General features: G+C 57.3%; 1 protein-coding gene across 7 annotated transcripts; it reads right to left on the bottom strand.

Moving 5' to 3' along the window:
• Positions 1-6,465: 6,465 nt before the first annotated feature.
• On the bottom strand, positions 6,466-61,607 carry KCNAB2 (potassium voltage-gated channel subfamily A regulatory beta subunit 2; the record flags this gene model as incomplete). Of its 7 annotated transcripts, XM_079724540.1 has the most annotated exons (16): positions 6,466-6,555; positions 8,588-8,676; positions 9,028-9,148; positions 10,089-10,183; positions 10,351-10,471; positions 12,231-12,316; positions 15,171-15,215; positions 16,019-16,105; positions 17,116-17,159; positions 17,979-18,023; positions 20,107-20,151; positions 22,555-22,634; positions 30,237-30,274; positions 31,073-31,116; positions 60,268-60,309; positions 61,531-61,607. In XM_079724540.1, 16 exons carry the CDS (start codon positions 61,605-61,607, stop codon positions 6,466-6,468), a joined length of 1,149 nt encoding a protein of 382 aa, XP_079580666.1. The 7 variants fall into 7 exon arrangements, with proteins under 7 accessions (XP_079580666.1, XP_079580667.1, XP_079580662.1 ...); XM_079724541.1 differs by lacking the exon at positions 15,171-15,215; XM_079724536.1 differs by lacking the exons at positions 60,268-60,309; positions 61,531-61,607 and adding an exon at positions 51,148-51,455.
• Between the last annotated feature and the right edge of the window lie 1,163 nt (positions 61,608-62,770).

Raw genomic sequence — 62,770 nt, 5'->3', positions numbered from 1 at the left:
CTCTGTCCCTGGCCCAGCCTGTCTCACAGGCCCTGGACTCTGTCGGTCACCAGCGGAGGGTCTGTGGCCCCTGCCCTGTGTGGCAGGTCACTTGTTCCCCGGAGGGAAGGGGAGGGCAGAGCCTGCAGGTGTTGGCCTGGGGGCCGCCATGGGAAGGGGCGTGCCCTCCCTCTGCCGGGGTGTGGCTAGCGTTCCAGCAGGGAGGGTCACAGCAGTGCTGAGGGGGGCCCAGGAGCCCCTGGTCCTGCCCTGTGCCCTGGGAGGCCCGTCAACCCCACCTCCAGGTACACTCCCCATGCGATCTCCTGGCCGCAGATGTGGAGAAACCAGGCCACACGCTGGAGCCTGGACTTATCCCCGCCTCTACTCTTGTCCCTGGAGAGGCCTTGATCTGGGCACTTGCCATCTGGGGTGGGCCACGACTGCCCTCGCTGTGTTCTCGGAAGGCTTGGGGAAAGCTTGGAGGCAGGGGACTGGCCCCAGTGACCTCTGCAGTCTTCCCAGCTGGAGCACCCCCAGCTTCCTGCCTTGTTTCCTGCCAGTAACGCCCCACTGTGGTAGTACGCTGTGATGGCCCCAGTTTGGAGGAAGGGAGGAACCGGCCAGGGCCTGGGCCTGTCTGTGTCTGACGTTCCCTCTGGCCCAGCCTGGAAGGGAATTCCGAGCCTTGAGCAGGGAGGGGCCTTCCTGGCGTGGAGCCCTGGGCGCAGAACCCTGTTTGAGAGAGAGAGACAAGCTGGGCCTGTGGGTGGAGGCACCAGGGAGGTTCCGTTCTGCTCCCTGGCCAGGACTGGGGCCAGGATTTGGGGGTGTCTTGGGGACACAGGGCCACTGGCCAGCCCTCCCAGAGCCCAGATGTCCTCAGCTGTAAATGGTTCTCCCTGAACCCCTAGAGGGCTGGACCCCCAAGGCCCCTGCCATCTCCAGGCTGGCCAACCCTGGCATTGCTGGTGGGAGGAGTGGGGGGGTGGGCACAGGTGTCCAGGACACATGTGAAGGCCTTCCAGGTCTCCCGGAAGGGTGGGGTCATTCCTGTCCCCTATGGTTTGTCCAGTGCCATGTGTACACGCGTGGTCCTCCGACCCGTGCCCCCCTGCAGAGGTTCCGGCTCAGGCCACGGGCAGCGTGACCACCAGGAGCCCCTGCCACGGGGCCCTGTGACTCTGCCCTCTCAAGCAGGCAGTCAGCCTGCCAGACTGGCTGGCCTGGTGGGGAACACAGTGGATGGGTCCTGAACGTCAGGTCAGGGGGCACATGGTAGAGGACGGGGGTCTGTGTTGTCCCCACTGCCTCACTCCAAGGGCAGGTGGTCCTTCCCCTGCCAGCCCTTGCTCCCCAGCAAGCTTCCCTCTGCCCTTCTGTTTCTGCTCCTTCCCAGGCCTCCGCCCTTTTCCTTTACCAGCCAGAGCCAGGCACCCACGGATGGCCTGGCCCCCGGCACTGCCTGGTCCAGGAAGGGCTCAGCTCTCCAAGACCAGCACCTGGGAGGCCTGGGAGGGGGTGCTGTGGACAGCTGGGGAGTGGGTTTCTGGCTGACTGGTTTTGGAGAGGAAAAAGGATCTTAAGAATGTTTTCTTCTTGGTTTATCAAGTTATCTCCTGCCGGAAGTTGTAGTGGTGGGGAGGGGGCGTCGGCCATCCACGGTCTTCGGCATCTTCAGGCTGGGTTTGGTTTTTGCCGCGGGCAGAAGGAGAGTCGTCACGTGCAAGCGGAAGCCAAAACTGCCAGCCCGCATTTTTGTTTCCAGCCCCCTTATTATTTAGACCAGTGCTGAGTAGGCTTTCTGTTGAACCATCTTGGGGCCACAGTCTCGGAAGGCGTGGCCGGCCGGGCTCCTGGGTGACCAGGGGAGTTTGGGCTGGACTGACTGTGTCCGGGGGTCCCCTTGCACACGCCCACCACGGAAGCACATCCTGAGACGTCCTGTGCAAGGGGGCCCTCCCTGCAAGCCGCCTTCGGAAGCTCCTTTGTTTTCTGCAAGTGATGACCATGGTCCTGTTCTGCTGGTACCACGACTCGTGCAGCCACCTGCCCTCCTGCTGGTTGGGCGTCCCTTCCCAGGGTCCTCTGGGGACTCCCTGGCCCAGGTCAGGGGCTGGCTGAGTCTTGCCCCAGGGACACCTGTAGCCCTTGCTGCCAGGTGTTGGGTCCCAGGGATGCTGAGGGCCTGAGGGGATCGTGTAGAGGGTAGGCTCGGGGACTTCTGGAGCGTGCCCAGAGTGGGGTGGCAGGAGGGAGCTTGACTGGGAGGCGGGGGCTGAGGTCTTGGCCCGGCCACGGTCCAGGGTCCCCCCTCCGTACCTGCAGCTGTCCTGTGCCGACCACTATCTCTGTCGAGGAAGCTGGCTCCCGCCCCATTTTATATTTCTGGAAGTTTACAGTCGTGGTGCATCAGCCCAAAGTCATTGGCTTGTGTTTTGGGATTTTTTTCTTAGTTTTCAGATTTTTTTTAAACAAAGTATTTTTTTAGGTGCGATAACCCAGAGAGGGCCCGTTGGGTGTGTGTGTGTGTCCTGAACCCCTGATATTGAGCTGGGGGCCTGAGCCTCCCATGGCGCCTCTGTGCCTGGGGTTGAGGGGAGGGGTCCACCCCCCTGCCCGTGCATCGGTGCGTGTGGGAGGATAAGGGAGCAGACGCCTGCACCCCGGCCGGCCCCTTGCCTGGTAGAGCCCCCAGCTGGCGAAGGGGCCGGGGCGCTGGGGCAAGTCGGGACGGTCCCAGCCAGGCAGCCGGAGCTGGAGGCTGAGCCCCTGTGTGTAGTCACCTGTCCGGTCCTCGGGAGGATGTGTAGGAGGCTCGACAAAGACTGTAACCGACCCGGTTCCCTTTACTTTGTACTCTGTGTATGTCTTGGTTTTCTGTGTTTTAATAAATCCTTTGGGAAAGGATTGGATCAAAGAGTGTTTTCCTAGCTTCTCACTGATCTAGGATGGGGGTGGCCGGGGAAGGATGTGAGGGGGATGTCATCTAAAGCCACCTCCCACCTGAGGAGACACAGCCCCATGAGGCTGAAAGGCTCGCTGGGAAGGGGGCGCCCCAAAAAGGGGTGTTCAGGGGTGGTGCCCGGCCCTCCCACCTGCCCCCTGAAACAGCACTGCTCAGAGGAGCACTGAGCCCCCAGAGACGGCCCACAGGCCTCCCTGGACCCTGACCTCTCTGTCCCCAGGCGGGTCCAGCAGCCTCTCACCAACTTCCATCCCTGAATCACTTGGGAGAGAAGGGGTCTCGGTGCCCAATATTTGTGTTTGTTTTTTTGCGGTACGCGGGCCTCTCAGTGCCGTGGCCTCTCCCGTCGCGGAGCACAGGCTCCGGACGCGCAGGCTCAGCGGCCACGGCTCACGGGCCCAGCCGCTCCGCGGCATGTGGGATCTTCCCGGACCGGGGCACGAACCCGTGTCCCCTGCATCGGCAGGCGGACTCGCAACCACCGCGCCACCAGGGAAGCCCTCGGTGCCCAATCTTTGCCCCTCCCCCAGGGCCCCTTTCTCCTAACCTCTGCTCGGCTCCAGTTCGCTGGCCTCTGCAGGGGGCAGCCTCCTCCCCCTCCCACTGCCCTTGGCCCAGCCCTGACCCCGAGGACCCCGCAAAGGAGGGGAGCAGACCCTGACGGGCGTGGGTTTTATTTTGTCCATAAATACGGCGCTGCGTCTCCACTGAGTGTCATTTGGAAGTGCATATGGCATCTCTGCCTGTGTAGGGGATGCAGTGAGCTGAGGAGCCACAGTCATTAAAATAAAGGCGGGGAGAGAAAAATAGCACATTATTTACATGACTGGAGAGAACAGAAGACAGAGCAAGCCCCCCTCTCGTCCTCGGGACCTTGAATTTGCTGTAGATTCAGGGTGAAAAATGCTGGGGGCTCTGTGTGTCATTAGCAAGGAAGACTGGTCCTGCCCTGACCCAGACTGGGCCTTCATCCCGTGTGGGGCACTGCCAGGTGGACCCCTGGGGGCAAACTCTGCTTCAAGGGGCGGGTGAGAGGCTGGCTGGCAGCTGGGGCGCTTGGCGGGCTTCCCCTCAAGCAGGTGGGGTGCGGCTGGCTGGTCTGAAACCCATGCCGGGCGGGGCCCAGGCTGCCCCTCCAGGGCCTGCCTCGGCCCGGCTCTTCTGTTTCTAGGCTCTGACCACCCCTGGGCCCCACTCCACTGTTTCCCCACTCCAGCACTCCCCAAGTCGGGGGACCCTCCCTCAAGAAGCAGGGTGGCATCCCTCCACACCCACTTGCAGGGGGGATACAGAACCAGGCCGTGGACGGTGCCCCAGGGCCGGGAAGCTGCTTGGGTCTTTGCCCTGGGCATTTAGGCCTTGGTAGAGCTCAACCCTGGGGGCCCTTGTCTCCCTCCGTCTGGGAAACATGCAGCCAGTGGGCTCAGCCTTCCCAGGTGTGGCTCATGGGGTGGGGGGTGGGGGTGGCAGTCCCGACCTCGGCCCCGATTGCACACCCTGGTCCCTCTTCCAGCAGTGGGTGGGCAGGGTGACAGCAGTGTGGAGGGGGCCCAGCCATCTCGCCAATGAGCGGCCGGTAACGTGGCCCCTGAGCACGGCCAGCTGCTGGGACTGCCCGGCCCAGAGCACTTGGTCCCCGCCGGGATGGGCCTGGGATGAAAGCCGCCCCACTGCAGTGTCCTGTCCTCAGAGCCAGATCCCACTGTGTGATGGTGGGGAGTGGCTGGGGATTCTGCTGGGACAGGCGTGTCCCCTCCCCCACACCCACAGGCTGAAGCGTGCAGGGGACTTGGTGAAGAGGACCCCCAGGGGCCTGGTCTACAAAGAGGGAGAAGGTTCTAGACTCCAGGGCCAGCACAAAGGTCAGGAGTGGAGGAGGGTCCCCCCCCACACACTTTTGTGGCTTTCTTAAAGCCAGTTTCCCAGGCCTCGGCTCAGCCGGGACTGGATGGCGGCCCCTCTGAGAGTAATGGCAGAGAGGGGCCTCTCTGAAGGGCAAAGCGGGATGGGCTGTGTCTGCCCAGGGGCACGAGGGCCCGTATTCGGTGGGCTGGGGCGTCTGCAGAGCCTGGTCCCCAACTCCCACCTGCCACGGCCAGCAAAGGCTGGGTGCCCGCTCAGGACTATGGGGGCTGCGGCTCCTGGCGGCCAGCCCACCGCCCCGCCTCCATCCCTGCAGCCCCAGGCCCGGCTGCAAAGGGGCTGACACTTGTGAATGTCCCGCCCTCCCTCCCTGTCCCACATCTGTTCCAGGCTTGGGGGGAGGGGAGGCTGGTGTGGACAGGAATGACCGACTCCAGCCATCCCTCCGTCTTCGTGGGCTGTGTGGAGGTGTCCTGGGGGTGGCACTGCTGCCCTGGTTACAAACTCTTGAGCACCCAAGACAGAGCACCTCACCCCACCTGGTCTGAGGCCTCGCAGGGGACACTGCTCCACGGGGAGGCTCCCGGGGTCTTTTCCTAGACCGCGGGGGCTGCTGCTGGCTGGCCCCCAGGCCCCAGGCACGCAGCACAGAAAACCCCAGGGACTCTCCCTCGTTGAAAGGGTCCCAGCACGTTCCCTCTGCAGACCCCAAGGCCACCACGCTCGGGGCACAGCAGAGGCTGGCTACCTGGTGTGTGCTCAGCAGCCGCAGTCCAGCTGAGCACGTATGACCTCGGGGCCTTCTGGGGCGAGGACAGAGGGGCGGAGGACTGGGCGCCTGGCAGGGAGGGAGGGCCGGGGGGGCCCTGGAGGGAGCCCTGGACTGGAGCCCAGGCACTGGGGCTCATCAACTGCGGGGAGGAAGCCGGCGGGGCGAGGAGCTTGAAATCAGAGCCCCCCAACTTTTTGTGGGTCCCAAACTGAAGGGCGAATCTCCCTGGATCCCTGCCCCTGCCAGCAAGGTGTGTGGGGGGGGGGTCAAGGGGCAGCTCAGAAGGCCCCTCGGAGACACACTGGGGCGGCTGGTTGGGAGAAGGGGCTGGGGGAAGAATCCGAGGTCAGGCCCGAGGAAAGTACCTGGAGCCCTTGGCAAGAGGGGGAATGAGGGAGACCCCAGAGGGAGGCCTGCCCTGACCAGGGCCCCGCCGAGGGGCCACAGGAAGAGGCAGACCCGGCTTCCTCTTCCCTTCCCCAATGCCGGATGGGGTTCCCGGCAGAGGAGAGGCCAGCTCTGCCTGCCCCCAGGCCCCAGCTGGTCTTGGCCTGGCCCGGACTTGAGTCTCTGAGACGGCCCGTGGCTGGGCGAAAACATGGTGGTTTCTTGGAGGAGGAGCAGAGACGGCAGGCTTGGGCGGGACTGCACGAGTGCCTTCGAATCCCTGCCGACTCCCTGACACGGACCCGACATCGGTCCTGCGAAGCAGCGGGTGGTGTGTGGCAGCGACTTCTGCGATCTTTTCCCGGTGACATCTTGGTGCGTTGTTTTGTTTTTGAAGCAAACCACACTCTTGACTTGGCTTCAAAATAGCTTAAGCGAGCTAACAGAGAGGCTAGGAGGGAAACGGAAACCGTCCAGGCAAACGGCCGGGGGCTTCTTAGGATCTGTAGTCCTTTTTGCTGTAGGGTTTATTGCCCAAAATGCTGTCGATCTCGTGGATAATGGAAGACGACAGTTTTGGAAGGACCTGTGTGCAAAGATGGGAGCTATTCAGAATCTACCACCAAGACTGGCCTGGCCTGCAGGTGAGGTGGGGTGTAACGGAGCACGGCCCTATGGGGCCTTCCTGGAGCACAGCTCCACCCCTCCACCCCACAACGTCCTACGTCAGCCTGTTATCTGTAGAAGAACTTTAGCCCAAGAATAAACTTAATCAGAGAAGTGAGAAAATGCAAAAGCAAAGAAAAGCAGTCAGATGGGACAAAATAGTAATGGTTTAGCCATTGAACAAAGTCAAGGACTTTTAGTCCCTCCGCAAGAGCTATAGGTCATATTCTGAGCCACGTCCTTTGAGCTGTTTTGCAGCTACTGAAACCCCCACCAGGTGTAAAAAGTAACTGCATGATGACCAGACTGTAGCCATGAAATAAGCTGCCCCATCCTGCACAATTCCAAGAACTGGCCTCAGGGAAATGGGAACAAACTGACCCTGGAGTTGAAGATTAACTGTACTTAAAACAATCAGGTGGCCCTGCTCAGATGACCACATGACCAATTTCAAGATGACCGTCAGACCTAACTGTGCTGCTCTGTACATAGCCTCCTCCCTCTGCCCACAAAGCACCCCTGAAACTCCCCTTTAAAAGCTCTTGCCCCCTGATCGACACCGGGAAATTGGATCTTTGGGACGTGAGTCCAGCTTCTCCCAGGATCGCCAGCTTCCTCAATAAAGCTACCTTTCCTTTTACCCAACACTTGTCTCTCAGTATTGGATTTTTCTTTTTTTGGGCCGCGCCGTGCAGCTTGGGGGATCTTAGTTCCCCAGCCAGGGATAGAGCCCGTGCCCCCTGCAGTGGAAGGGCAGAGTCCTAACCGCTGGACCTCCAGGGAAGTCTCAGTACTTGGATTCTTGAGTGACGAGCAGCTGAACCTGAGTTCTGTAACGGGGGGACATTCTTCCCGCCGCCCGCTGGCCCCAGACTGTCCTGCTCTCATCGCATGCGGCTCCTGAAGCAGATGGGGGCCATGCTGCGTCTGTATTCCAGAAGGTTTGGGGCAGAGGGAACCTGCCCTGGTCTAAGCTCTGCCCCTCAATGGAAGGACAGCGATGGTATAAAATGCAGATTCCAGGACCAGAACACCTGATAATCCACACCCCCAAACTGCTTTTTCCAGCCGTCTTGACCTCAGCCAACAGCAACATCCCCCTTCCAGGTGACAAACCCCGGGGGCTGTCGGACCTGCTATCCCGCACCCTCACATCCAGTCTGTCAGCCAGTCCTGTTGGTCCAGCTTCCAGAACATCCAGATGATCCAACCAGCTGCCCATCTGCACCACGGCCACCCCTCGCCCCGACACCGACATCACTTCCCAGCAATCTCCGTGCTTCCCTTCTCTCCAGACTCTTTCCTCCACTCAGCAGCCAAAGGGCCACAGGGAGCCTTTGAAACTCTAAGTTGGACCCTGCCCTTCCTCGGCTCCCACCTCACTGGACTGTTGCCGAAGTCCTTAGAGGGCATGCAGTGGCCCGTGGGTCTGCCCCCACGCCGAGCTCATCTCCCGCCCCTGCCCCTCTGCTCTGGGCCCTCTGGCCTCATTGCTGTCCTGGGCTCGTGCCCACCCTGCACCTTCGCATCAGCCTGGAGCGTTCTTCCCCTGAGTATTTGCACTGCCCACTCCTCATCCTTCAAGCCTTTGCTCACCAGTCACTGTGTCAACAAGCCTACCCTCCAGCCCCCTTCAACCTGGGTCCACGGCTCCCCCCGTCCCCGCCCCTGCTGGACACCCCCGACCTTGCTCCAGGTTTCTTTTTCCAGAGTCCTTATCACCCTCCGACACATATTCTAATCTTATTTCTCGCATTTAGTGTTTTCCGTCTGTTCCAGCTAGAAAGCCAGCTCTTCGAGAGCAAGGCTTTTTGGTGGTTCACTGCTGTAGCCCAGGTGCCTTGAACGGTGTCCGGTATGTAGTAGGTGCTCAATAAGTACGTGCTGGACAGATGGCTGGCTGAGACCCTGAGCTCTGCCCAGGGCCTGCAAGGCTGGCGGCCCCCACTCACCTGTATTGCTCCAATATTCTCCATCAGCTGGTCTGCGCTGGAAGCGCCCAGGAGCACGGAGCTGACCCCCTCGTTCCTCAGGCACCAGGCTGGGGGGCAGCAAGACCAGAGGTGAGGGAGGCCCACCCACGGCAGGGCCCTCTCTGGTTCTGCCCTGACCCTGCCTAGGCCAGCCTCCTGGGCATGGGGCTGAGGGTGCCCAGGAGCGGCCGGGCAAACCAGGGGCTCAGCAGTGCTGGAGGAACCCTGGCACCAACTGCCGCCAGTGGAGAGATGGCCCAAGTGCTCAGGGACCCCCCCATCCTCTCCCCACGAATGTAGGAGCCCGTTACCCACAGCTGGCTGGTGGAGGGGGGGTGGAGGGGGTGTGGCCCGAGCACTCAGGGACTCCTGACGTCTCCCTGGGACACCGGTCTCCACCTTGCTCCCCAGCCTCTCACCTATGGCCAGCTGGGGGAGGGTGCAGCCCAGGCGCTCGGCGATGGCCTGCAGCTCCTTCAGCTTGGCCTGCTGGCGCCGGCCCTCCTCACTCAGGATCTTGTCCTTCAGCCACTGGTAGCCCTGGTTGTGGGGTGGAGGCACAGCACAGCCCACAGGTGAGGGCGGGTCACCTGGACCTCTGTGTGCATGGCACAAAATGTTGATTTGGGGCACGGCAGCACCCCCCGGCCCCGGCCTAACCATGTCCTGCTGTGGTCCAGACCTGGGCAGTTGGAAGGATGGGAACCGTTGCATCTGAAGCCTGTGGGCTGTCGGGGAGCTGAGGCCAGGCCCCTGAGCCTGGACAAGGAGGTGGATAAGCCGACCTTCCCTTCTCCTGGGAGGCTGGGCGGCCCGGGAGGTGTGCCCACAGCAAAGTCAGGGAGCCCCCTGGGAGGCCTGCTGGGGGCTGGGCAGGGGTGGGTGGGGCAGGCCATCCTGCTCTTGAATCTGGGGCTGGGGTCTCCAGTACTGGCTCTGCCCCGGCCTGGGCAGGCCTTTCTCTCCCTGCTCCTTGTCCCCCAACCCCTGCAGCCTGCAGACCCTCCTGAGTCCCCACTCCGAGGTGTGTGTGTGTGTGTGTGTGTGTGTGTGTGTGCGCTCGCCTGTATGTGGGCCGGGGGGACTTGTCCCGGGGGGCATCTCTGAGTGACACTGAAGAAACCCCGCAGCTCTCAGCCCAGAGGTCTCAGGGATGGGCCAGAGAGAGTGTGCGGGGTGTCTACAGGGGGAAGAGGCATCCCAGGGGGCACACGCAGATCCAGAGCAGGTTGTGAGGGCTGAACCTGGGGGGAGGGCAGGAGGGCGGGGGAGTGAGGGGCTTCTTCACCTGGGGGATGTCCCACAGGTGGGCAGCCTTTCTAGACATGGGGTCAGGCCAGCTGGGGCTCCAAGTTCCCATGCTCCGAACCTTCCCGCAGACAGTGGCCCAGGGAAGCCCCGCCCAGCACCAACGTGTCTGCCCAAAGGCCCCACCCCTCCAAAATGCCTGTTCCCTCCCCCAGCCCGGCCGCTCCTTCACCTTCAGGGAGGCTCTCGAGTAGGGCGGGATGCCACCGTCGTACTTCCCGGACACGATGCCGCAGGCCAGAGGGGACCAGGTCATGGCGCCCACTCCTGGCAGAGGAAAGCCGGACGAGGTCAAACGCAGGGTCCCCGAGGAGGGGAGGGGCGGGGCGAGGGGAAAGGGGCGGGGCAGGGCAGGGGCGAGGGGCGGGGCTAGGGGATCTGGGATGGGGTTGGGGCAGGGCTGGGGAGGAGGCGGGGCCGGGAGGGGAGCCCACCTATCTTGTGGAAGAGCTCGGGAAGCTGCACCTCCACCTTTTCGCGCTGGAACATGTGGTACTCGGCCTGCTCGCAGATGGGCGGGATCAAGTTGAACTGCCGGGCAACGGAGTAGGCCTCCTGGGAAAAGCAAAGAGGGGCATGGAGGGTCCCTGCCCGTCAGCGGTTCTGGGGGGCCTCCGGGGCAGCAGGGAGAAGACACAAAGGCATCCCCAGGAACGGCTGTACCGCCTGCCCCTCCCCTCTCCTCTCAGCTTTCCTGGGAGCCTGTTAGGCCCCCCTCCACGCGTGGAGAAAAGTGAGTGGGTTGTGGGACCCCAAGGCTGAAGGGATTTGGGGGAAAGCACAACTCAGCAGCGAGGCTTGGGTTCTGGCACTTACTGGCCGGGTGTCCTTGGGTAAGGGGCTCACCCCCTGTGCCTCAGTTTCCCCATTTGTCATGAGGGTCAAATGAGCCAACAGTGTTGGCAGCCCTCAGGACAGTGCCTGCCTGTTACTGGTTTTATCATGATTGTCACTGTAGGGCCTGGACCCAGGATGACGGCAGGGGCAGAAAACACTAGGTCAGGAGGGGAAAGTGGCCGGCATCAGCCCATTTCTGGGACTTGGAGGTCAAGGCCTCCACTCTGCAGACCAGATGGGTGTGAGCTCCTGGGGAAGCCCGTCTGCCAGCCCGAGAGGCCCTTTCCCCTTTAGCTTGAGACTCAGCTTTCACATCTGTAAAGTGGGGATGAGAGCCTGACACCTCAGTGAGCTCTGTGCTGGGTCCAGGCAGCTTCAGAAAAATGCCAGATGATCATTAATGCTGCAAACTCCAAAGGCCGATTGATACCATGGGCTTCTAAAGTTGTCTGTAACTTGAAATGAAAATCCTGCTTAATTTTTTTTTTTTTTTTGGATGAACCAGAAATCTGGGGCTCACTAGAGGAGAAACCCCCTAGCAGGGATGCCAGGACGTGGGAAATTCTGGTGGGTGGGGCATGGGAAAGGCTGAGGTTGGGAGGAGGCCTGGAGGCAGGGGTGAGGGGCCAGCCTGAGAGCTAGTCCTGCGAAGACGCAGTCCCCAGGCCTCTGCCCTCCCCCCACCAACCAGCTGCCTGCCTCTGAGAAGCCGCCCTGCCGACCCTTCTGGGATACCCCAGAAATATTATGAAACATCTGTCACCCTCAGCTACTGATGGCTCCCGTGGAGGGAAATGACAAGGAAGGGGATGCCTTCCTGAAAGTGCAGGTGAGGAGGAAACATCATGGATTATGAGATGGAAGCCCAGGCTCTGAACTGCACGGCCTGAGCATCCATCTTGGCATGGGCTGTGTGACCTTGGGTGTGTTACTTAACCTCTCTGTGCCTCAATGTCCACATCTGAAAAACAGGATAACAGTAGCACTTACCTCATAGGGCATTGTGAGGATTAAATGGGAGTCAGTCCACATGAAGCCCTCAAATCTAACGGGATCTGGAATACCACAAGAGCTCAGCACGGTGGCTGGCACTGTCACTGCTGCTGAGCACTGGCTGAGCTCCCGGACCCCCGCTAAGAGCTTCACACCTGTTCTCTCAGATAAGCCTCACAACAGACTCATGACGGGGTAGGTTGTTCTTGCAGTCTTGATCTACAGGTGGGGAAACTGAGGCTCAGAGAGGTGGAACCATCTGTCCGGGGCCACGCAGTGCTGGGATTCAAGCCCAGACCCCTGTCTGCAAGGCCTGCGGACATCACTGCCACATGTCACCATACTCTCCCTCCCCATAGTACCCAGTCATCTGGGCATTAGGGACCAACGGCACTGAACCTGCTAGAGCCCCGGGGTCATCATCCACGGAGCTGGGGCCGGGAGCCCAGCTGGGGGACATGCACACACCGAGAGGTCACCATACCATGATCTCCATGGAGCTCCAGCGCGATGTGCCCCAGTACATGGCCATCCCCTGGTTAATGACGTGGGTCATGGCGCGCACCGTCTCTGTCACGAGAGAAGGGGAAACCACAGGTGGGGGGGTGCGGCCGGGGGCACGGGGCCTGGCCTGGGGACATTCTGCAAATACAGGCGGGCGCCAGGGGGAGGGGGAGGGTGTTGCCGGGACGGCTTGCAAGCAGTGTACTTCCCGGCTCCGGAGTTGGGGGCGGCCTGGGTTTTCTGGGACCACAGAAAAAAGGGAGCCGCTGTCCAAGAAGCTGGTCTCGAAAACAATATTCTCAAATAGTTAGAGGTCTTATGGAGTCTTTGAAAAATGGCTTACGGATGGGATGGATTGAGACGTTTCTATGGCAGATTAGAGGGATGAAGGAAAGGTGAGGTCAACGAATGTGACTCTAGAATGGGGGGTGTCCTCTAGTCTGGGGAAGAATGGGGGACCCTGATCGCTCAGGAAGAACGAGATAAACGGATTCAGGTTATGATCAGATTGACAGGTGGCAGGAGGAAGTCACGTAATTTCTGCCCATTTCTAGTCTCCCACTTGGGGCGACTCCGGACTCTCACTGGCATCTGGAGAATTCAACGGAGAGGTAATAATAACATCTGTCGAGAGAAAGGGCAGGATGTGGGGCCCTGGGTGGTCCCAGGGGGTGGGGGCTGCAGAGCGGAGCTCCCCTCGGGTCCAGAAGAGCCAGCAGTAGACGTGGAAAGCCCCCTGTGGACCACGCCCCGACTTTCACACCAGCCTGGTATCCAGCAAGGGACCCTCTCCCCATCTACACTGGGATAGATTCTTCCTTGGACTCAAAAAAGTGTTTTGAGAAATAAAAATCTGCCAGTTAGCGTCGCCCCCGAGGCTGTTTTGGCCCCGGGGGGATATTGTGGTTTTTAACATTGAACTCGACCTCAAATTTTACAATTTTAAATGGCTCTTAGCTTTGCGGGATGACGGCTACCCCATCAGATTTCTCTCAGGTCCCATACAATGCTTGCAAGTTCGACTGCCCAAGGCAGCCTCGGAAGTTCAGCTGAAGTACAAGTGTTTCTAAAAACAAATACCCCTTGAAAGTCCCCATCTCTCCCCGAGTGGCCACTGACATGGGGCAGCTGAGGTCCCTGAAGATGGTGGGGGTGGAGGGAAGGATGGAAGGAAGGAGAATGCAGGTCGGTTCCGAGAGCTCCACCTTGGAATGGCCCAGGGCCACCGGAACCTTCTCTGGCAGAGAGTGGCACCTCTGTTTTGGGGTGTCCCTTCCCATCCACCCTGGGTCCCTGAGTGCCCCTTTGGCCGAGGTCCCCTCTTTCAGTAGAAAGCTAAGGTAGCTGGGGCTTCTGGGGTGGTGGTCTCCGTGGGCTTGCCGAGGACCTCTGAAAAAATCACACCTTGATTTCCACGCCTGGAGGCCAAGCCCTGTCCTCTCCTTCCTTCCGAGGTCAGGGACGGGGCTCTTCCCCACGCATCCCAGGGAGGGGGTCTGGCAGGGAAGCGCCCCCCTCGGGCTCTCAGCGGGCCACCACTATTCGATGTGGAGGGCGGCGCTTGGTTGGAAGGTTGAGGGTCCCGGGAAGGAACCTGCCCACATCCGAACCCTGCGTCTGGGCTCCCGGCCTGGCTGTCCTTCTTGGGTTCTTTAGAAACACTCTTGGGGAGGACCTGTGACCATGCAGTGTGACTGCCCGATTCTTTTCAGCCAAGGCTCAGGCCCACATGCCAGAGAGAGGGAAGCAGAGGGCACCCCCGTTCGCTAGCCTGGCTTCTCTGAGCACAGCTCTCTCCTAACGCCCCTTCCGTGCAGAGAGGGGAGTCCAGCGGGAGCCTGGGGGCCAGGGAGCCTGTGCACGCCTGTCGCTGGCCTGAGAGGGAAGGGGTCCTGGGCGGTGGCAGGCTGGCCGTGGAGCCCATGCACAGGAGCATGGCCCTGTGCTTCTGCCCAGGCTTGGTGTCAGTGACACCAGAAACAGGGACAATTAGGGACAGCTGTCCACCTCAATATTTAATGCTGTTTTACAGAAGCAGGAGGACCAAATCCTTCCAGCTGCTGCCAAAACCCATGATGTCTCCTGCTGCATCTCAAATAATACATGGGAGGGGTCGGGTGGCAGTGCCAGTTGGCAGGCGGGAGCCCTTTCATTGTGGACCACAGCCCAGTTCCCAGGGATACCAAGGCCTGCCCATCGTGGGTGGGGTGGGGACCCAGGGTCCTTTGGCTTAGGGGTGGGCAGAGACCACTGCATGGCCAGAGGCTGCCCCGGGTCTCAGAGTTTCCCCAGCTCATGTAGGTATTTTTCAAGGAGGAAAACAACTGCATTTCAATGGTGAGCTCTGGCTGCATGGCATGGGGCGAGAGTGACAGGTGGTCCAGCCCACCCAGGGGACTGGAGCACTGCACGCCACTGGGGGCAGGGCACCTGGTTGCTGGTGCCCTCACTTTTGGTTGAGGTGGGAGCTTAGCAAACGTGGAGAAGATAAAACCTGCTGGGGGCCAAGGTTCTGGGGTCCCCGATGTGTTTGCTCCTGTGGGAACCTGGTCTCCCCAGCCCTCTCCCAGACCATCTGGGGTCAAGGTTTCTGATGCGGATCACAGCAACCCCAAATCAGGAGGAGGCCCCGTGGATCACGGATCATGGCAATGCAAGGCGGTGCGAGGAGGGGGACGCATGCACCGGAGTAGGGGAGGAATGAGGTGACAGCGTGGACCAGGGGACGGCGGGGCTCTGCGCCGCTTTGCTTTTCTTCACTTGCAAGGTGTTTCCATAAGGCACTTATTTCTCCTTTGTGCATTTTATGGAGAAGTTTAGTCATGGGGGCGGGGGAAGAGAGTCATGTAAATAAAAGCACTGTCTCATAAAATGCAGCTCAGACACAGAGGTCAGTTGTCGGGCTGAGGGTACTGTGTACCTTCTATGATGAATGTCCTTGACTTGGAGGAACTAAATGGATCCCCTGGTGATAAAAGAAAGATGGAAAGAGACCAGAGTTCACAGCTGTGGGAACGCTGAGGGGCACAGTCTGACAAAGGGCACGGGGACGGAGGCTCAAATCGCTTTTCGCAGAATACTCATTTGGATAAAAAAACCAACCACACACACGCACACACACACACACACATATATATACACACGCACAGGTGCATGGTATATATACAAACAAATGAAGAGAAAGTAACTTGAACATAACTGAATTTTCCAAGTCCCTGAAGCAGCAAAGCACAAATGAGAAGATGCCCGAAGCAGAAAGTTGGAGGAGATAGCGGGGGCTGAGATGGCAGGAGTCAAAGAATACACAAGCGCCTGAGAAACCAAAACCGCTTTTCAAAGCACTGCACGTCTTTTTTTTTCTCCTCTGAGTAACAGTTCATTCCCCAGAGCAAAAGTCCCCTAAACCCTCCCAGTAGAATGTGGACCATGATTGAAAGAACGGAAAAGAAGGCAGCCCTTGCAAAGAGTCATCATACTGTGACTTTAGCTAACACTGCACACAGCTCAAAGCCAGGACGGGCGCGGACCCAGAGCAAGGATGGGACTCAGCCCGGAGGTGCTGGGGTGCACGTGAGGGGTCGAGCAGAGGCTGAGCTCAGGCCCGCCCCCCCGCCCCTCCCCACACGGGGAAGGCCCCACCTTCCAGACCCCCAGGCCTGGGTGCCCAGCGGGCCCTGCAGTGGTGCCTTCAGAGCCTCAGGTGCAGAGCTTTCTGCTCTTTTTGGAACCGTGACTCCCGGGCAGTCAGTGCTTCCGGGGAGAACGTACCTTCCATGGGCGTGTTGGGGTCCGGGCGGTTGGCAAACACCACGTCCACATACTCCAACTGCAGCCGCTCCAGGGAGGCTTTCAGACCTGGGGAAAGGAGCGGGGAAGGACTGTTACCATTTTCACAGACATTCCTGGGCCCTCGTGCGTGCATGCGTCTCAGGGAGCAACAGATGAAAGGGACGAGGCCCCTGGCACCGGGAGCTGTGGACGGCAGGGCGCATCTGTGGGCACGGGCCACCTAGGTGGAGAACAGCCATGAGAGAAGAGGGGCACACCCCAAAGGGGGTGGGGTGGAGTCCACAGGCCCAGTGTCCTGTGACTGCACAGAGGGGGCCCCTCCTAGAGTGGCCCGGGTGGAACTGGGAGAGCCAGGCCACCTGACACGGAGGACAGCTGCGTCGATCCTCTATGGCACCGAAGGCCAGTGGGGCCCGAAACGCATGAGTACTTCGCAGCGGCTCAGAACAGAGCTGCAGAGCGGAAGTGCCGGGCTGGGGGACGGGGAAGGGTGGGCAGCAAGGCCTCCTAATCATTTGATTGTCAATGGAGTGACTGTGTTACCTTGACGACAGTGAACGTGGGGAGAAGAGGCACGGAGGTAATACCAATCAGGATAAGTGAGACATCCTGGCACCTCCACCCCAGTGCCCCCGTGTGCTGAGGCCCGGGCTGCGTCTGACATGCACCCTCACCTGGGTCCTTCCCAATTCCACTGACCCCAGATGTGGGCATTCTTACCACACCCATTTTACAGATGCTGCCACAGAGGCCTGGGGAAGTGGTGTCCCTTGCTCAGGGTCACCCAGTGGGCACAGGGCCTAGCCTAGATTGAAACCCAGGCCTGTCTGTCTTCTCAGGGACAACACTGCCTACCCCAGGGCAGCACGGGCCCCGCCCACCCATACCCCTGTCCCCTCCCTCACGACGAGGAGGGTCTACCCCATGCGAGCCTGGGTGAACCAGAGCATGGGCTGTCCCCAGGCTCCGGACCTGTAGCATTGGTGGGGCAGGGGCCCTGTGCTTTCTTCACTTTCGCATCCACGGGGAGATGCCGTGGGTTTCGGGGGCCGTGTGGAGCCAGGGCCCCCCCTCACCTTCTATTATGTGCTTCCTGGAAAGGCCCCTCTCCGTCTCGGCTCTGAAAAACAGGCGACAGCATGTGTGATATTGCAGGCGGTTTGGGGGAGAATGTTCATGGCGCAAAAGTAGGTCAGCTCATGCCACTTGTAGCCTGATTCCACTTTGGGGATAAAACCGCGAGGCTATGCGGATTTTCTTGTGGAGATGACCTGGCAGAGCTGGGCTGCCTGCCCGCCACCCTGGGGAGGTGGGGCTCAGCGGGGGATGGAGGCTTCTGCTTTTCAATTTGCCCTTCTGTCTGGCTTGGATTGTTTTCGTCTTTGGCTTGGATTTTTAAAAAATTAAAAATGAATCCCAATTCTAATTCCTTTGAAGCCCATTTTGTCCAGCCCCAGAGAGAATATGGGGCCAGATCCCTGGAGGATGGCAGGAGCGGTCTGTGGCCCAGGGGAGGTGGAGTGATTGGGACAGTTCATGAATTTTCTGTGTTTTCCAGAAATTTTTAGGATGTTACCTTTGTAATCAGAAACAAACCAACCCACAAAAGTAAAAATAAAAATGAAACAAGGTTCGAGTCCAAGGCAGCTCAGACAAAGCTGCTTTTCTGGAACGTGACGTCCCTCAAGAGGGATGGCACGAGCCAGGCCAGATGGCTGCACAAACGCCAGCCCGCCCCCTGCTTCCGGCACCAGGAGACAGGAGACTGTGCTGCCTACGTGCTGTCCTCCAGGGGGTTCCTGAGGTCCAGGACAGACCCCGTGCAGCCTCTGTTTCCCCAGGATAACGACCCCCTCCCCACCCCCCAGGGGCCTCCTAAATCAGGGGTCTCTGCAGACCTGGCCCCCGGCCAGGGGCATGGTCTGCCCGTGGCACCTACTTTCCTCCCCAGAAGATCTTGGTGGTGATGACGAGGCTGGATCGTCTGCGGAACGAGAGAAGGAGGGGTGTTACTGGGCGTGATCCCTTGGGGTCCTCCCTCCCCCCACCTTCCCCACTGTCTTCAGCTCTTACACAGGGGTCCTAAACCCTTCCCGTCCTGGAGCATAGGGCGTGAAACGGGGCGCCTCTCTGCCATTCGATGTTTGGGGTGTGCCGAGCCCCGGGGGCCTGAGGCTCCCCATTGAGCCGGGAGACAACCCACAGATGTAACTAACCTGTGGATGCAGCTCAGTAACCATGGAACTGGGGTTGGGCAGTGGGGGCTGGAGGGAGGCGGAGTCTAGTGTGACGGAGCCGGGAGCCCAGAGGAGGGGGGACACTCGGGAGAGGGGGGGACACGGCTCAGGGAATAGAAGGCGGCTGCTGCTCCCTGGGGACTCCAAGGAGGTCAAGTGCAGGGGCTGGCGGGTGGATGGAGGGCTCTGGTGAGAACGGAGCGAGGCAAGGGACCACGCCGTCTGGCTCTTCCTCTACTGGCTGAGACTGTTTCAGAAAAGCTGTGTGTGGGGCAGCCCTGGGGAGCGGCGGGTGGGCCACTGAGGCGGGGGACGGGGGGGAGGCTAGGGTGGGGCTGACCCGAGAGGCAGGCAGGTGATGTTCCTGGGGGTTCGGGCTTCGGTGGCTGAAAGCCAGAGGAAAGGGTAGAGAGTCACGTCTCCCGCTGCACACCCACAAGAGGCAGCGCTGACACCTTTGTGACTTTGCCTTGGAGGGACAGGTGGGCGGGGGTCATGATGGCTCCTCCTGGCCACAGTTGACCTTGACCATTCCCATAGGAGGGTGACAGTGTCCCCTGGGGCCGTGCTTTCTTCTAGTTGGGGGTGTAGGGGGAGGACTGCTCAGGAAACAGCTCCTCAAAGCCAGGAGCTCCACAGCCGCCAGTGTCGCCTGCGGGGGGGGGGGGGGGGGGGGGGATGACCTAACCGGAATCTATCTCCTTGTGAGTTCAACTAAGACGTTTTCAGGGCCCTCGCTAACAGTTTCCTTTTAACTGCAAAGTGAGCAGGGATACATTTTGGTATCAATTGGAGCTGAGCAGAAACAACATGGGTGGGGCAGGAGGAGGGGTGTCAGTCATCCAGGCCCCAGAGGTTGGGGGAGACTCTAAGTTCGTGCACTAGGGGAGGGGAGGGGGAGGGGAGGGGAGGGGAGGGAGGGGGAGGGGAGGGGAGGGGAGGGAGGGGGAGGGGAGGGGGGAGGGGAGGAGGGGAGGGGAGGGGAGGGGGAGGGGAGGGGGAGGGGAGGGGAGGGAGGGGGAGGGGGGAGGGGAGGGGAGGGGAGGGGAGGGGAGGAGGAGGGGAGGGGGGAGGGGAGGGGAGGGGGAGGGGAGGGGAGGGGGAGGGGGAGGGGAGGGGAGGGGAGGGGAGGGGGAGGGGAGGGGAGGGGAGGGGAGGGGAGGGGAGGGGAGGGGGAGGGGAGGGGGGAGGGGAGGGGAGGGGGAGGGGAGGAGGAGGGGAGGGGGGAGGGGAGGGGAGGGGAGGGGAAGGGAGGGGGAGGGGGAGGGGAAGGGAGGGGAGGGGGAGGGGAGGGGGGGAGGGGAGGGGAGGGGGAGGGGAGGGGAGGGGAGGGGGAGGGGAGGGGAGGAGAGGCCCAGCTTTCTAACTGCTTCTGACTTTGCTGAAAATAAAGACACACAGGCCACAGGGACCCCAAAATGCAGTCAAGTGCTCAGCCTGGCCTGACTCCAGGAGGGCAGGCGGGAACTCTGCTTGACACCAGACACAAGGCTCCTGACCACCGCGGTGCAAGCCCTGGCTCCCCGGGGTGGCTACCCACAGTGTGAATGCTCGCACCCCCTGCAGGAAGCATGGGGCTGCCTCTATTCTGGGACGTTCTCACCTTCCCAGCAAGAAAAATTCTGGAAAAATTCTGGTGGCACAAGGGTGATGAGGCCAACCCTGGGTGCTCCACCGGAAAACAGGAAGGAACGGCCACCGGATCCTCGCCCGGGTGGCCTGCCCACCCACCCAGGACCCCAGGGTCCTCTTCCCTCCCACCAGCCTTCTCCAGCCTCTTCCCTGTGCGCGTGCGCCCTGGGGATGGAGCACAGAGAGCAGGGTAATTACCTCCATCCCTTCTTCTTGATGATATTTCCTAACACCACTTCAGCCCTGCCAAAAAGACGGAGACATGGGGACTTCATTACAGCGCAACAGAAACACCAAACCTCGCCCCACCTTGACAATCAGCCACAGGGTCCCCTCTGTGAAAATGCCACTGGGGCCTGGAGCCGTGCTGTTAATGCCCGTTGGCTCGGGAAGCTCATTCCAGAGCGAGGAGAGTGCCTGGGAGCAGCTGGGTTTCTCCCCGTGGAGGTGGCCGAGGGCGTGTGCCACTTGACCCAGCAATGGCAGCTCCGGCTCCCGTGGAGAAGGAAGGAGCAGTGTCCTGCTTGGCAAGACCAGCAGCAGACCGCTGCCCTGGCCCGTTGGAAATTCACCGGGGAAAACACTCGGCAACGTTACATGGGTGAAGTTTCTAGACACGTATGTCTTTTAAAAGGTAAATTATTCACCAAGGGCATCCTCTGTTTGCAGAGACAATCAACATGTACTCAGGGCTGAATTTCCAGCCGAGTGCGTTTGTGTTGTGTGTGTGTGTGTGTGTGTGTGTGTGTGTGTGTATGTGTGTCCCTCTTGTTTCTTGCTTCTGAACAATAGAGAGACAGATGCCATGCTGACCGCTGTCTGTTTTGCTTGGCGTCCCTCCGGACCCTGAACCAAACTCAGGCCAGCCGGGGTCATGCGTGGACCGTTCCAGCCTCGCTTGGCATTGCAGCGCTGGATTAACTTTTAAGAACTTTCTGCTTGTGGCGAAATGTTTCTGAGCAAAAAACAACAGACGGAGAACCATCCATACCCAGCGCTACATTCCAATTATAACAGCGCCTGAGTCATCCACTCAGAAATAACGGGCTCTAATTTGTGAGCTGTTTAGCATACATTTGGAATGTTCTTCGTTTGCGGTCAAGATGCACAGAAAGTCACTCAGCCCTGGGTCTCTTCCTTTTATTCCTGGGTCCCTTGTTGGTGGCACAAAAGGTCAGGAAAGGAGGAAGAGAGGGGAGCAGGCAGTGGTCCTGGGGCTGCAGGAGCTGTAGGCAACGACTCACCCGAAGCCTGTTGCTTTCGGCTGTGAATTCTCCTGGCCATGAATTTGGTAAGCCTCTGCCCAGCGGGGGCACAGAAATCCTGCGGCTCCCCGGGAAGCGCCCGAAGCATGAGAAGCAGGGGCACTCAGTAAGACAGACGCTTGGCGCTCTGGTTAGCAAGAGGGACTCAGTGTGCTGGCCCCGGCACGCCAGCCCCGGCTGTCCAGTTAAGCTGGGGGAAGTGAAGACAGTGACGCAGACAGTGTGGCTGCCGTGAAAGGGGGGTGCTGGGCTTGGACACAGGGCCATCTGGAGCTGCCTTCCTCACGCTCTCCTGGGCAGCAAAACGGAGGCAGGCGCAGGGCCAGGGAACAGGCTGGGGTGCTCGGGATGGGGGGATGCCTCTGGGCTTGGAATCTGCATCGGGCTTTTCCACCTCTGACCCTTCGGCTTAGCTCATCTGTCTGGAAAGCATTTCGCTCTGATGGAAAGCAGCTGCCGGTTTGGAGGGGTGGGGAGGGAGCTGTGGCATCAGCAGGACAGAGGGCTGCTGACAGGGTCTGGAGGAGATTTGGGGGTCCCAGTGGAGGCCCTCGGGGCCGTCAGATCATCAGACCAGGACTTGAGCAAAGTCCCAGCTGGGGTCCTGATTCTCGGTACCCTAGGCCCCATCGCGAGCTGCAGGTAATAACCCAGAGCCTGCGAGGCAGGTGCTGGCCCTGTGGCCACGGTGCACGGGCAGTGGGCCAGGCTGAGCAGCCCAGCTGATGGGAACTTGGCTCGCCCCAGGCAGCAGGGGGCCAGAGGGAGGACAAAGAGAGAGCCAACAAATGATTTCACAAACAAACGCTGACTTTTGGAAACCCGATGCAGGAGAGTGGATGATTTGATTACAGCCAGTCTTTAAAACTGAAGCCAGCCGCCTTGGCTGAAGAGGGCTTTTACATAATTGAGCAGGAAAATTCACTGCCAAGATGGGAAGAGCAGCTCCCTGCAGAGCTCGGCTCAGCAGACCCTGCTCTCCCCAGCTCCTGAGACGCCCTGCAGCCCTAATTGCACCATTAAGATGTGAAAATATCAGGCATGTGGGGCTGCCTGCACTTCGCGGGCTCGGCAGGAGAGCCCCCCGGACTACAGCTTAATCACGGCTCTCGCCCAGCGCAGCATCTTTGGCACCAGAAGGGCTGTGGTCATCTTGCTGCTTGAACACACGGGAGTTTAGCAAGTGACCAAATGTTCTGTGTGATTCTGGCCCCGTGAAAACACCACCTCCCCACGCCGTTTATGGTTTAGAAAAGCAGGCGGAGTGGGAGGTGCAAAGCCTCTGGGGAGCAAGAGCCCCAGGAGCAACAGAAGCCCCGGCTCCTCCCGGGGAAGCGGGGGTTGGCCCGCGTCGCTTTTTCCCGTGAGAAAAGGCACGTACTTGCCCGCTGCGTAGACTTCCGCGGTATCGAAGAGGTTGATGCCATTGTCGTAGGCCAAGGTCATTAGCTGCTCTGCCATCTGAAACGAGAAAACCGGGGCTGCTCGCAGGCGGCACCATCTTGCCAGCCCAGGGGGAGAGCCCGGAGGCTCCAGAGCACAACCTCGTGGCCTGGGAAGACCCCCCCGTGTGCCCAGGCGGCCCTGGCCCCGCCGCAGGACAGGCCTGGAAGCAGCTCAGTCACAAACCCATAGAGAAGACAGAAGACAGAATGAATGCAGAGGCAGCCTCTGGATTGTGAATTTCTTGTGAGCAGGGACCCCACCTATTAGGTCCTCTCAGGGCTTAGCACCTGTGCTGAGCTGAAGCGTGTCCCCCCCAAATTCATGTCCACCCAGAACCTCAGAATGTGACCTTATATGGCAATGGGGTTTTTGCAGATGTCATTAGTTAAGATGAGGTCATACTGCATTAGGGTGAGTCCTACATCCAACATGAGTGGTGTCCTTATAAGAATAGACACAGACACACAGGGAAGAGGCCATGTGAAGATGGAGGCAAAGGTTAGGTAATGAGCCTGCGATCCAAGGACTGCCAAGGACTGCCAGCCAGCAGCAGAGCTGGAAGACAGGAACAGAACTCCTTCAGAGCCCTGGAGGCAGCGCAGCCCTGCGGACACCTTGATTTTGGACTTCTGGCCTCCAGAACTGCGACAGAATAAACTTCTGTTGTTTTACGCCCCCCAGTCTTTGCTCCGGCCGTCCTGGGAAACTAACACAGCCCACAACAGGAGCGTGATAAATCTTGGCAGAATAAATCCTCTTCAAAAGCTATGGCTAGAATGTGCCTGTGATGCTGTATCCCTCTGAATTCTCCCCAGCAACGGCATGAGGGTGAAATTACTGTTTGCAGATGGAGAAACTGCCATCCTCAGCTAGCCCTCTGGCCTTGGCCCTGCTTCTCCAGTGCCTTGCAGACTGGGGTGGATGAATGGCAACTGATGGGCAGTCGGGGTGAGGATCCGAGGCAGCCTGCCTGCCACTGACAGCCTCCTCCAAGATGCAGTGGACAATGAACTCTGCTGGCCCGCTGGACAGTGCAGGCATCCGTCTGAGCAGGGGTCACAGATGCAAACTCCCCCACCAGCCACTTCTCGAAGCTCAGCTCAGAGCCCCAAGCCTCCCTCCCAGTGGCTAGCCCAGGGTGCGGTGAATAATACTTTACGCTCAAAAACTGCACGACAGAAAGCCAGCCAGCCAGGTGCAGCTTCTAGGAGCTTCTCCCAATACCAAACGCAGAAGCCCCACCGGCCAGGCAGGCGAGGAGAGGGAGGCTGGCACCTGGTGAGGGTTAGTGGGGTGGGAGGGGGCTCGAACACTGCCAGGCGTGACCAAATCCTTTTATTTTTCAAGAGAAGCCAGAAATCCAGGATACCGGGGAGCGGGGTAAGTTCCGATTTTCAAATGTTGGCGATGAACCCCAAAGGTTTCAGATGATGAGCCAAAGCTAACCCCCATCAGTCAGCTGCTGTCTTCCGACTAGGAAAGCTCACTGGTGGCGGAGTTTTCTGGATCCATCTGCAGGGCGGACTGGTTCCTCTCCTCCTTTCTCCGCCTCAAGTGTAACAACGTAGCCGAAGCACCCCTGCATCCTCCTCGGGGTCCTCCCTCCCCCCTCCTCCTCCTTTCTTTGCCTCCAGAGCTCCAGGCACACCAGGCTCCTTCCCTGGTTATCCCGCCTTCATCCTTACTTTTCCGGGATGTGTCCCACCAGGCCGCCGGAGCTCTGCCCAGGAGAGGACCATGTGCTGGGCCCCGCAGGTTACACAGATGGTTTAGGCGTGCACGCTGTCTCCTGGGAGGGTTCTGAGCGAGGTGACCCAGGGCCAGGGCTTTTATTTTCATATTTCAGACACACACATATTCTCTTATGTCCCCATTGTGCTCACAGGGAGGGTACCACACTGTAGGTATTCTTTTGCATTTTGCTTTTTTCACTTCCAATACATCCTGGAAATAGACCCATAGCAGTTCGTGGAGATCTTCTTCATTCCTTTAAAAATTTTTTTTAAAAATCCGGGTAAAATATACATAAAATTTACCATTTTAACCTTTTTTTTTTTTTTTTTTTTTTTGCTGTGCCACGCAGCATCTTAAGTTCCCCGACCAGGGATGGGACGCGTGCCCCCTGCAGTGGAAGTGCCCAGCCTCAATCGCTGGACCCCCAGGGAAGTCCTCTCACCATTTTTAAGTGTACACTTCAATGGCATTAAGTAGATTCCCACTGCTGTGCAACCGTCCCCACCGTCCGTCTCCAGAACTTTCTCATCGTCCCCAACTGAAAGTCCGTCCCCATTAAACACTGACTCCCCATCCCCTCCCCCCAGCCCCTGGCCCCCACCCTCCTACTTTCACCCTCTATGGTTTTGACTCTAAGTACCTCACATGGGTGGAATCATACAGTCTTTTTCCTCTCTGGCTGGCTTACTTATTTCACTTAGATGCCCTCAAGCTTCATCTGTGGTGTAATGTGGAAGAATTTACGGGGCTTACGGGGCTGGGTTTTGAAGGGTGGTTAGGAGTTTGTCAGGCAGGCAGGAGGAGGGCAGGTGGAGCAGGGGGCATTGCGGGCAGTAGGGCTGGTGTGTGCCGAGGAGCGCAGCCTGCTGTACCTGATGCACCTGTGGTCTTGCCCGTCCTGTGCTCAGGTCAAACACCTGGCCACCCTCCACTTGGCTTTCTCTCAATCCAGCATCAAAACCTTTAGCCAGTCCTATCAGCTCCCGCTTGCAAACGGATCTGGAATCTGACCGCTCCTGCCTACCTCCATCCGGGCCCATCTGGTCCAAACTGGAGCAGCCCTCGGCTGAGTTTTTGCCGTAGCCCCATAACTCTCTCGGCCTCTGTCTGTGCCCTTGCCACCCCTGCTAGGCAAACTGTGGTCTACAGACCAACAGCGTCAGCATCAGAGATGCAGAATCCCAGGCTCCGCCCCAGACCTGCCTCATCAGAATCTGCATTTCCAGCAGATCTTCAGGGATTCGTGCACATGTTACAGTCTGAGAAGCACCTCCACCGGCCATACGCAGTGCAGCCAGCCAGACTGAGCCTAGTAAGACCTAAGTCAGGGCAACCTTCCTCTTTGCTAAAATCCTCCAGTGGCTTCCATGCCATGAAGGGTCAAAGCCAAAGTCCCCACCAGATCTGCTCCCTCACCTCTGACCCCATCTCTTGACACCCCTCCCCCCATGGCCTCACGCAGGTGGGCACACACCTGTCCCCTTGGGCTGGAACGCTCTTTCTCTGGATCACCAGGTGGCTCACTCCCTCACCCCCGCCTTCCTGGATCGTCCTATGTAAACCTGGAGGCAACACTCCAGTCCTTCTTCCTCTGTTTTCCTAATCTCTGTGGTTGGCTAAATAGTGGTTCCCCAAAGATATCAGGTCCCTGGAACCTGTGAATGTTACCTTAGGTAGAAAAAGGGACTTTGGAGATTTGATTAAATTAAAGGAGATTCTCCTGGATGAGGTAAGTGGGCCCTAAATGCCACCACAGGTGTCCTTACAAGAGGGAGGTGGTGGGAGATTTGACACTGACAGGGGACAGGGACATGACCACAGAGGCAGAGGCTGGGGTGATGCGGCCACGAGCTGAGGACTGCAGGCAGCCCCCAGACACTGGAAGAGGCAGGAAGGATCCTCCCCTGGAGCCTCCACCGGAAGCGCGGCCCTGCTGACACCTTAATTTCAGCCCAGTGATACTGATTTTGGACATACTGGCCTCGAGAACCGTGAGAGAATAAATGTCTGTTGTTCTAAAGCACACAGCGGGTGGTAATTTGTTATAACAGCCACAGGAAAGGAATGCGCTCTCCATCGTACGTTTAACCCTCGGAGATAAGATGTGCTTATGATCTGTGATCTGTCCCCCTCTCCAGACAGAGAGCAGCCCGAGGGCAGGGACCTGGAGCTCGGCAGGTGCCCAGCCGGCATGAGCTGAATGGAGGAAGAAAGAAAGACGTGAACACAATCCTAAGTACACCCAGGACAGTGCCTGGGTGACTGTGGACAGAAAGAGAACTGGGGAATCTGGGAATTTTCAGGGCTGATTTCTGATTTTTGGACTGCTATGATTTGGGTGTAATTCCTCTTCCAGGTTTTTCTATGTGACTATATGCTTTTTCCCTGCAACACTGCAACTCTGACATACACACGGCTGCAGCTCTGACATACACACGGCTGCGACTCTGACATACACATGGCTGCGCCTCTGACACACACACGGCTGCGACTCTGACACACACACGGCTGCGACTCTGACACACACACGGCTGCGCCTCTGACACACACACGGCTGCGACTCTGACACACACACGGCTGTCTCTGCTGTTCTCCGTGCCCTCTCATCACGGCTCTGTCCCCTTGTCAGTCATCAAAACATGACTTCTAAAGACTTCTGCTCTGTGGGTGCATCCTGCATTATGTAATGGAGCCTCTATTTGGTGACTTTTCAGTTATTTCCAATGTCAAGAGTCCCAGAGGCTGGAGGCAGAAGGAACCTCAGAGGACATGTGGGCCACCTCCTGTCACCCCCACCCAGGGGACGGGGAGGCCATCCTGCCCCCGCACGGTTCCCCAGAGCTGAGAGCTGGCTGTAGGCTCTGAGGCACGGAGCCCAGGTAGGATCCCTCTTCATCCCTCTCCAGGTGTGGCCTTGGGCACCTGCTCAGTCTTGAGGCTCTGCTTCCACGGAATGGATAATAAAACACCTACCTCCTTGGGTTGACAGAGGATTGAGAGCCATGATGAATGTAAAGTTTAGCTACTCTTCTTATTAAATTCTTATTGCCCAGGCTGCTGGGAACATGTGCCCGAGGGGGAGTTTTCCACCTGAGCAGCTGTGTGAGGTCACAGAAAGGGCACTGAACTACAGTTTGGAAACCTGATCTGTCCGGGGCAGCTCTGGTACTTGGCCACGTGATCTGAGGTTTACTAACACCGTCTGCTCCCCGTGACCCTGCCCAGCCCACAGAAGCCTCCCTCCCTGGGATGGAAACCCACAGATATTTGCAGATGCTGCTGTGACCCCATAGGACCGGGGATGGCAACCCTTTTCTGTAAAGGGCCAGAGGGTAAATATTTTAGGCCTTGCGGATGGTCTCTGTGGCAACTACTCCACTCTGCCCTCACAGCATGAAAGCAGCCACAGACCATATGTAAACGAACTGGCATGGCTGCCTGCCAATAAAAGTTTATTTACAAAAGCGGGCTGTGGAATTCATAGAGGCAGAGAGTGGATGAGAGGTTACCTGGGGCTGGGGGGTTATTGCTTAATGGTACAGAGTTTCTGTTTGGGGTGATGGAAAATGCTGGAAATAGACTGTGGTGATGGTTGCACAGCAAAGTTAGTGTACTTCATGCTGCTGAACTGTATATTTAAAAAATGGTTAACGTGGTACATTTTACGTTATGCTTATTTTAACCACAAGAAAAGTGGTTAAAATGGCAAATTTTACATTTCATATATTTAAGAAGAAAGAAAAAACAAAAACAAAAACAAAAACAAAAAAACAGGCTGGGGACCAGATTTGGCCCCCAGGCCATCACTTACTGACATTTCCTGCATCCTGCTGGGGAATGCCACTTTGCCATGGTAAACCCACCAGCTCCTTGTTTCTGGGTCTCTCTGGCACCTGCGCGTGGCATCTTGCACACAGGAGGTAACTCTCAAAACAGGACTCTGTGTCTGGATTCTGTGGCACGCCAAACGCCTTCCTTTGGACATGAAGTCCGCAAGGAACACAGTGCCCCAGGTGGGGTCACCCAGCCGGAGCGGGGTCCCAGCCTGCGCCGCTCTGGGCTTGGGCAGCACACGGGTTTCTCTGCAGCCCAGGAGGGTCCTTGCTTCCTGTGGCGCCAACCCCGCTGGTGCAGACCAGGCAGCCAGCTAAAGAATACAATCCAGGCATTCTTCCTCTGAACCGTGGAGAGGTGGGCCCCTCAGACTTGATGTGTTGATTGTTGGGGACACCAACTGTAGGGTTTAATAGGAAAATTCCGCTGGATCTTTCACTCGATCATTTTCACCTGTCAGGACCTTTTAGAACCCTGAATCTGTCATGTATTGTATCCGCCGTCCTCCCAGCTTTGTGTCATCTGGAAACGACTTCCATCGTCTTCATACATGTCACCATGTCCCTGATGGAGTCACGGTGGAGGCCGGAGCCAGCTGTGGCTGCCGTTGGGTCATTAATCAATACTCTCTGGGTGTAATGGATCTGTTGGTGAAAAAGTCACCTAATTGGACGGTTACCATCCGGTCACTTCTCCATATCTTTCCCACAAGGACAATGCACACAGCGTAGCTAATGCCATTAGGAAATGAAGTCACAGCCTCCACAGAATTCTTCCACATCGAAAGGGTAACAGACGAATTAGACACCACTTATTTGGGGTAGACCACATGGGCTCCGGGGCTCCAACCTTCTAAGTGCTTGGAACCAGTCTGGTGGCTGAAGGTGAAACAATTCCCAGCATCTTAAAAACTCCTGACTTTACCTGAGATAGGCCCCAGAACCTTAAAGCCAGGGCAAATAGTTCTACAACAGCTACTGTCATAAAAGAAAAAGGAACAAGAATGCAAATTAAATGCATCTAGATTTCGATGGAAGCCACGCTTTCCCTTTGAAAAATAACGGAGCAATCACAGTTACAAGGTCTCAAGTGAACTCACTTATTCATTTTTTTTTTTTTTTTTTTTTGCGGTACGCGGGCCTCTCACCGCTGTGGCCTCTCCCGTTGCGGAGCACAGGCTCCGGACGCGCAGGCTCAGCGGCCATGGCTCACGGGCCCAGCCGCTCCGCGGCATGTGGGATCCCCCCGGACCGGGGCACGAACCTGCGTCCCCTGCAACGGCAGGCGGACTCCCAACCACTGAGCCACCAGGGAAGCCCACTTATTCCTCTTTAAATGCCATCTTTCCAACAGGAAGTAGAGCAGACATGAAGACAGCTTCTTGTGCAGAGGTTCAGAGCTCTCTGAGCAAAACCGCTGTTCCCACTTCCACAATATTCACTCCCTGCCCAGAAGTGCACAACAGCCTGGGAACAGTGTCTTCTCCAGGACAGACGCTGGCTGCACTGAATCCCAGTTGTGGAGAGAGAAGCCCCAGCAAGTACATCCCATGGCAGTGCATCCCATTAACGATGGCTATGGGGCATGCGCGGTTAGGAGCTTGGTCAAACGTTCAGCTACCCCATCTTTGGTTTGCAGCAAAATTTCCAGGATCTGCATTCTAAATGACCTCAACAGATATTTATTGATGTTTCAAATTCATGTGGGCATCCTCTGTAGGAGTGGCAAAGAACTGCATCGGGCTTGATGATTTGGAAAATGTGCTCTCCCTGAATTCCTCTGGCTAACCGTGGGATAGGTGAGGAATCTGATTCCTGGGACTTTAAGGAACTTGCTGAAGCCCCAGTGCACCCAGCTGCTGGGTGTTGGTGCCACTACGGCGCTCACCCTCCCTGTTGTCCCCCAGGGCACCCTGGAGAAACAGTAAGAGGGGAGCCAAGGCGGCTGCCCTGAGCACTGACTACCTGGTGCATTTCGCATACTTTACCACGTGCCTGGGCATGGGCGGCCCTCCCTGGGGCCTGGGGGAACGAGGGAGCCCCATCTTACCTCGTCGGTGATCTGGCCTCCGAAGGTCACCCATGTTCCTGATAGGAGAGACACAGGCTCAAGTCAGAGAATGGCCCCGGGCAGCCCAGTTCTCCCCAGGGTGCTTGGACCTCGGGCTGCAGGGCGCAGTGGGGCAACCACAGGCCGCCACACCGCTCTGCGGGAGCGTGTGCTTGGCATGCGTGGACACCTGGCCTTTGGGGCATGTCTCCCTCTCTTGGAGCCAAGGAACCAAGGGGACAGTATGTGCCCAGAGCAGGCAGCTGACTGCAGGGCTCTGACATGCTCGTTGGCGCTCAAGCCGCTGCAGCTCCTATTCCAGGGACGTGCCGTGGGCAGCGGGACCAGGGCTGTCTCCCTGAAGATGTGCAGGGCTGACAGCCATGCCCTCGCGCTTGCTGGGCGGTGTGTGTGCGCGTGTGTGTACGTGTGCACCGTGGAGGTGGAGAGACAGCGTGTTCTGGGAACAGAGCTCATATCTGGCAAAAGAAGAAAAAGGGCAAAATCTGCCCCTCACGAGGGACTCTGTCACGTAAGGAAGGAAGATGCTGGTTCCCCGGGGGCAGGGTGCTTCCCTGATTTTCTGCTGCTGGGCAGTGGGCTGTGTGTGCAGAGGGTCCGGGTACTCGCCTCACGTCCCCTGCTAAGGCTGCATCTCTGTCCTCCTCCCTCTCCTAGGCCCCTCCCCAACTGCCTCTTGGTTACCATGGCAACCGAGCCTCTTCCCTCCCCCCCCCCCAATCCTGGCTCTGGGTGCAGCTCCCTCCCCCACCCCCAGCCTCCCTGCCACCCCCGCTTCCTTGCGCACCACTGGACCACGAGGACCCCACACTCACCGAGCCCCAGGCAGGAGACCCGGAGGCCCGACTTGCCCAGGTTCCTGGAAAACAAACGTGGCGTGAGTTCTCAGCAGCCAGGGCAGAACCCATTGTTTCTACTGTCCAGCCTCCCGGACTGCCCACCCACCTCTTCTGAGGCTCTGAAGGCAAGGGGTCCTTTGGAGAGAGGCCTGCTGCTCGCCCACCCTGGGGGTAAAGGGCCAACCAGGGCAGAGCCACGTTGCTGGGACAGGCCACGCTGTGACCACGGCAGGGCCCCGGGAGCCACCTCGGGGAGAAAACACGGACTGGACCCCATCTTAATTTATGGGCTGAAAGAAGATTGGTTCAGGCCTCGTGGCCCCAGATGCAGGGTATCCTCTAGTAAGAAGCTTCTCTTTCCATTTCTTTAGTGTCACGTCTGTGGTTTTGTGTATCTTTACTCCCTCTCTGAGGAGGGGAGAAGTTAGTCCCATGTCACCTGGGCCACACAGCCCTGGGCCCTGTCTCTCTGCAGGAGGAAGTGGGGGGAGATGAGAGCCCTGTTGAAGGGCACTGGTGCCCAGAGCAGGCCTGAGCCCCAGCCAGGGCTGCTCAGGAGGGTGAGAGCCAAGATCCCCTGGCAGCACACGTCCTGATCAGACCCAGTGGCCACAGCTGCACAGACTGTCCAGGGCTCCATCACAGGCCCCCTGAGGCGCCTGCCAGATGGGGCACATCCTGGGGTCCACGTGGGTGAGCTGCAGGCTGTCATTAATGTCCTTAGGAGGTCGTGGAGGGCAGCAGTGCCCTGCTGAGGACTGGGAGACCGGTCCGTCCTAGCCCGTCCATCCTGCACAGGCTGCCTGGGAGCCTGCAGGGCAGCGACAGGCCGGGTGTCACTGATCCCCCGACAGCTCTGTCGGGCAGGTGCTTCCCTTTTCCTGATATTCCCATTTTACAGAAGAGCACACTGGACCTGCGATTTCACCCAGGCTCTGAGAACATGCTCCCCGCCACAGAGGCATGCTCCCGCAGCCCCGGCCCTTTACGGGAGCTGCCCAGATGGTGAGGTTGACACGTGGCAGAGCGGGAGTCCACTTCCCTCGTGAGATCCCACTGCTGGCATCCCGGTCCTGGGACCAGCCTGGGGTGCAATACTCTTCTAGGCAGTGGGAAGCCAGAGAGCTGTGAGAGATGCAGTGGGTAAACCCCAGCCTCCTTCCCTAGGGCCGTCCGGCATTTCTAACTTCAGTGGATGCTGTGTCCTGTTTTTCTACCCTATGTGGCCCCTGGCAAGCAGGTGTGGGGCTGAGCGGGACCAGCCCTTCTCTGACATGGGCCCACTATGGCCTTCTGCAGCCTGGGTTTCCCTGGTTACAAGATCCCGGGACCCTGCCCACATTACAGGTGGTCGTTGGTTGGGGGTGGATAGAATAAACTTGTAAGCAGTTTGATAACAGTTTGTCACCAAATTTAAAGTAGTTCTAAATTGCCCAGCTTTCTTGTTAAATTTCCCATTAAAACCAGCCCAGCCATCGGCCCACTGTTCCTACAGGGAATGCTGGGATTTTTCCCTGAGGACATAATCACAGCTGGTTTCTTTATTGGGGAGGGGAGCAGATCGGCAGTGGCTACAAGCAGAGGCTCTGAAGCTGGAGTTCAAATTCTGCTTCGACCTTGCTGGCTGTATGCCTGCCCCTGGGCATGTCGTGTAACTGCCTGATGCCTCGGTGGGCTCATCTGTAGAATGGGCTCGAGATGCTGCCTCTCTCAGGGGGTGGCCATGGTGATGAAATGGGATAACACATGTGCCTGGGGCACAGGGTCACAGCGAGCACAGAACGGGGGACAGCAGCCTTTTCCTTAAACGAGAAACAACAGCGGACAAATCCAACAGGCTTTAAATGTTACCGTGTTAAAAAGGGAACTGAAGTTTCCCCTTGTTTTTTTTCCCCCTATAAATCAGTGAAATACTCTACTAGTGCCCTCAGCATTGCTTGCGTATTCCGACCCAGAGAGACTTGGTTTGTGACCCTAGAAAGAGGCACGATTGGTAACTATGTGAGGTGATGGATGTTAACTAAACTGATTGTGGTGATTGTTTCAGGATACGTAAATGTATCAACCCATTATGCTGTACCTTAAACTTACACAATGTTATGGGTCAATTATATCTCAAAAATAAAAAACGGGAAAAAATACTTAGAACAATCTTGATTTACCTTCAGATTTGCTACGAGAGATTTCAAATACAATATGCATGAAATTCAAGGGCCGAGTAGTCAAACACATCCTTCAAAAGTTTTCTTATAAAGTTTAAATCATGCTTGGATTGATGTCGTTTGCTAAGCAGAGAGTAAACTTGTGTATTCTTGTGTTTACGGAAATTGGAATTCAAAAGGAATTAAAAAAGAAAGAAAGAAAAGCACAATGGCATCACCAATAGACCCTGCATCAGGCCAGCTCCATTTAGCAGATAAGGTAAATTTTCTCACACTGGCTAGAAAATGCTTGTGATGAGAAATTAGAACGTTGCTTATGAGCCGTCTGGTAATGGAGCAAAAAGGGCTAAAAGTTGTAATCAGTGGTCTTAACAATTTTGGGGTCACAGACCCCTTTGAGACGTTCCTTGCCTGGAAATGCTCACAGACACAAAAACCTTCAGAACCTTGTTTGCAATGCCCAGGCATTTAAAGGCCTGGGTGCGTGGTCTAGATAAATCCGGTGCTGGAAGGGAGGCTGAGCCCCTGCCTCTGCAAAACCACCTCCCGTGCGTGACGGTGGGGGAGCAATTTCCTGGCAAGGCTCTGTTGAAGGTCAAGTTCTAGGCATGTCCTCCTGCCACTGCTCTATATCACTGTGGAACGGAGTGCTGGCATGTGCCGCGTGTTCAGGGGATGGGCGGCTTTAGCAGCAGACAGGTGAGGACACAGGACAGCAGGCTGAGCTCACCTGTGTCTGTGCCTGAAGAGAGGTGACACCCCTTGCCCACCAGAAGGGGCTCCGAGTTTCCTCGGACGGACGTAGGGTGTTTGGCGATGCAGCTGACGCTCCACCCACCGCCCACAGGAATAATTTAGCAAAACTAGGACACCAAGCGATGCTGCAATTACCCCGCGCAAGTTGTTTCCCTGTTAAAATGATGGTATTAGCTCTGCCATCCACTGCCAGGCCTCGGGAGAAGGAACCAGAAGGGACAGGGTATCTCAGGGCTAGGAGCTTTATAAATACGGCAGCTCAGTGGGGGTGGGGAGAGCTCAGCAGATCGCAGCCTCGGGTGGACCAGGGCTGGTGACACGCTGCCACTCGAAACTTTCAACACGCGAAGATCGTTTCCTACAGCTTTTCCTCTCTTAATTAAAACCTGACATCATGATAAAATAGTTGGCTAAATCTCTCAACCCCAATAACGTTAGTCTTTATTAATTTGCCTCATGTCCCTCCTGGGGTCTGGAAAAATGGCTAATGAGGACTCAGGGATTTAACCTTTGCTGGAGGAAGACAGTTGACGCCCATCACGCGGCCCCCCGACGCGCTGCACCCCTAAACACTGCACCTCAGATGCCGGGCAATTACAAATCCTGTAAAAATAGCTGTTCAGGGCCTTTAACTTCAGCCGTCTGGGTGGAGGACAAAAATATGATCAGGTGATGGAGAAAGCAACTGGGTCTTGATGAGCTGCCTTGATGGACAGGGTTGCCCTTGATGGACAGGGTTGCCAGGGCATTTTCTGGTTGGTTGTCACCCTGCGGGGGATTATCTGTTTTCAGCCCCCAGGCTCCAGGCTCCCTAAGGACAGGCCTGGACTTCCGGGTCTTTGCTATCAGATTGTAGCTGGCAGCTGCAGGGTCCCAGGGGTGCTTGTTGGTGTAACGTGGGGCTGAGAAGTCCAGGCCCTGGGGCCAGACCCTCCGGATCAAATGCTGGTCCCTCTCCTTGCTCACGGGGCTTGGTGTACCCCTTTCCCCGCACTGAGCACCCCTGGCAAGAATGTGGCACACTGGTGCAGGCCACACACTTTCAGCGTCACTGTGAAGGGCTAGCTTCTGAAGGAGGTGGTCAGAATTGGGGAGATCTGGATCAGGTCCCCTGCAGCTCTTACCTGCATGCACCCTGGCTGTGGCCCTGGGATAGTCATTATGGAGCAACCCCATGAGACAGCTACCCCAAGGCAGGCACCTCATGCTCAGCGAGGGGATCCAGTGGTTTGGATTCTGGCTCCCATTTCAGCTGATATGAGACTACAAATCCTACAGGGAAATGAAGCCACCTTCCCCCTGCCGCTGCCAAGAAAAGCTCCCCAGGCCCTGCCATGTGTAAGGACAGGCGGGGGTCCCCCAGTGTGGAGGAGCTGGGGCTGGGATCTGAACCCACTTCCTCAGATTGCAAACCCTCTGGCCCAACGACCACCTCCCTTTACTGCCTGTCTTGCCCTCCCAGCCTCCACGTGTGCCACGTGCACACACAGGTGCACACACACAGACGCACACACACAGATGCACACACACACAGGTGCAAATACACAGACGCACACACGGAGACGCACACACGGAGATGCACACACACAGACGCACACACACAGATGCACACATGGAGACGCACACACGGAGATGCACACACACACAGGTGCACACACACAGATGCACACACGGAGATGCGCACACACACAGGTGCATACACACAGACGCACACACGGAGATACACACACAGGTGCACACACGGAGACGCACACACGGAGACGCACACACACACAGGTGCACACACACAGATGCACACACGGAGATGCGCACACACACAGGTGCACACACAGACGCACACACGGAGATGTGCACTCACACACAGGTGCACACACGGAGACGCACATACAGAGATGTGCACACACACAGATGCACACACAGAGAGCTGCGCACACACAGACGCACACACCGAGAGATGCGCACACACAGAGACGCACACACGGAGAGATGCGCACACACAGACGCACACACAGAGAGATGCGCACACCCAAAGACGCACACACAGAGAGATGCGCACACACAGACGCACACACAGAGAGATGCGCACACCCAAAGACGCACACACAGAGAGATGTGCACACACAGACACACACACACAGATGCGCACACAGACGCACACACAGACGCACACACGGAGAGATGCACACACACAGACCAGACGCACACACAGACGCACACACGGAGAGATGCGCACACACAGACACACACACAGAGATACGCACACACAGACACACACACCGAGAGCTGCGCACACACAGACGCACACACGGAGAGATGCGCACACACAGATGCACACACAGACACACACGGAGAGATGCGCACACACAGACACACACACAGAGATACGCACACACAGACACACACACCGAGAGCTGCGCACACACAGACGCACACACGGAGAGATGCGCACACACAGATGCACACACAGATGCACACACCGAGAGCTGCGCACACACGTATGCACACACAGACGCACACACAGACGCACACACGGAGAGATGCGCACACAGACGCACACACAGACGCACACACGGAGAGATGTGCACACACCAGACGCACACACACAGATGCACACACACAGACGCACAGAGAGATGCGCACACACAGACGCACACGGAGAGATGCGCACACACAGATGCACGCACAGACGCACACACAGAGAGATGCGCACACACAGATGCACACATGGAGAGATGCGCACACACAGACGCACACACGGAGAGACGTGCACACACAGATGCACACACGGAGAGATGTGCACACACAGGCACACACACAGATGCGCACACACAGACGCACACACGGAGAGATGCGCACACACAGATGCACACACGGAGAGGTGCACACTCACAGGTGCACTCACAGATGCACACACTGGTGCACACACACAGACGCACACAGTAATCTTAAGCCCTCAGGCTCCTTGACATATCTAATCCTCAGTGGATCTTAGGAGCTTGGGAGGGAAATCATGTCAATAGCCACATTTTCCATTTACAGAGTGCTTCGTATTTTTGGAAATGGTCTCACTTGTACTAACTCCTTTGATATCCTAGGACTGACTTAAAAGTCCCAGCGGATAACACAAATCTAAACTAAAAAATAGATTCTGTTTACTCCTAGCCTTTGATTCCCACTGAACAAAAGATATAAACCGCCAGAGCTTCTAGAAGAGAGAATTCTGCTCTGGACTGTCCTCACTGAATTTAGAGAATGGGAACAAAAACCTTGTACCCCAGAGGCCCATAAAAGAACGTCAAATGTCCCCCAAGGATCAGGGAAGGAAAGGATACGGGTGGAGACGCAGAAGGACCCAGTTATTCCAGAATTCGTCTCAAGGACGCCTGGGACTTATGACACGGCTCCTTCACATGAGGTCCAACTTCTGGGCATTGGTTTTGTTTTAAGCCACACTGCTCAGTTGTTAAAGATCCATTCTCTCGGGCTTCCCTGGTGGCGCAGTGGTTGAGAGTCCGCCTGCTGATGCAGGGTGTGTGGGTTCATGCCCCGGTCTGGGAGGATCCCACATGCCGCAGAGCGGCTGGGCCCGTGAGCCGTGGCCGCTGAGCCTGCGCGTCTGGAGCCTGTGCTCCGCAACGGGAGAGGCCACAACAGTGAGAGGCCCGCGTATCGCCAAAAAAAAAAAAAAAAAAAAAAGATCCATTCTCTCAATACTTTTCAAGTTGGCACCAACACCAGCTAGAAACCCAGACATTCTCCTCAAACACAACCAGACTCTTCTGTGGCTTTTCCTGAGGCTGGCCTGTGTGATTTGAGTCACTGAGAGCAAGAGTTGGGAACCAGGGACCTAACAGCTTTTCCAGCTCAGGCAGACGGTTTGTTGTAAGAACCCCACTTTCCCTAGGAATACCATTCTCGAAGTGCTAAAGGGTCTAAGTGAAGAGAAACTCGTGAGTGGGAAAGGCTAGAACTCTAGCCTGGTGACCCACAACCCTGCCCTCGCAGACCCTTGGTACAAAGCCAGCCCTCCTCTTCCACGTGGGTACATCCACCGGCCACCCGAGCAAGGCCCTGGATGGAGCAAGAGGGGCATGCAAGGAACAGCAGGAAGGCCCCTGCCCTCTGACACTGGTGCTTTGCACGCTCTCTATGTACTAGTCACGGCGAGCGTACCCAGAGTAGGTGGAGACTGGCCAAAGCAGAGGGACACACAGCAGCCTGGACTGAGCCCTTAGCAGGGAACTCCGGCTGCGGCTCTGTGCCCTGTGGAGCATTAGCCCTGCCTGTAGAGGAGCCCAGGCCTGGGGTCGGGCTCAGTTGTGGGGAGAAGATTTAATTCCATCACATGGTTTACCCAGTATCCCTGACTATTAAACTGAGGTTTGTCAAGGTGGCTTAGCTGCAAAGGCATCAGACCACCCACGGGGCATCTTTGGGGCCTGTGTGCCCAGGGGGAGGGCAGGGGTCTGTGGCCGGTGCCCTGGGGTTCCCAGAAAGAGGAAGCTTTACCTGGCGTCCAATATCGGGTGGGCTCAGCTATAGTGACCCCTCCCAAGGACGGAAACAAACGAGCAGAAGGAAAGAAAGGCATCATCATCCCCTGCAGTCGGGAAGAAACGGGCGCCTGACCCTGAGCCTTGATTTTATTTCTCCCCCCATCTGCAAAGCTCCCCTAGACGGGGGTGGGAGGGCAGCCCCCGCCTCCGCCCCGCACAGCCGCCCCGCGCCGCGTACCTATACTTCATCCCGGGGTGCATCACGCTGGCCTCGCCTGTGCTCAGGAGGCTCTGCACCGACAGCTGTCCCAGGCTCCGGGCCACCATGGCCACCGCGCGGAAATGGCTGCGGGTGCCCAGGCTGGGGCTGCTGGCTGCCGGCCGGCCCAGACGCTCCTCGGGGCCCCGGCCCTTGAGGCCATGCTCCGAGCAAACGAAGGACACCTGCATGTTTCCGACGCTCAGCTCCTGGCCACGTCCCTCCTCCTTCCGGGCTCCGAGGTCACCTGCCCCTGGAAGCCCTGCTCCGCCTGGGACAAGACTTTATCCCAGAAGGTGAAGAAGCCACCAGGCGTTGCTTCAGGAGTGCAGATTTGTGACGCAGAAAAGCCTGTGCGCTCTCCAGGGGAAGGGGGTGGAATTTCCAGAAATGTGCTAGAAAAGACCTGATCAGATAGAACTCAGAAATCGAGGGGCGGGGAGGATGCCATTGCCTCTCCCTTCTCTGCGGGTCCTTCCTCTGCCCCGCCCTGGTCTGGCTCTGTTCGCCGGAGCCCCCAGCCCAGCTGTGTTAGGCAGGGCTGGGCTGCCAGTAACTCACGACCAATGAGCGGCACCGCTGTCCCCTGACAGCAGGAGGAGGAGGGAGGGCGCCTCCCATCAGGGTGGCAGCCCAGGGGTTCGGGGAGCGGCTGCTTCTCCAGGCTTCCCCGAGTCTCTTGGAGGGAGCCTGGCGTCCACCCCTGGCTCTGCGCACTGTGGCTCTTGGGACTCCCACCCAGTTAACGGGGTGACGGGCGAGAGGCATGGGAGGTGCAGGAGGTGATTCGTTATTAATGAAGCGGATGCACAAGCCGCCCCGATCGCCCTGGATGATCCCCGGGAGGTCGGCGCCGGTGCTCCAGGCTAACAGCTGCTCGGCCAGGACTGGACGAGGCAGGCATGCAGCCAGGTGGACAGCTGAGCGTGCAGGCAGCTGGCCTGGCCAGCTCTGTCCCCTGGTGGCTCTCACCCAGGAAAGTGGGGGTGCCACCAGGGTTGAGCACAAGAAGTCAGATCACCAGAAATCTGGAGGAGAGAGGACCATTCTGTCTAGACGGTAATGACGCAGGTGACGTTAGGAAAGAAGCCCGGGGTCAAGGGACCAGAGACCTGAGAAGCTCCAGCACCCCGCACAGCACTTAGCTCTCGGCACACGCTCAATAAATACTTCTGGAGTGAATGAATGAATGAATGAATGGATGGATGAATGGGTGAATGAACTGATGAATGAAGATCCCCCTGCTTTACCCCATCCCCTTTTCCCACACTCATGGGATCAGGATGAAAACAGACCAAAGCTCACGGGTTTCCTGAAACCCAGAGAGATGCCCCCGTTGGCAGCAAGGGCTGGCTTTGCCTTCTGACCCCGAGCATGCCACTCTCACTCTGCAGGGTGGCCCTAGCCAAAGCTGCCTTTTGGATCTCATCTTGCCCTGCGGGAAGGGCTGAGAAGGCGTGGTGGGTGGGAGGCAGGTGGTCAGGGGTCTAGCTCAGGCTCTGCTGCTAATTCGCTGTGTGATCCCAGGCGGGTGTCCTACTTTCTCTGGGTCCCTGGGTAGACACGGACAGAATAATGTGGCTGGCCTGAGGACCACGCTGTCCCTCCCAGCTTGGCTCTGCAGGAACCTTCCACGCCTGCTGGCTGTCCACCCTGTGCTCTGACGGGACCCAGAGAGGAATCCACCCGGAGATGCTCACAGTAGATGGGGGCTGAACTTGCTCTCAGCTCCGGCCCTGCCTCTTGGACACAGAAGTTAAGAAGAAAACCTTGTTCCAGTGCCAGCCTCCTTGCTCCTGAGCTGGGCAGCCTCGGGCAAGTGACCCCCTCTCCGAGCCTCAGTGCTCTTGTGTCCAACGCAGGCCACAAAGGCGTGGCCAGATCATGCCTGCAAAGCACTCACACAGGGGTCTGGTCCTTGGGAAGCACTCCCACGGTGCCTCGGCAGAAGGCAGTGGCTTTCTGGCCATGGAGTCAGGATAGACCCCTGTGTGAGACCCTCCCCCATCTCCAGCAGTAAGAATACCCCTTCTGTCCTCCCCGTGGCCTGACTCGGCAGCAGGAACCACCCCTGAGGTGGGGACCTGGACCTGGGGATAGAGGCCTGGGGAGGGCAGAGCTGGTGCCTTTGCCCAGGGGTCCCTGGCAGGTCACAGACGCTACCTGTGGAGGCCAGTGGGGCCCCTCAGGACCCACAGGCCGGCTCTGCCTTCCTCTTCCACCTGCCCGTAAAAGCCTCGGGGCCTGGATGGCCTGGGTCCCTGAGCTCAGGGTAGGGTGGGGCCCTCCCTGAGCCCCTTGGGTGGGTGGGGGGATGGGAAGGAGGAAGGACAGCTTGCCTTGCTGGCCCTTCCACCTGCTGGAACCTTGCACTTGAAGACAACAGGTCCTGCCCCTCAGGAAGCCCACAGGCCTGCCAACGAGGCTGCAGGTGGCAAAGACTCTGCCTTTCGGTCTCCCCAGGCTGGTGGAGCCCATGCTCAACACCTGACCAGGGTGCTAGAGGAGCTTGTTGCAAATACAGATTCCTGGGCCCTAGCCACAACTACTGAATCGGTAGCTCCAGGGCTGGGCCTGGGAAGCTGTGTGTTTTTTTTTTTTTTTTTTTTTTTTTGCGGTAGGCAGGCCTATCACTGTTGTGGCCCCTCCCATTGTGGAGCACAGGCTCTGGACGCGCAGGCTCAGCGGCCATGGCTCACGGGCCCAGCCGCTCCGCGGCATGTGGGATCCTCCCGGACCGGGGCACGAACCCATGTCCCCTGCATCGGCAGGCAGACTCTCAACCACTGCGCCACCAGGGAAGCCTCAAAGCTGTGTTTTTATCAGGACCTTTGAGTGGTGCTGTGCACTGGCTGGGAGGATGTGGAAATCCCCTACTTCATTCCACCTTCTACTGTTCTCTGTGCTCTGGCAAACTGTCAGATCCTACCAGGGCTAGCATCTTACTATTCCTCCGGGGCTGCTCTTAACCAGATGGTGCGCTTTAAGCTTTAAGAGAGATCCACAGAGACTTAGTCACCACAGTGTGTAAAAGGTCACCCGCCTCACTCCCCAATCCAGCAATTCCACTCCTAGGTATGTACCCCGAGAACTAAAAACATACGCCCACACAAAAACTTGAACACATTATGTCCACAGCAGCATTACTCATCACAGTCCCAAAGTGGAAGCAACCCAAATGTCCATCAACTGACGAATGGCTAAAAAAAATGTGGTCTATAGCCACACCGTAGAATGGTACTCAGCCATACCAAGGAATGAAGTGCTGATACATTCTATGACACGGATGACCCTTGCAAACATCATGGTGAGAGAAAGAAACCAGTCACAAGAGGTCACATATTGTATGATTCCATTCATATGAAATGTTCAGAACAGGCAAATCCATAGAGACAGAAAGTAGATTAGTGGTTGCTGGGGGCTGGGGGGAGTGGGGAATCAGGGAACGATATCTAGTGTGGGTGCAGGATGTCTTTTTGGGGTGAGGAAAATGTTCTAAAATGGGTGACTTTTGGACAACTGTTTGTACTAAAACCATTAAATTGGATGCTTTAAATGGGTGTATGGTATGTGAATTATATCTCAGTAAAACTTACCAAAGGGCTTCCCTGGTGGCACAGTGGTTGAGAATCTGCCTGCTAATGCAGGGGACACAGGTTCGAGCCCTGGTCTGGGAAGATCCCACATGCCGCGGAGCAACTAGGCCCGTGAGCCACAACTGCTGAGCCTGCGCGTCTGGAGCCTGTGCTCCGCAAAAAGAGAGGCCGCGATAGTGAGAGGCCCCCGCACCGCGGTGATGAAGAGTGGCCCCCGCTTGCTGCAACTAGAGAAAGCCCTCGCACAGAAATGAAGACCCAACACGGCCCTAAATAAATAAATAAATAAATAAATTAAGGGGAAAAAAAGAGTAAATCCTATTAAAAAAAAAAAAAGTCAATGACCTCAAAAGTCTCTGGGCCTTCACCCTTGCTGTTCCCTGTGGGAGTGCCCTTCCCGTTTCTCTGCTTTTGAAGTCCTTGTCGACCTCTCTGGCATCAGCTGAGATAGTGCATGCAGTGTGAAGCAGTCCCCCGCCCCCTGCAAGCACCCGTAACCTTTCCTTCCTCCCAGTGTCGCCGACCTCAGCCTCCCCAGCGATATCAGGGGCCTGGGAGCCACAGCAGGAAGCAGCCCTCCCAGACTGCGGCAGCAGTCAAGGCTTCACTCTTTTATTTATTTTTATTTTTTATTTTTTTTGGTGGTACGCGGGCCTCTCACTGCTGTGGCCTCTCCCGTTGCGGGGCACAGGCTCCGGACGCGCAGGCTCAGCGGCCATGGCTCACGGGACCAGCCGCTCCGCGGCATGTGGGATCTTTCCGGACCGGGGCACAAACCCGCATCCCCTGCATCGGCAGGCGGACTTTCAACCACTGCGCCACCCGGGAAGCCCTGCCTTCACTCTTGCAGGACCTCCTGGGCCTGGCCTGGTGGTAGAGTCCTCAGCCTGACGCCATCCCACTATAACGTGTTGTGGGGATGATGGGAATGGACATTTGACCTCAAAACCCACCTAGGGAATCCAGGACAAAGGTGTCTCTGGGTCCAGCAGAGAACTGCCAAGAGGGGAAGTCGGGTAGGTGGGTTTTCACAGCTGGCCAGAGTCTATAATTTTTCATGTGCCCCAGACAGGGGTCACAACTCATAATATTCTTAGAAAATCACAAGAATTAGACAAGAATGGAAAGCTGAAAGCTTAAGACCTTGACCTGAACTTGCCACAATTAAATGTCACCCCCAAAGGGTCTCTCCTTTCAAACACGTTTAGGTGGAGAAGTGAGTCCCAGGCACGGGCTGGTCGACTTGAAATGGGCTTTGGGCAGAAACATCGAGTGTGGATGGTTGATTTTGATCCACAGCAGATTCTGGGTTCTTTTTCTGCCTCTCCGGTACCTGCTATTGTTAAAACAAAGCAGCTGGTTCCTGCTGTGATTAATCAGAGGGGCAGCCACCCCAGTTAAAAGCTCTGCCGTGCCCATACAGTGCCACCAAAGAGAGCTTCTCGGGACAGAAGCTTCCTGTGTGGTGCCTGGCATCCACCCCCCACCTGTCCCAGTGAGGGATGGGGAGATAAGAAAGCTGGGGCCCAGCCAGATCCTTCCCCCAAGACAGTGACAGGTTCACAGTAGGAGGGGACAGGACCCTCCCTGCACAGAATGAGGCCCATGGAAGCTTCAAGGCCTGGAGTAGAAGTTTCAGAGATGCCTTTTAAATTTTGGGGGGGCCGTGCCCCTCGATTGGACCAGGCGGGCCCTCAGCAGTGAAAGTGGGGAGTCCTAACCACTGGACCACCATGGAATTCCCTAAAGATGGCTTTTAAAGGCACGGACTGCAGCAGCAACTCAGGAATGAGGACGAGCCTCGGCTGTGCCCTGCAGAGGCCTGGGTGCCTCCCCTGTATCAGTAAGGATGCCCCAACTGTGCTGTGTCCTGATTTGTACTCAACAGTGACTTCCTGCCCAAGGCGGGGGCAGCTGCTGAAGAGTTGGGGGCCACCCTGACGGAGCAGTGGGATGGGACGTCCTTGGCCCCTGAGGTTTCTGAGAGCAAAGGGTGGCAGACCGGTGGCCTTCCTGGAGGAGGTGTCCTCTGGTACGTGAGATCGGAAGCCCCCTTGGGGGCTCAGTGCTGTGGCTGTGCTTCCTTTGGGAACTCACGCCCCAGTCACACCCAGCGTTACCCGCCCTAAAAGGCAGGAAGGTGGGTGAATTGGCCCCTCTTGCTTCTTAGTTGCTGCCGTGTACTAAGTGGCTGTACCCAGGCCAGAGTAAGCGCTTCTGGCACCTTTTCTCTTTTCATCCTTAGAAGCACCTTGGAGGCGTAACAGCAACGACAATGGCCACAGCGCTAACACTTACACGGTGCCCGCTGCACCCCAGCCATCGTGCCGAGCGCTTTGTGAGCAGTTCACTAAGTTCCCACCACGACCTTCAGCTGGGCCCTGAGATGCTCCCGTTCACTGGACGACACCGAGGCACAGAGAGGTCAAGGAAGGGAGATGAACGCTGGGCCCATCCTCATTTCACAGTGGAGGCTCCTGCTCTCAGACCCCCAGATTAAAGGGTGAGGGTGGGGACGCTGCCTGGCACCGTCTGCGGGTCTGACTGAGCTGTGCTGACCCCCGCCTTTCCAGGTGGACAGCAGTGAGCCAATCAGCCAGGGTTCCTGTCCTTGCCAAATCAGAGGAGCCTCTTGGGGGCGGATCCCCCAAATCTCTGGGCAGGGCCTGAGGATTGGCGTTGCTAACAGGTGACCCCCTGATTCCCACTGCCAGGCGGGCTTGGGAGACACTGAGTTGTGCTGTGCGTTGGTTACAAAGCCACGCACCAGCAGTTGTGTTAGGATCGCTCAGCCTTTCCGGTCCCCGACACAGGGGAGGGAGAGGCTGTGATGTCCCTGTAAATAAAGGCAGGGGAGCTGGGGCGGGAGGCCCAGGACCCGCAGAGGGATGGGTGGCTGTCTCCAGGCCTGGGACTGCCGCTGGGCCCCAGCACGGTGGCCACTGCCAGCAGAAGCAGACCCAGTACGAATGCAGGCCATGGGTGGCTGACACCATGGTCCTGGGGCAGCCCTCCATGGGGGCCCACGAGGGACCCCCGGATCTTTGCACAGCAGCTCGTCCCGAGTGCCTGGCTCATCTCGCCACCTCCCTCCCCGCTCCCTTCCCATCTGCTTGATGTCCACACACAGCAGGAACTGCATCTCCAGGTGCTATTGTTTCCGCCCGTGAGATTCCAAGACTGGGGTTTCTCTCCCACCAGGAGCCAGGCCAGGAGCCCTAAGTTCCGTCACTATCTCATTTAGTCCGCAGGGCGCTTCTGTGAGGAAGTAACTATAGTCTCTGCTTTCCAGATGGGGACACTGAGACACAGAGAGGCCAGGTGACTTGTCCAAGTTCATACAGGTACCGGCGGGGGAGCCAGGATTCCCCTCAGGACGCTCAGTGATGTCCCTGCAGGCTCAGGAGTTGAGTCAGCCCTTGGGTCCCGCCGTGGGTTGAAATGTGACCCCAAAGAGACACGTTCAAGTCCTAACTCCCGGCACCTGTGAGTGTGACCTTATTTGGAAATAGGATCTTTGTAGATATTATTACGTAAAGGTTGAGGTCCTGCTGGATTGGGGGTGAGCCCTGAATTCAATGACTGCTGTATTTATAAGGAGACGGAGATTTGGAGACAGACAGAGATGCACAGAGGGAAAACAGTCATGTGAAGATGGAGGCAGAGATTGGGGTGATGTGTCTACAGGCAAAGAAAGCCAAGGAGGCACGGATGTAGAAAGCAAACTTACGGTTGCCAGGGGAAAAGGAGGGGGGAGGGATAAACTGGGAGATTGGGATTGATATACACACACGACTATATACAAAATAGATAATTAATAGAGACCTACTGTATAGCACAGGGAACTCTACTCAATACTCTGTAATGACCTATGTGGGAAAGAATCTAAAAAAGAGTGGATTTATGTAGATGTATAACTGAGTCACTTTGCTGTACACCTGAAACTAACACAACATTGTGAATCGACTATACTCCAGTGAAAAAGAAAAAAGAAAAAGAAAGCCAAGCAAGGATGTTTCCCTACAGCCTTCAGAGAGAGTGTGACCCTGCTGACCCCAGGTCCAGACTTCTGGGTTCTGGACCATGAGAGAATAGACAGCTGTTGTTCTGAGTACTGTGTTGTGTGCTGTGTTATGGCAGCCCCAGGACACTGATATAGGAATGTCTCAAGGTGGACCGGTCCCCCGCTTGGCCGCCTGGACTGCTCCACCCACCGTCCCTCTCTGGACTCTGTTCTTCCTCCTTTTCCCACCCATTCTTTAAGACACACCTGGGTTCCCAGCTCTTCCAGGAAGTCTTCCCTGACTGAGCTCCTATGAATAAATGAGCAACTGGAGAGTCTGTTCGATGAACTTGACCACAAATCAAATACTGCCTGTGATTCCTGTAAGAGGCTCCTGGTAAGAGGCTACGATCTAGAGGCAAAAACCACAGGCACGCAGGACGCCCCGCCCTGCCAGAAGCTCAGGGCCAAGGCTCATTGCCCGGGGCTCCCCGCCCTCCGGGCTGCATCAGAGAGTCTCAGATGCAGCTTCCAGTCCTGCTGCCAAGGAAGCAGCAGGAAGGAGATAGATATATTTTACAGGGGAATATTCTGAAAAGTGGGTTAAGACCAAGACCACATAACGCCACCCAGGCAATACTTACAGAGGCTCAAAATGTTCTAGGTGCTGGGAACAGACAGAGGCTGTGCTCTCAGTGGGGTGCAGATGGGCAAAACCAAGGTAAGAGAGACAGGACAGTGGGTTTGAGGATGACTCACTGGGCATTTATTTAGACTGGGTGGTGCGGAAAGTCTCTTTGAGGCCAAAGACGTGATGATGGGAGGAAACCAGCCCTGTGAAAATCTGGAGGACACACCTTCCAGGGGAGGGAACAGAATGTGCAAGGACCCTGAGGATGCAATGAGCTTGCATGTTTGAGATATGGAAGGAAGGAAGGAAGGAAGGAAGGAAGGAAGGAAGGAAGGAAGGAAGGAGCCCCCTGAGCAGGAGGGAGGGTGTACAAGCCGAAATCAGGGACAGCACGGGCCGCGCAGGGCATGGTGGGGACTTCGGGTTCATTCCCGATGCCGTGGGTAGCAGACAAGGAACACACCTGAACCAGGCCCGGTGTCCAACGGGCACTGCCTGGGCCCAGGTCACAGCCTCTGGCTGGCCTGTGGCCACAGCTGCTGCCCTGTCTCAGGCCACATCTCCAGACCCTCCATCACTACAGTCAGGTGGACCTAGGTAAGGGGAGCTTACACAGGGACTGTGTAGACTTAAAAATTCAGTGCATTTTTTTTTTTTTAAACAGCAAGAGATGAGGACCGTTAAAAAAAAAAAATGGGAAAAGTTAACAAGAAAGCCTTTTCCCCCAGCTGCAGGCTCAGGTCGGCTGATATGGTGTCTGGGCCCATGGTACGGTTGTCGCCTTGCTCCACGGAGCAGCACTTATTTGGAGGCTTTATCTTTTTTATATTAATATTTAAGACCAGGTTTAGCTGAGTCCCAGCCCAGCTGCTGCCGGGAACATTAACCGCGGAATGGCATCTATCTGGGATCTTTAATAACTCTTGGTCGTGGTTTCCGAGGCCCTCTTCCCAGTTAACCGAAACCCCTGGATGCAGCAAGATGAAATCCACCAGATAAAGGGCGGGCCCTACGGGGGCGACATCTGGCCCATCAAATGCTAAAGGCTCAAGTGGTTTTCTTGTCAACTCTGCTCCTTGGGAAGCAAGTTTCCCCAGGGTGTTTCAGCCCCACAGTGAGTCCAGCATGTTTCAGATGGGACACAGACCTTTTCCTTGGGGTGTCAGGCAAATAAGAGATTTGTCCCAGTACTCATACCCCCCGGCTGTGTTCGGGTCCTGGGGCTGCCATGACAAAGTTCCACGAACTGGGGGGGCTTCAAGCAACAGAACCTGGTTCTCTCACAGCTCCGGGAGCCAGAAGGCTGAAATCTGGGTGTGGGCAGGGCTGCACTCTCTCTGAAGCCTCCAGGGGACCATCCATCCTGGCCTCCGCCCGCTTCTGGTGGCCGTGGTCCCTTGGCTTGTGGCCACGTCCCTCCCACTGCTGCCTCCACCACCAAAGGGCCTCTTCCCTGTGCGTCTTCACTGGGCCTTCTTATTAGGACCCCAGGCGCTGGATTTAGGGCCCACCCTATTCCGCTGTGAGCTCATCTTACTAATTACATCTGCACGGAGTCTATTTCCAAATAGCCTCACATTCTACGGCTCTGGGTAGATGAAATTTTGGGGGACAAAATTCACCCCAGTGCCCCCTCCATTACAGACGGTATCCACACCCGAGGGAGGTGAGGTCTCCCAGGGGCGGGGGACGGGCTCCGGCCCCCCCGCCCACCCGCCTCACCTCCACTGCTCTTGCCTTCCTCGCTCTGGCCCTGGGCTTTCTCTCCTCACATGTGTCCCTGTCCCCTTGGACTGGAAATTTCTTCTCCATGTCTTCAAGTAGTCCTCCTTTCAGACGGCTGGGGTCTCAGCTGCCCCTGGTCCCCCTGACTCTCTTAGGCATGTACTTGCTTCTTCTCTGCCGTCCCCAGCAGGATGTAATGTCCAACAGGGTGGGGAGGGACCTTGTCTGTCCTGTTCATGCAGCATCTGGCAAGCCTGTTGCCTGGAGCCAAGTAGATCGATCTTCAGTAAACATTTGTTGAATTAATGAAAAGTATCAATGACTTGCCAAAAAAAGAAAAAATGCAGGGACTGGTCCAGTGGTTAAGAATCTGCCTTCCAGTGCAGGGGGTGCAGGTTTGATCCCTGGTCGGGGAGCTCAGATCCCACATGCCTCAAGGCCAAAAAAATTAAAACATAAATCAGAAGCAATATTGTAACAAGTTCAATAAAGACTTAAAAAAAATGGTCCACATCAAAAAAATCTTAAAAAAAAAAGGAGAAAGAAAAAGAAAAAATGCAGACCCTCATCTCCTTCTTGAGAAATTTCCATCAGAATCAGGAGGTTCTCGAGGCCAAACCAGCTGACCCTTTGTCCTTCCTTTACATCTGGATTTATAATGCAAAGCCTTAAGAATTCTGCCATCTAATGGACTCAGGGCAGAAGTGCTTTATATCTTTAAATGACAACCTCATGCTGAAGATCCAAACACTTGTCCACAGGAGAAAATGTTACAGCAACAGGGCTGGTCTCTGTTCTTCTCTCCAGAGAACAGCCAGATAACCCCTGGGGCCTGCGTTAGATGGAAACCAAATCAAATATAGGACACCCACTTAAATATGGACTTGAGATAAACAACGAATAACTTCTGCTATTATGTCCCGATGATGGCATAAACTGGTTGTTTATTTGAAATTCAAGTTTAACTGGGTGTTCTATATTTTTATTTGCTAAATCTGGCAACTGTACATAGACTAGGTGGGTGGGTGGGGTCCCTCTGGCCAACTGGCTCTGGCCAGGACTTGTCCCTGGGAGGCATAGGAATAAAGCCTCGTATATGTAACTTATCAACTCAAATGCCAGCTATCTGGGGCTCTCTGGCCACTTTCTGAGGCTTTCAGAGGAGAAAGTGGGCAGGTCGGAGCACTGTCCCAGATGCTGATTTCAGTGACAAGCGAGCTAAATAGAACGTCTTTCTGAGGTTCAGAAGCAACCCTCCAGGCCCGCATCCGAGAACACAGGGACACCTAATCCACAGCCTTTGCTAATCACAGTTATAAGCGTAGTTGCAGCAACCAATTCAGAGGCCACTTCCCATGAGGACAGCCCAATTTAAGCACATCTTGGTCCCCAGGACCTCGCACGGGTTTCTGGTGCTGGAATGGATTTGTAGGTAGAGACGATGAATTGAGGGATTTCCCCTAATTTGTGTTTAGTCACCAACCCCTGATAATTAATGTGTCCCAATAACACGGCAAGAAGACAAATGACATAGTATGTTTACCCCTGCTGCAAAGTTTTTTCAAGAAACCATACTCTTTTCCCATGGAGGATACACCAAACGCAGCAGTGCTGATCTCTGGAGGAGAAGACTATGCAGGCTCTCATTGTCCTCTTTTATACGTTCCTACGCGGTCGGAATTCTTTTTTTTTTTTTTTTTTTTTTTTTTTTTTTTTTTTTTTTTTTGCGGTACGCGGGCCTCTCACTGTTGTGGCCTCTCCCGTTGCGGAGCACAGGCTCTGGATGCGCAGGCTCAGCGGCCATGGCTCACGGGCCCAGCCGCTCCGCGGCATATGGGATCCTCCCAGACCGGGGCACGAACCCGTATCCCCTGCATCAGCAGGCGGACTCTCAACCACTGCGCCACCAGGGAGGCCCGGAATTCTTTTTTTTTTTTTTTTTTTTTTTTTTTGCGGTACGCGGGCCTCTCACTGCTGTGGCCTCTCCCGTTGCGGAGCACAGGCTCCGGACGCGCAGGCTCAGCGGCCATGGCTCACGGGACCAGCCGCTCCGCGGCATGTGGGATCTTCCCGGACCGGGGCACGAACCCGCGTCCCCTGCATCGGCAGGCGGACTCTCAACCACTGCGCCACCAGGGAAGCCCCATTCTTTTCTTTTTGGCTGCGCCACACAGCATGTGGGATCTTAGTTCCCCGAACTGGGATGAAACCCGTGTCCCCTGCAGCAGTGGAAGCGCGGAGTCTTAACCACTGGACCGCCAGGGAAGTCCCACGGTCGGCATTCTTAAACCCCAAGGAGTTTGCCCCGGTTGACAGTGACGCCATTACCCCGTTTCCTGGGCTGCATTCCTCTCGCGGCCCCTGCCTCGGCCCCCTCCTCGGCCGGGGGACCTCCTCCTGTCCCCGCCCAGCCCAGCCCTTACCGGTACTTCATGCCGGTGCGCCGGGCGGTGCAGCTGTCCAGGGAGAGGCCGTGCATGCGCAGGAAGCTCTCCATGTTCCTGGCCTGGGCTGCTGCCCGCACCTCCCGTAGCTGCTGCAGCTCCAGCGTGCTGGCCTGGCGGACGGGCTGCAGGGCCCAGTCCGAGTGGCACCTGCCGATCACACTCCTGAGGCTCTCGCTGTACGTCATGGACAACATGGTCCCACCCGGCCCAGGAGCTGCCGCTGTCCGGATGGGAAATGCCGAGTGGTCATGGGTTAGAGAGCGTCCCGTCGTCCCCGGTGCCCAGGCTGGACGCTGGCCCTGGGGCTGGGGCAGGGGCTGCGGCAGGGACACGGCCTCCAGACAGAGCGGCCACCAAGGGGTCTTGGCGCCTGGGGACAGGGCCGGGCCCCGGAATGTAAACCCCTCTTGGCTGCACTGGCCGGGAACTCTGGCTGAGCCACCCTCTCTGCCCCTGCACCCATGAGACAAGCACAGGCGAAGCTGCATTCCAGGTGGGAGATCCCCCAAAAATGCTCCAAATGCGAAGGGGGCAGGAGCATGCAGAGAGCCCGGCCCCCAGAGTGGAAGACTTCACGGCACCCCCTGGAGGGGTTCCCAGGGTAAAACCAGGTACAGGGCCGTCCCGGGATGCAGCAGAAGCACACCTGTCGCTGAAGCAAACTCCAGTGTGATTTTGCCAGGGGGCATTGCGCCCCCAGGAAGGCCCTATTTGTTGGTTCACAGCCTGGTAAAGGGAAATGTCATCCACATGTGCATTCTCTGCTTGTAGAAAGCGCCGCTGCACCAGCACAGTTCTTTGGGCTCCATGCTCAAATTAATTACGTCACAATCCACGAGTTTTTGCAATAGAAACACTGAGCGGATGCATTTAAGGAGGGAGTGAAGCGGGGGAGGGAACAGGTTTGGAAACTGCAAAGCTTAAATGTTAAGAAGCATTCCTAAACCGTCATCTGAAAGGATGATTACACTTGGAAACTAAAAACATGAATGTCCATCAATGGGAAATCGGTTATGTAAATGATGGCTCATCCATAGAATGGAAACTTGTGCAGCCACATGAGGTGTCTCCACGTGGACTGATAGGCGATGCGTCCCAGGAGACAGCGTCAAGAAAGGAAAGGAGAGGGGAACACGTGTGTGCGCAGAATGCTGCCCTTGTGTCAATTCACGCACACACGTGAGTAGCTCAGTGAAGGGCCGGCATCACAGCTGTGCGTCCACATCCCGCAGTGGCTTTGACTGGGCAACGCGGACACGGCCGCAGGGGGCAGGGCTGTCCTACAATCCACGGACTCCCCCCAGCCCGCCCCCCGCAGCTGACCACGGGCCTCTGCCCCGACCCAGATGCCTGCACCGTGGCCCCAGAATTGTCACCGTCACCGAGGTGAGATGCGTCTTTTCAGCTGGGTCAGCTGGACCCTGGAGCCCAGCCCGAGAACTGGAGGAACCAGCACTGTCCCCACCTCTGGCCTAAGGTAAAACAAGTTCCATTCTCCCTGGGAAGCGCTGGGCAGGCTGCCCTGGGGGCTGAGGCAGCTGCAGAGTCCGTAGGGCGGAGCGGGCGTTGGGGTCGCCTGGGCTGGTCCTTCCTCAGGTGAGCTCTCCATCCCCAGTCCATACCCCCCTTTCTCCACCGCAGGTATCGTCACCTGACGACATGCTTCTGTCCTCTCTAGTCATCTTGTTTGGTGCATCTGACCCCCCTGAAGGTCAGGTCCAGGAGGGCAGGGACTTTTCCATCTACTTTCACTGCTGCACCCTCAGCTCCCGAAGTAGTAACTGGGTGTTTCCCTGGCCATGCCGCCAGCACCTGGAGGGGCTGGGCTGGCCCCCTGACTCAGGCCAAGGCTCTCTGCAGGCTGCCTTCTCCTGGGCCAGGACTTGCATCACCACAGCTCAGACCCACAGGGGGGCCCAGAACCTCTAGCATCCCCCAAGGGTTTGGACTAAGGTCTCTGAGGGATGGTTTTGCAGGACACGAAAATACCCACCTTCCAGGAGAATCATTCTAGGGCAGCAGAGGGGGCCCAGGCTCGGTGGGGGTGGGTGGGTTTGACCTTGGATGTGGCACCGTGGACGCCCACAGGTAGCAACACCAGCTCCCTCCCTCCCTCCTCCCCTCCAAGTGCACGCTGCCCACTACCCGTCAGGCAGCTGCTTCAAAGGCGTCTGTGTGGCCTGCATGGGGCAAAAGCAGGCCAGTCCTGGCTTCCCTGGGGGTCCGTGTTCAGACAGAACAGCCGGGCAAGCAGCAGTTACAGGTGTGCTTCCCGAAGAGCAGGACCCACCTCAGACGTGACTGTTCCCAGCCAGGCCCAGCCAGGCTGAGATCAATAGCCATTAGAGCTTTCAAGACATTACCCGCAAAAAGCAATCCTGGTCTGATCTGGCTCTGGAAATCTAGCCCTGGCCCCAGAGCTGCAATGACAGTGTGGCTGAGTGCCCTGCTTCTGGACAGGGGCAGCCCTGTCCAGTGGGTGTGTCACCCACTCGGTGCGACCCAGGCAGGCACCTGGACCGCTCCGAGCCTCAGTCTCCACGTCTGTGAAGTGGGATGAGCAGAGGCCTATCGTGCAGGCTGCCTTGGGCTGCAGGGGACCGGCCTGGAAAACTGGACAGGGGCTGGCCTCGCTGTGGGAGCACGCCACGTGTGGGAGGTGGCCACCAACCACGAGGTGTGGACCGTGGCACCAGTTACGATAAGTGGCGTGAGGACAAAATATACAAAACGGGGTGGAGGGGACATGGGTGGGCAGGCGGGGACCTCTCCAGAGGTCGCACGTGAACATGGGCCTGAGTGGTTTGAGGGAGCTGTGTAGGGTGAAATGTGGACGTTAGCCATCGCCCCTGCTCTGGCAGAGACACACATCCCTAATGAGATGGGTGCAGTGGGTGCGGCCAGGACTTGGAGGGCGCCTCTCTGCGGGGCTGGGGCCCCTCCTGCCTGGGATCTCTCCTCATCTCGAGTTGTAGCGGCCTTGGGAGGGGCCCCTGGGTGGGGCAGGGCCACCAGCTGCATGAAGGGAGCCCAGAGCCTCCTGCTGGACGTGAGGGTCCTGGTGGCGCAGGGCAGGCTTGGACCAGGGGACTCGTGGGAGGAGAGGTGGGCCGTGGGCGAGCACGGTGGCCCCTGACCTGGGGTGGAGGGTGAGGACCTGGTGCCCACAAGGGGGTCTGTGACCAGAGGGCTGAGCACAGCGAGGAAGTGGGCTGGGAAGCGTCCGTCCTCCTAAGGTCCTCGAGGATGGGGGAGGGAGGAAGGACACAGAGGGACTCGGACGGTCACCAATGCTGTCCAGTGGGAGGGGACAGCGTAATAAGCCGGCTTCCTCCGCAGGCGAGCAGGGCTGGGTCCCTGGATGAGGGGTCCCTCGAAGACTTCCCTTGTTGGGGCTCCTGCCTTGGCCACCTGGCTTCTCAGTGACCCCGACCTCTCGCTCCTCCTCTTTGCCATCCTGCCCCCCCATCTCAGGAAAAATCAGCCCTCTTTAATAGCCATCACTAATTACAGAGCCCACAGGGTCCCCCCACCCCCCGTGCTGGGGCCTGCCTTTTGCAAATCTATTCCTGTGGACGGGGGTCTGGGGAATTCACGTGAATGAACCGCGTGACATGGAAAAATGGAAGCAGACATTAACCTCATTAAATCCATGGGAATCGCGACCTTGCTGAAGAGCCTCCCACCTGGAATTCCTGAACCGAGGTCTGTTTACTGAAAGCCACCAGAGCTCGAGACATGGGATCCAGAAGGAATCCGGAAAGTCACTTTGAAACGGCGACATGTGTCTCGACACCGGAGAAACCAGCCTAAGTTCCTAAAGCGGGAGCGCGGAGGGCAGCGGAGCGCGGCTCGAAAATGCACAGCATCGCGTCAGGGCAAAAACAAAATTATTTTTGCTCGAGAACCATCAGCAAGCCAAGGCCCAAAGAAGCAGCCCCCGGCTGTCTCAGGCCTGTGTTTCGAAACAGACCTTTCAGACAGCACCCAGCCTCCTGCTGCCATTCTCTGGGGGAAACTTGAAAATGCTGGATCTTAGTGGGGAACCCGACAGGGTACCAGCTGCAGCCCAGGTCTCCCCGGACGGGAGAGCGGCAGGGCTGGGAAGCAAGCAGGCTCAAGCGGCAGAACACCCACCCTCCTCCCTCCCGTGGTTACCTAGGGCTGGCTTCTTTTTTTGTTGTTGTTGTTGAGGTTTTCCGCTTTGAAAACACATAGAGGGTCTAATTTCTGATCAGCCAAACGCATCCCCAAAAGCTGTCCCTGTCATTTCTGTTCCCGGGATGCTTGTTCCCCAGCAGCATCCGCCCCCCCCCAGGAAGGCAGCTGCCACTTGCCTCCTGGAGCTGAAGGGGTGAAGGGACCACTCACCTGCCTCGCTGGCGTCTGCTGGTTAAAAGGGACACAGTCTAGTTTATTAGGGCTCACGAGATGTTTAAGGAGCTGGTGCAGCAGCTCTTTCATTAGGGAGTGTCACTGCAGAACGTCAGAAGCAATTGGTGAATAAGTCCCACAAGGGTCGGGTTTGGAGGCAGCGAGTCCATTAGTCCTATTAGGGCGTCTGCATCTCCGTGAAAGAGGCTGAATTATTCACGAGCGTGCCTCTTCCCCTAAAAGCCTGGGAAGTGCGGTTCCGCGGTGCAGCCCAGCAAGGCAGCCTCCTGCGTGCTGGCTGGGAGGGGGCACTGGCTGGGGTCCTGCCATCCCCTTGGGCGCACACCCTCTGCCTCGAGACCTGACCCTGGGAGCCGCAGGTGGAGAGGCGCAGGCTGTGCTTTCCGGTATTTGAGGACGGGACCCAGGCTTGCGGCTGCCGTCCCACCTTGTTCTTAACTGTCTGCAAGCAGGGGAGCCCGGGGCCCCACGGCACGTGACCACCGCCCACAGCGAAGGGGTTGACGTCTGGCAAGACGCACCCTCAGCACACGCAGACGGATGCCCCACCTCCCCTCCACCGGGACGTGCCCCAGATTGTACGTCCTATACTGCCAGGACCTATAAATGGCTGGAAGGTTCCTGCAGTTTGCTATCTGGACACCACACTGCTTCTCTCTTCAGGTGGGGGCATGGAGACCCTTCCTCACAGCCCTGACCTGAGGTTTGGAAAACGCTTTGAGGCTGAGCCCTGGGGTGATGTTATGCTGAGCCCCTGTTCCGGGTTCACGACCGAAGGGGCCCTTCGTGTCATACTAGGGTCCCCCCTAAGTCTCAGTATGACACTATCCTCTAGCTGAGAAATCGTGCCGGTGCCTGTGGGATTCTGGATGGAGGCTGAGCTGATTACCCCATGACAAACCTGCTAACGGGGATGGCTCCAAGGGGTGGGGGATCACTTCACCAGATCCGGAGTAGAAAGAAATGGGAGGCCGGGGGAGGACATGGAACCGGAGGTAACTGGTGGTGGGTGATGATCTGGAAAGGCCTTCGTGATGGACTTGGGATGGTTTTTCTTTTCTTTTTAAAAAAATTTATTTATTTTGGCTGCACCACGCACCTTGCGGGGTCTTAGTCCCCTGACCAGGGATCGAACCTACGCCTCCTGATGTGGAAGCACAGAGTCCTAACCACTGGACCACCAGGGAATTCCCTGGGATGGTTTTTCTTAAAGGCTGAAGCCCACTGTCAGGTTCCATGTCACGTGTCACCCACTGGCTGGAAGTGGCCGTAGTGGGCCTCCTTGCTGGGTGGCGGTCATCAGCCTGACATGCTTGGAATGAGGCTCATCTCCTTCCCCCGGGGCACCGTTCCCCTCTTGTCACGTTGTCCCTCTCAGCGCCTGCACATCAGACACCAAGACCCATGGACGTGGCTCCTGGTACCCTTCACTCTCTCTTGCTGTGGCTCCTGTGGCTCAGCCCTTCTCCATCTCTCCTGGCTCCTCATCCAGCCCCTCCATCCTCCGTCTCACTTCCTGCTACCCGGCTTCCTTCCTGCAGCAGAGCCCTGCCCCCTGCCCTGCTCTAACACCTTCGATGGCTCCCCAATGCCCACCGAATGCAGTCCAGGCTCTTCTGCTTGGCATTCCTGGCCCTCTCTCCTCAGACCCCCAGTTGCCTCTACAGTCTGGCCTCTGTTTACTCTACATCCTGTCCTGTCCCTGATGGCCCAGATGGTGTGACCGCTACTTCCTGTTCTCAGGGCGCCTCTCCAAGCTGTGCTCAGGCTGTCGCATCTACTGGAATGTTCTTCCTGGTGTCTGTTGAATTCTGTCCAGTCTTCAAGGTCCAGCCCAAAGGCTCCATGAAGCCTTCCCTGACTCTCAGCTGGCTGTGACCCCTCCCTCCTCGGAACGCCACCAACTCTCTGGACTCTCCCATGACCCACTATTTTTTTTAAAATTTATTTTATTTTTGGCTGTATTGGGTCTCCGTTGCTGCGCGCAGGCTTTCTCTAGTTTCGGCAAGTGTGAGCTGCTCTTCGTTGCGGTGCGCAGGCTTCTCATTGTCGTGGCTTCTCTTGTTGCAGAGCACGGGCTCTAGGCGTGCGGGCTTCAGTAGTTGTGGCACGTGGGCTCAGTAGTTGTGGCTCGTGGGCTCTAGAGCACAGGCTCAGTAGTTGTGGCACACGGGCTTCATTGCTCCGCGGCATGTGGGATCTTCCTGGACCAGGGCTCGAACCCGTGTCCCCTGCATTGGCAGGCGGATTCTTAACCACTGCGCCACCAGGGAAGCTCCCCATGACCCACTTTGCCTCCTAGATACTGTTAAAATGATTTGGGTTCGGAGTAGATCGCACTACCGTGGCCGATCCTTCCCCCCACCCCCCGTGTCACGTGACCATGATTCCTCCCATGGGTCGGGGGGGGGAGTATATTTTCCCCTTGACATTGGGCTTGGTCATGAGCATGCTTTGGCCAAAAGAATGAGCAGAAGTGACTGTACCAATTCTAACCGTCGGCCTTCAGAGACCGTTGTGTTTCTGCTGTTTTCTCTGGCACTTGTGCCATGAGAAGAGGCGTGGGATGGCCCCTGGTTAGGAAGGACGGAGAGATGGTGAACACCAGCGTCCAGCCTGCAGCTCAGACACCAACCCAGCTAAGCCCAGCCTAGATGAACTGACTCCAGTCAACCCACAGACATATGAGCAAGGAATCAGTGCTTATTGTTGCTGCCCCTGCGACTTGGGGTAGTTTGTTATGCGGCCTCCTGTGTAAAAGCTGACAGGTACAGGGTCTTCCCTCCCTTACCCGTCTGTGAGCTGCTCGAGGGCAGGGCCCTGGACACCTTTGCCCTGTTGGAGGAGGGTCTGCCACCCTGCTGGCTGACTTAAATAACCCTCCAACAGCCGTGTCAGTACCTGGGTGATGAGGACCCCCCACTGGGAGTGGCACCCAGTTTGCTGAACACGGACTCCACCCCCTTAGAGGTCATCACCAGAGGCCCCACAAAAGATGCCGAGTGTCTGTGGGAAGTTACCATGCTGGAGCCCCAAAAGGCAGGACAGCCAGAGCCTGTGGCATTGAACGTGGACCTGAGAGGCTGGGGGTGGGTGGTCTTCAGATCTGGAGATTCAGTTCTCCAGCAGGGCCTGTCCCCAGGCAAGAAGACCTCATGGGGACCGGACGCTCAGCCAGAGGGGTCGCAGAGGGTAGACCACAGGGTGGATCCACGGGGTCCGGGGGGCCAGCAAGGGGCGTGGAGCACCCTTTCACTTCAACTCGACTTACTTGGCACCTCTTACGGGACCAGCCCTTTCAGCAGGCTGGCCTGTTTCGGGGATTTTTCTGCCTGCATGTCTCAGATCACTCCTTTCCTTCCAGGAGTGAGGCAGGCCCAGGACCTCTGAGGATGTGGCTCAAGTGCATGTTTGGTTTCAAGGATTCAGTTTGAATCCTTGGGGATGGATGGCACACATTCATTCTGGCATATTATGTCATACATATATACATACACACACATACATATGTATATGATGATAAACACTTCATTCATTAAGAGCATTTGCAAGCTCAGACCTAACTATTTCAAGCAAGACCTTATCTAGCAAAAATTCCAGTAGATTCAAAGATTCACTCGTCCCTTTAGAGCTCTTGGTAAGGGGTGAGACCTCATGGGAGGCACTGAAGCAACGGCAAAATTAGCCTGAGGACCCAGGCCCACGGTCATGTTCGGAGGTGCCAAGGCTGTGGAAAGGAAAAAGCCACATGGAAATCCAGTGCCGACCCCAGCACCCACTGCCCCAGCGAGGTCCCTGGTGCATCGGCGATAACGGCCCCACAGCTCTGTCACCGCTGCGGGGGCACATGCCGGGGACCCAGTTCTGGACGGAGAGACCTCCCAGGCCTGGAGGCCAAGACACACAACAGACACCAGGGCCCTGCCCCCACGAGCCATTCTGAATGTCCAGCCCCAAAGCTGGCGGAGCTGCCCTGAGGGTTCCGTAAGCCTGGCACGTTCTCGATGGAGGAAAACGTCAAAGTAAATTCCCAGAGTTAGAGATTTTCAAGAACATGCGTGTCTGTGGTGCACGCCCCACCCCTACAGGCTAGGAAGAGGCTGCACAGAGGGAGGAAGGGACCCGCCTGGGGGGCTTTTGCTGATGGACGTGCCTCGGGCTGGACCTCTGGACGCCGTGTCCCTCTGGTGACAGACTCTCTCCCAGTGGACACACTGTGCTGATTTCCAACAGGAAATGCATCAGAAAGATGCCAGCGCATCCGTCCTGACCCTGGCCTGGGTCCTATCGCAGCCGCACACCCCAGAGACCTCCACAGGCTACAGATCAGCTCAAGTTCAAGGAAAAGCGGAGAACCCTGGGCCGGGTGCATCATTTTTCACTCTGATCACCTAAGAAGCACAAAGCTGGGATGTCAGGAAAGCACTCGATCCGCTGTCTGAGGGGTGAGGTTTGAAAGGCGATCTGGCGAGAGATCAGCTCAAATCAAAGCAAATTCTAGACGACGAGCCCACACAGCGAGCCCGACTTCACGTCTTTCATCACTATGCCATGTCGTGGCACCGAGAAGAGGACCAGAGCCTGGACCTTATGGGGGAGTTTTCATGCCCGAGAAATCACCAGCACACCCGGCCTGGACGGCACGGCTCTCCCACCCGCTGCCCTGCTTGCCGGTTGTAGGGAAAACGGAGGGCTCGTTACCTGTAAAACTGGAGCTGTCTTTTGGGGCTCCCATACCGAGTACTGCGGACAGCAATGGAGGAGAGAGAAGGAAACAGGGAGAGAAGAGAGAGAAGCCACAGTTGGCATCAACCACGCACAGGGAGGTGCCAGCCCGGAAGCATCCCTGACGCCCAGCAGCCCCAGCCCCACCCCGCCCTCTCGGGGCTGTCGGAGGATGTGCCTGGGTACCAAGTCTCGGTGGCAGTGCCACCCAGTGGCACAGGGAGGTGGAGGCCCATTTGTTTGGATGCCGGGCTCCTCTGTGCCTGGCCTCGGTTTGGGTTTCTTTTTTTTCTGGCCACCCCGCGCGCATGTGTGCGCCGCTTGTGGCATCTTAGCTCCCCTGCCAGGGATTGAAACCGCACCCCCTGCAGTGGAAGGGCTGAATCTTAACCACTGGACCGCCAGGGAAGTCCCTCTGTTTGGGTTTTCATGAAACATGCTTTTTCAGACCAACGGTTGAAAACCTTCAAACCCAGGAATGCCCATAACCCAACACGCTGGGAAGTCTGCACGTGACCATGGGGTTCTTTTTAGGACCTGGATGCAGGAGGGACACCCCCATTCCCTGTGGTTTCCATGGACGCGCTCTGTGGCTCAGGCCCTCACAGTTATCTGAAGGTCCAGTGAAAAGGACTGGCGGGACCCAGGGTTCCACTTGCGCCCCGTCCTCTGTGACAATGATGCCAGCGGCTCCCACCTCGCGCCTTCCCTATGCCCTCCCTGGGGTTCAACCTGGGCTATTTTCCAAACAGAAAGACCCAGGGCTGGATCTAGAAGTGGGTTCCACAAAGAGGTCAAGGGGGCCCGGCAAGCACCCGGCTGCCTACACCCTCCGCAGGCTCCACTCAGGCCTGTAAGGCTTGGAGCCTTGCTCAGGGTGTCAGGGGAGCTGGTGGGACCACAGGGGCTACAGGACCTGCAGTGTGTGTGTGGGATGAGAGAGATGGAAGCCAGGGAGGGCCTCTGTTACCTCCCACGGAATATTTCAGAAGAGTCAGGGACAAGGCAGGAGTCTAATCCTGGCTCCATCCCACCTGGAAAACCTTGGTTTTTTTCTTTCCCATTTTGGTCTTAAAAGCCTCCTTTCCTTGGAGAAAATGCTGGCTTGCGTGCGCCTGACAGCCCCGTGGGCTCACTCGGCCCCTCCCTCTGGGCCAAGGGGAGGAGACTGGCCTGCGGACCTCCTCAGAGGCAGCACTGACCCTGGGAGGGCCTGGTGGGGTGGCACGGGGGCGTCACCTGTAGATCATGCCCGGGGAGCCGGTCTGCCGCAGGGAGAGCCGAGCCGGGGACCCCGTGGTCGATTCCGGATACATGGAGCCGGCGTCACTCGTCCGGACCCACTCCCTTCTTCAAGGAGGGAAGATCCTGGAGGGAGAGCAAAGAAGGAGGGGAGGCGGTTAAAAAAAGACCAATCAGTGGCCAGGATGCTCTGTGATCCCGAAGGCCTGGCTCCTTGAGCATCTGCATGTCCCTCATCAGACAGACACACAGGCCCACGGGGGCTCGGGTGAGGCTGATGGTCGGGTCCGTGGCTGTGAAGGATTTCCACTCCTTCTTTCTAAGCCCCCACTCCGCCCCTCCCTGACTGCTTTTCTGAGGTTCTGGGAGAACTTTCTCGTTGCCCAAACTATGCAGAAATGGTGGTTGCAGAGGGAATCTGTGGACTTGGGAATCTGGGCTGTCTTCCCCAGGCCAGGTAGTGGTACCACGGTCACCCAGGGTCATTCTGGATGCCTCACCTCCCTGACCCCTGACTCCTGCCCTGAGGCACCCCCGGGCAAGTGAGGGACACGGACGGGAAACCAGGACCACAGAGGGGAGGGTGCACAGAGGGCCAGGCCTTGTGCGCTCGGAGCAGAGCCGTCCCCAAGGCCAGACCACATGCTGGTCCAGAGGCCCCGGGGAAGGCAGGGTGCATGATGTCCTCACACAGGCTAATGGGATGGGGAACAGGCAGCCAAGGGCAGGCCGGGATGCACATGCCCTTTACTGGGGGTGCGGCCCACCCCCACCCCTCACCCTCCTCTCTGGCTTTCCCTGGGCCCAGCTGCTGTGTGGTGACACCTCAACCCCCAGCTCGGGCACTTAGGGATGCTTAATGTCCAGAATTCCGAATCACAGACTTAATCTGCCTGAGTCCCCAGGTGATGCCGTGTTGCTTGTCCAGGGAACACACTTTGAGGACCCTTGGCCTAAAGCCGAGCTCCTGGACTAGAAGTCGGCAAACTGCTGCCAGCAGGCCAAAATTTTCTGTAAATAAGGTTTTACCTCCATGCCCATTGGTTTATGAATTGCCCATTTGTGCTACTATGATGGGGTGGGTCGTTGCAATGAAGACCGTCTGGCCTGCAAAGCCTAAAATATTTACTACCTGTCCCTTTAAAGGAAAAGTCGGCCGACCCCTGCTCTAGGCCATTCTCTCCCCCACTCTCCAAGATGACACGACCCAGCACCTCTCTCCTGAAATCACGAACAC

The sequence above is a fragment of the Hyperoodon ampullatus genome, assembly GCF_949752795.1.
Source record: "Hyperoodon ampullatus genome assembly, chromosome: 2".
In the NCBI taxonomy this organism is placed as follows: domain Eukaryota; kingdom Metazoa; phylum Chordata; class Mammalia; order Artiodactyla; family Ziphiidae; genus Hyperoodon; species Hyperoodon ampullatus.
Note: the sequence above shows the minus strand (reverse complement) of the source record. Positions and strands in the feature narration are given on the sequence as shown.